Source organism: Telmatherina bonti (genome assembly GCF_933228915.1).
Source record: "Telmatherina bonti genome assembly, chromosome: 13".
NCBI classification, from domain to species: Eukaryota; Metazoa; Chordata; class Actinopteri; order Atheriniformes; family Telmatherinidae; genus Telmatherina; species Telmatherina bonti.
In genome coordinates, this window is record NC_136611.1 from 12,598,076 (window position 1) to 12,665,287 (window position 67,212).

Consider the following 67,212-nt stretch of genomic DNA (forward strand, 5'->3'; position numbering starts at 1 on the left):
GTTTAAAAAGTCTGAGTTCTCTCTGCCATTTTAAAAGTTAAAAACTGACTTTCATGCGTTTTTTTTAAAGCAGAACTGAGTATGGTCAGTGTTAAGTTTTACAGCCGCCACACATCATCTTTAGGGTCTGATTCCCTTCTCTTCATTAATTTTTACACATTTATGTAGTCAAAGAGTTACTCACTGAAGGGGTCATCCTTGCTTTTGGTTCCATTAACTTTTCCATTCCTATCAATCCTCAAGAAAAACTTCTGGAAAGAGAACAGCTTTCTCCTCCGTATGTCCCCCTGAAGGTGATTGTAGCTGCGCACATGCCTTCCCTGTGGTCCTCCAGTCCGACCTGCGGGGACCCCAGTGGTCCTGGGTGTTGAAATCAGTTCAGACTCTGAAATGTTCAGAGGGACCCAGAGATTTTGCACATTTGTGGACCTCTGTCGGTCTCTGTGGACTTGATGGCAGGCAGTCTCGGGTAAGGACAGAGAGAAAAGCACCAGGATAACCAGTACAGGAAACGACAAGGAGGAAAGCAGCGTTGATGACCTTTGTCCAGAGCTGGCCCCAGAGCCAGAGCAAGCCCCCAAACAAGTCCCGGAGCAGAACGAGGCAAAGGCAGCCTTATTCCCTCCAGCAGTCCATCTGATCATGGTAGTGTGCTGTGAGGAGGACTGGAGGCAGCCTCAGAGCCTGGGACATGCTGCTGGGGGCGAGGATACACTGGGAGGGCAGGGAGGAGAGCCCTCCACAGTCCAGACTGGATGAGATGGTCCCCCTGCAGAGTCCAAATTATTCAGTACCTGCGTGAAATGTCAGAATTTGCTGTTTTATTATTTTCCCTTCTTTTAGCTGTTCACAAGTCTGTGTGTTCAAAGCTGACTTTCTCAGCCCGAGTTTTCTTCCACAAAGGCTAATTATCAGCTTTAACAAACCTGTTTGTCTTTTGTCTTAGCCGTTTCTTGCCCTTTTCTAGATCATTTGTGATGATCTAAAGTACTAGTCATGGCTGCTGCAAAAAGACTGGTAAATCCAGGTGATATTAGGGAAAGAAGAAAAGTCCAAATGTCCAAGAAAATAAAACAACTTTGTTTATATTTTTAGTAAAAAGGTTCCAAAAACTGTCAAAATCTTTAGCTCCAGTGAAATAAAAAAAGGTTCACCAGCTACCTGTCAGAAAGCTATACTCCACATGCGCACAAAAGCATTCTCAGATTTTACTCTGAGGAGAAAAGACGGGATTCAAGACTTAAATAGGAATGTTGGTCAGTCCAGGCGCATGTCAGACAATCCATCTGTCCTCTCCAGTTATGCTGCTCCTCTTGTTTTTTCCTCATCTCTCTTCCTCTTCTCTAAATGACTCCACCTTCATACAGCAACGTCTGGGGAGGTCTGAGTCAGTGCTGTCCGTGTCCCTTCTTTGATTTGAGAATTTTTCACCTGCAGAATGATCACAGAAAATGACTGAGCTGTGTGTAGCTGTGTGGTGCTGTTAATAGTTACTTGATCCCTCCCTCCTTTACTCAACTTCCCCTCTCACATATGGGAGCATGTACGACTCTGTGTGTGTGTGTGTGTGTGTGTGTGTGTGTGTGTGTGTGTGTGTGTGTGTGTGTGTGTGTGTGTGTGTGTGTGTGTGTGTGTGTCTATACACAAGGAAATCTAACTTCTGAGAGTGGTAAGAAGTGATGGCATGGTTTATCCTTGTAGATGCTGCAGGGCAGGAAGGAGCACTCTGATAGTTAATGAGCTGTCCCTTCAACTACCACTTGAGCTGGATCGATTTATTCTCTTATCTAAACAATGATTTAACCTGGTATGATTGCAATAATTGGTTTTAGTTTTATTTTGCACTATACATATTAGATTTTAGCTATCTAGTACATCTACTATGTGACTTTTTTGAGTGTGAAGGAGATAAGTATTACAAATAGAAATAGACTCATTAAGACACAATAATCCCAGCAAGTGGCTATCACCATGTATCTCTTCAGATAAAAACCATATTAAGTTACCTTTCACGGCTCAAGTCTGGACGCTGTCTTATCACTGCCATCTTGCTAAGGCCTCTCTTTTTCACTTGAGCCATTTTATCGTAGTGTGGTATCTCTCCTGCTAGGCTGTAATGCAATGAAGCTCTCCAGCTTCACTCACCAGACCCCTGCCTTCCTTTGGGACTCAGGTGTCTGAGTGGCCGTCAGCCAACAAGAGTCTGTTACAAATGTACTCCTCAAGCCAAGGTAAGCACATGTTTGGTCAATGTACATATTAGACACTGACAGAGCATCCGTATGTAACCTGAATGTGCAAAATTCTGGATTTTACTAACAAGATAAACTGCAATCTTGATGGTGCAGAAACATTCAATTTAGCGAGATGGACAAAACTTGCCACTGGTTGTTTTATCTGTTACTGCCATTCCCTAACGTCAACATCTGTCTCAGCCCCCGTTTTCCTTTCTTTAAGCTTTAGTTTTTGTTCCCTCTTCAATGTCTGTCAGCGATCTGCAGCCAGATTGTAGCCTGGTCGGTCTTAAGTCTGGTCTTGGTATGGCTTTATCTGAGGATGCAAACAAAACAGACTTATCAGCTCTTCCTTTAGAGTGTCCCTTCCTACTGTGATAACCTGAATGTGAAGAGGACACAAAGCTGGGAAGGAAAGGGGGCATCATCTTTCTTGATTAGTAATACAATAAAAAAATTTTAACTGTTTTGCAGAATTTATTTAGAAAAAAACCCAAAAACATTTATTCATATATATATATATATATATATATATATATATATATATATATATTTATATATATATATATATATATATATATATATATATATATATATATAAATATATATATATATATATATATATATATATATATATATATATGAATAAATGTTTTTGGGTTTTTTTCTAAATAAATTCTGCAAAACAGTTAAAATTTTTTTATTGTATATATATATATATATATATATATATATATATATATATATATATATATATATATATATATATATATATATATATGAATAAATGTTTTTGGTTTTTTTTCTTGTATATTCAACATTTTACATTTTTATGTGTATTTTCTTGGCATCAAAACTAAAGCAACCTGAGGCTCTTTGCTCTCCACAGGGAGAGTAACATCCCACTGATGCTTAAACTGACAACTAAGAACAGCTTTATAATATTATATTATAGCTTTATATGTCTCAGATACTATAGGGATTAAGTGACAGAGCAGTCCAAAACTGGGCAGATTCACCTGTAGGCCTAAGTTCACGTTCCATTATGATAGAACAGTCCTGTGCAGGTGCCTCAGAGGGATGGAGGCCTGAGATGATGCTGACAGACACATAGGATTTGTAAGATTTCTTCACAGGCCAGGGAGCAAATTCTTTATAAACATAACCAAGTCTGTCTTTCTTCTCCAAACGCAATATAAATGAGATTTGTGGGGACCCTCTCTGTGCTCTACAGCTTTAGCATTTAGTGCATCTTTATAGATCTATCCCGTTGAATTGCATGTTCAAAGTTCAAGACAAGGAACAAAACAACAGACAAAATGTACCTCTGATCCCTCCCTACAGGCTGTGGCTCTAGCCATGATCTTGCAAAAATCTCAAAAATAAAAAAACATAATTACAATAACGGCTATGAAGAGTCAAGTACAGGAAATTTATTTGCATCAGGGGAGATTTGACTTTACACAGTTCTAGTCCTGAAAGGAAATCTGCAATCAAAGTGATGCTAATGGAAAGACTTTCTCTTTAAATGTTAAATGTGTGATGATCTTATTTCAGCTAATGTTGTTGCAGTACTGTCAACTAGGATTCAATTTGGCAAAAGAAGAGCAGATTTGTAGTGTACTGACTGAAACTTTTTAAATGTATTACATTAATAATTCATTTGCTTGCATTCTTAACCTTTTTTTAAATATATGATTCCTGTCATATTTTGTGGACCTTTGTGCATCACATTGCCATCTCAGTTGTAAAATATCACTATTTAAGTTGCACATACACTCAGTCATTAAGTTTTAAAACATAATCCCTGAAAATAGAAAACTATTTTCAAGTGAACAGAGTGTGATAAATCCATCCATCTATTTTCCTTTTTAAAAAGCCAGTGTACATGATATTCCATCTAAAGACACTAAGTCCTTACCAACTGATTACCTTCCTTCAAAAAAATATAAAAGTTCACAAAACATATGCATAACATGTGCATATCAGGGAAAAAATGCAGAGCTTGAACACATGTTAAAAACAATATGAGACTGCCAGCTTCTTGCTGAAACCAGCGTGAAGGTGGAATTTAACCAGCCAACTCTGTCCACCTGCAAGTATTTTATCATGTTACTTTAGAAGCCATACCTACCAACCCCTAACGTTCCCCCCAAGCCTACTCAATCAAGTTGGACAGGGAGAAGTTGGATGATCCAACCTCAAGTAACAGACAGACATACCTGGTCTATACATAAATAAACTATGAAAAAATTCACAATTAGTTTAAAGTTGGGTTGTTATAGTTCTGTTTAAAGTATACAGCAGACATATAATTCTAAGTTGACTTATTAAATGTGTCCGAACTTCAAAATCTGTTTCCATTTAACATACAAATCACGACATAAAATCATGACATAAAAATCATTGTTTTTAGTTAAGTGCCTTAAAAAAATGCAGTTTTTACGTTTACACACTTTCACAACATAAAAAATATTTACAAATACTGTCCTGCCTTTCTGTGAGCAGATAGTCTACATGCTGCACGCAGATCCTTCACTATTTACTTTGATGAGAACATACAGTGAAGCAAATCAACAACGTTTTGGTGTCTTTGACATTATTTTCTCTGTCTCTGAAAGCTATGATGAAATTGTTGTTCGTGTAACTCCTGCTGCCTGCTGCAACACTTCCTGTATATCATGATTTCATTTTCTGACAAAGACCTGATTAATCCCAAATGTTTGAAGTTAGCATACAATCACATGGTTTTCACAAACCAGCACAAGACTTCACCGATTCCATATGCACGCAGCCACCTTAGTTTTAAACAAAGTTTAAATTTGATAAAATGAAATGTCAATTTTTTTTCTGAAATCATGCATTTATATCCATGTAAGGGGAATTTTGTCAGCAGTGGGATATATCTGAAACTCCTTGTGTGTAACACTAAGTGAAATCGTTCCTTCTTTCTTTAAGTAGAACAGGCTTGTTTCTGCAGAATGGTGCAATCTGTTTCTCTATCTGCTCAATATACTGTATCACATTAGCAAGTTGAACTGTGGAAATTCACATTATTCATGTCATGTGTCTCTGATTTTTACTTGGCCTCATTGTGAGTATATTGGCCCCTCCCTTTTGGTACACTATCATTAAGCAGATGTTTTACAAAGGAAAGCACCTCACTCTGAGTTACTTAAGCCCGAATCCATATGTGGTCTATGAGGGAATCAAACGCACAACTCACAAACAACCTAACTGACCTATGGGAACCATGTGTGTCTCTCTGTCTGTGTTCCCTGGGGCCCAATCTGTGTGAGCTGGGTCAGAGAAGGCAGAGGCTTTAATAAAGAAACAGGCCTGGTACAGGGATGCCAGTCTGCCTGCCTGGGGACATGCAACCTGATGGAGTCCAGATGAGAGCCACCAGACCGGACTTCTTGCTCCAAAAAAACAGCAAGTTGGTGCATGGATGACGTACCACTGGTTTGTTCCTCAACCCCACCACTGGGTTTCTGATGGGATTTAAGGGTTATACAGCTAGATTGAAGTTGTATTCTCTTTTGATAGTACTTTTAAAGTGAAACTATTATGTGCATTTCAGGCTAATTTATTTTTATTTCTGAGACCAGAAGGGCTGGGATTGATTGAGTTATTCCCACAAATCGCTTCATTTACTTCAGACCGACCCTCTCCGTAGGCTGTCAGATCAGCCTGTGGGCAAAATGAGTGAATTGAGACTCTTCCGCATTAAGCCCCGCCTCCCGACACTGCACTACATCGGGAGCGCGCACCGCACCTGCTTTCGCCGTCATTGTAACATCTCATAAACAGAAGGATTAGGCTAATATGAACTCAATAAAAAAAAAATACAATGTCAACACATAGCATACAGCCCTACATGTTGGAACCTGAATCAGACCCTGAAAACGAAGTGGAAAACAGCAACCCACAGCAACGAATGCAGCAGGATGTCTCTCTTTGGTAAACTCACCAGCCATCGTTGGAAATAACTTTATCCCACGTTTTCCACCCGCCTGATGTATTTGTACATGCCCTTGTTAACCAGTAGAAGGTAACCAATCACCGAACCTTATCCCCCGGGACGTCACAAGGATTTCCAAGTAGATAAAAACTCTCTAAAACGACACGTTTTTCGTCACCATGGAAACCGAACAGAGTGAGTGCTGGAACTCGAACTCAAACTCAAACATGCGTTTAGGTGATAAAAAAACAGTACCGTTCACATGTCTGATGAGGATTCAACACTGTAACACTGTAGAAAGCTCAGAAAACTCGAAATACCACAACAGCACCCCTTCAAGCTTTTTTTGATGTGTTACTTCATGTGGAAAAAAAACAAAAAACACAAACTTGCAAATGTATGCTCAGCTCACATGGAAGGCCTCGTTTTTCTCTCAGTCATCAAATGTAAATATTTAATGTGCTCTTGGCTGTTGCTTTGGGGGGTGTCTGGTAACCTAAAAAGATGAGGTTGCTGTTTCCTACTTTACAGTGATCAATAGATGTTAGTCATGTTATCTTCCTCATCCTGAACAGGCACTTACATCATCCTCTTCTGCTGAGTGTCAGTTTCAGGAGGGCAAAGGAATTTACTTACAGGTCAAACATTGGATCTGCTGTCATACTCTGTGCAATATGAGGTGACCATGCAGTTCATTATATAAGCTCTTTACAATACCGACAAGTAAAAGCAATAATGCTGTGCTGTGTATGTCCTCAAAGCTGTTATTTCACCATGGCGTTTTTTTTTTTTTAAAAAAACAATGCAGACAATGCAATCCATTTCAAGGAACTTGTAAATGTTATGTCCACTTTATTTTTGCATAAAAGTGTTTAAAACTTTGTCAAATTTAATATCATAGATTATGCAACAGTGTTAAGTTGTCTCGTTTTATTCATTAGGGCTTTCCTAACAGTTATTCCATAATCTATGATTATTTAACTAATGAAATATATTCATTCATTCATTATCCTAACCGCTTAATCTGATGAAGGGTCACAGGGAAGCTGGAGCCTATCCCAGCGGTCTTTGGGCGAAAGGCAGGATACACCCTGGACAGCTCGCCAGTCCATCGCAGGACCACACAGAGACAAACAACCACTCTTGCACACACTCACTCGATGGGCAATTTAGAATAATCAATTAACCTGACATGCATGGCTTTGGATGGGAGGAAGTCGGACAACTAATGAAATTGTTTGACAAAAATAAATGATAAATAAAAACTAAACTGAGAATTCTTAGAACTATGAGATGAATAAGTTAAATGCTTTAGAAGAACGGTAGAATTATTAATAACTTATTATGAACAAGTCAAAGGGACATATGTAACGGCACACTTTGAAATCTTATGGTAGTTGAGCTCAGCACTGCACTGACAATACAATAATATCTAAAACTGCTTTTAGAGGCTTTTTGAACTGAGTGAGAAAAGTATGAACTCAATAGAAAAAGTAAGCTATGCTTACTTTTTCTATTGAGGTAAAACTGATAAATATCAAGAGGTAAAACTGATAAATATGTTATTAGAACTATTAACTTGTTGAGAAATTGTAAAAAAAAGAAAAAAGAAATGAGACTGAAGAGTGGCATTCTTCAGTATAAAATAAATATGAAAATGAAATGTGACCTCTATTTTTTATTAAACAGTTTAGTTTTAGGTTAGTGTTTATCAATATAATGTATTTTCTTTGGTGTTTGTTTTTGCTGAAAACTAGTTAGAAAAGTGTTGCATTTAAAATTCTGTGCATGTAAACAAAAAACGTAGGTGTATTTAAGCTGAAGTGTAGACCTTTTCATTAATACTTTGTTTTCATTACAAATTTGCTTATATAATTTAGTTTGTGTATTTAACAATAAAAGCTTTGGATGCAAGCCGTAAAGAGAGATCTGGAAAATCTACAACTAATGAACTAAACATTTGACAGAGGAATCCAAAAACCACAATTGTTTGGCTTTGGAACAGCAAACTTGTGTTGGCCAAGCTGTTAAGCGTAATTTTATGACCATTTTGTTTTTATTAGCTTACAACCAGTCATCACACACATCACTGGCTGTTTTGATAAATTGCAAAAAGCAGATAGAGAAGTATCACTTTCTACTTAATACACATACAAAATGTTTCATTGATCCCAGAGGAAAATTCATGTGAAGTAGTTTGTTGGTTTTTTTTTAATTTGATTTAAAAGAAAAAAAGTTTTTTATTAATTTTTTTAGGTTTTAAAAAAAGAAATTAATAAGAAATTAAAAATTAAAACTTTTATTTATTTATTTATTTTTTTTAATTAAATCTTATATGTGTATATGTAGATAGATAGATAGATAGATAGATAGATAGATAGATAGATAGATAGATAGATAGATAGATAGATAGATCGTGTGTGTGTGTGTGTGTGTGTGTGTCTTCAAACATCTCAAATTTACTACCAAATACGTATTTTCATTATGTTTCTCCGACTTTGAGCTTAACATATTGTGTAGTTCTACTATCAAAACAACACAATGACATAACAGAATAAGAAATGCAGGTAGGTAATACAATCGTATTGCGTTTGCTTTGTCATGATAACACACAGACACATCGTGCACTAACACATGCTGTTTTAGGGCATTGACCCAGTATTGTGTTACTCCTTCCATTACTGCTGACTAACTCTTGGTTTCTGGCTTGGATGACAGTCGAAGGTTGGTGTGGCGCAGAGCAGCAAGTTATCTGGCACAAAGGAGCCCAAGAAATCTGGGCAAGCTGAACACGATCCCTGAAACAGAGCTGCTGATTCGGGTGTTACACGTCCACCAGCATGAGACACTCTCGGGCGTCTCTGACCTTGCCAACACAACAGATCACGAAGCTCAAGGTGAACATTGGTTCCATGATGATGGATCTTAAAAACACTGGATGAATTCAAATCTATCAAAATAACATCAATCAAAATGACAAATTAAAATATTTTATGAAAAAAAAAACTTTATTTCGTATCCCATTTACAAAAGAAGTCTTGTTTAAACATTGTCATCATCACATTGATTAAAGAAGACATGCGGAGAACAAATCAGCCAAGATGATGTACCCTGTGAGTAACAATGAGTCTGTCCCATGTCTTAATTCGTGTCTCCTTGGTTTATACACCTGTGACCTAGATATTCATGTAGACAAAGCATTTTCAAAGATTATTATTTATGAAAATACACTTCAACAAGAGACACAAAGAAAGAGGAAGCTTGGTGGAGGAGCTATAAGTAGGAATGCATATACATGTACTTTTAAGTCTTTGCTACATCCATGATGTCAAATGCAAGGAAGTCCCATTAATCCCTCATTGTAAATTTAAATGAAAGAAAACATCTATGTAGTCAAAAACACCACCAAGCCGAATAAACACAACTGTCATACAATGCAGTTGTGTCGCACCTTATGTTTAATGATGGCTCAGAAGCAATGATAGCTCATTTGGTTATGTATTTGCTAATTGGATTCCTCTTTCATTGTGTCTCCTCTACCATAATAGAAGGAACTATAACATAAAAAAGAAGAGTCAAGGATGAACAGACTGGAAAATGGGATTATGGGGAGTAGAATAAATCATGCCTTTACAACATAACGGACAAAATGGTCATCTTTAAGGGGACTTTAGAGAGGGATGACCTGCAACACCTCTTCTTTTGTTGATAAATCTCAAACCAGAGAAAAAGCACCAAGGATTCGACCACAGAACAGTGCAAATTCTGCAGCTGATTTCACTATTACTAACAACAGCAGTTTAAAAAAAAAGGAGGGACATGTACCAAGAATAACATAAACACGCAGTGCCAGTTCTAAAAAAGAAAGAAAATATATTTTTAAAAAAAGACAAAAATCAAGTGAGGGGAAATCTGTATTTACATTCTGTTTTACCCGTTAAAAAAAAGAAGAAGAACATTTTTGTGACTGGTAAAATGACAAATAAACTGTGGATCATCAGCACCTTGATTATAACAGCACCTTTAGCTCAGAAGTTCATAACTGAGACAATAATAACCAGTTTACCTCTAGACACAGGCTCAGATAAACCAGTAGTTGTGAGTTATAGTGAAATTATCATTCCTGATTTTTTTCTATTCTAATTTGAACATTTTCAGCTTTTTTTTTTGTTTTGTTTTACATGAAAACATTTTGAAATATCCTTTTTTTAAATTAAAGTAATTAAAGTGTGAACATCTTTAATCTCAGGTTGTTTTTTAAAAAAACTATCCCTCTCTCTCTCTCTTTCTCTCTAGCACCAGTGTTCGTAGTATTCTGGCCTGTTTTTTTGCTCACTTGAAAAAAATAAACAAAACCAAACCAAACAAACCTTTAAATAGAAAAAATTAGCAAGACCTAAATAAGCAATGTTGAACGATCAATCTCAGTTGTGCTTATTGTTTATAAGCTTTTGGTTTTCTCAGTCTGTTTATGGCTTTAAACCAGAATTTCATGAGGATAATGTAAGTTATTTAGTCAGAATGTGTCCACTCTTGCTTATGACCCACAGGTGACACAACACTGTCTTTGGACCGACCTGAAAGAGCAGCGACCCAGCAGCTTCAGCTTGTCACAGAAGCGAGAGGACATGGTGTTTTTCTTGCAAACTGAAAAAGAGTATGAGGAAACTTTAAGTCACAATCAATGATAAACTAAAACAATACTATGTGGGCTGAAACCATCTGGCCCTGATGCCTTAGCTGTTAAATATTTGCAAATCGGATGAACGCTCGGATGAACGCTGCAATTTTCATTGTACTTTACTGGAATATGTTCCGAAGAGATACCAAACAATAATGGACTCATACACTGACAATGCAAAACTAATGTGAAGCCAAACAACTAGCTGAAAATAATACAAAATTGTAGGTATTGAAATTGCAAATTCAGAGTTAAGCAAGGTGACTTTAACCAGAACATTTTTAAATGCTTGTTGATGCCGAAGCCAAATCTACATTTGAAATACTCTCCCAAGCCAGACAAATCCAAAAATTCTTGGTTCAGACCTGAGTTTGACTTGCATTCCTGCATATTGCACTTCCTGAGTGTTTCAGGTTTGGAAACCGTCTCACAGAGGCTTGCTGACATTGCAGCTGAATCCTGCTCACTCACACAGGTGACTGCACGCTGTTGCAGACCCCCACCACAGCTCACGGAGCACTGCAAATAACCAGAAATTTAGCAAAACTGCAAAAAATAAACATTTAGAGGCTCCTTGAATTTACAGGACTGACCTCGTCCCAGCCACCAGTCTTCCAGCGAGTACATGGAGGTAAAGTGCACAGCTCCGTGCTGTTAGGCCTTAAAGTGGTGCTGCAGCGATTGGCCTCAGGACAGTACACCAGCCGCTCCCTGATGCCTTCACCACAGCCACCAGAGCACTAAGGAGAAAGTACACACATATTCTGATTTAGGGAAAAGAAACCACTAATACATTTTATTGTAAATATATTTAATGGAAGCAGCAACAGCTGTAATTGTGGTCTCAGGAGAAAAGTTTAATAATAAACTGTATTATGTAGTATTGTATGTTTTTATTGCGTTGCTTAGTGTGTCCTTTGTATTTATTTTCACATGAGAGCTGCTATCTTTATTTTGTGTTGCAGTGATAATAAAGTGGATTGACTGATGTGTGATGCTCCTACCAGTCCCCATGGTGATACGCTCCAGCTCACACACGGCTTGTGGGGACAAACCAAGGTACTGAGAGGTCTGCTGGACACAGCTTGACAGTGGAAAGGTCTGAGGGGACGCTTACTCTGAGAATCAACACACTGGACATCACGGTGCCTCCTTCGAGCTGCTGCACAATTATCTGGACACTGTAAAGATTGTAATAAATGCAATAGATAATACTGTTGATAAGTGGGAGGTGTAGCTAAGGTGAGTAGATGTCTTTGTTTGGTAAAGTAAAAGGCAATACAGGATATTATTGGTTGTATTTAACAAGTGATCAGTTGCATTCAGTGTCTTGTGGAAATCTAAAGTTACTGACCTTGCTCCAGCTGCCAGTTTGCCAGGAGGCACATGGCTGAAGGAGGCATGTCCGTGCAGGCACAGGTCTCTTCAAGCTGGCACAGTCGTCGTTATTCTGCGAACTGCACATGACTGTTCTCCATACAGCTCCTATCCCACATGTTGTTGAACACTGAAGAAATATAAGAATTTCCTGATTTAGATTGAGCTTCGGTTTCTGAACACCTCAGAAAGTCATGAAATTTACACAATAATACTGCACCATAATGTCAATGTTTTAAGACTTGCGATGATTAAATTGTGTTATTTTGTCTGAAATAAAGAAATATCAATCATAATAGAAAAAAACATTTGGATTCTTGCTGGCTTTAGTTGTCTTAAAAGAAAGTCTATAGCCTTTAAACCACACCCCCTTAAATACTGCAACCATAGGCTGCATATAAAAAATGGCCTGTTGATTTGTAGACCAGTTTTATTCCCAACTCGTCAAATACCAATACGTGGTTGAGAGCTGTTGGTGTCAATTTTCACCACATTAAAAAATACTGTATATTATCCATTATCCTCCTATGGAGATAAGAGGTGCACAGGCACTGATAATAAATTACTTAAACATAATTCTACAAATAAGACAGTAAAGAATGTGAAGAAATCAGAGAGGAAAACGGGGACAGACATTTGGCTCTGAAGCAAGTTCAAGTTTGGCAATAATATTTTCTACTTCCTTTTTATCTTCCTTTTATCTATGACTGTAGATTTGGCACCAGGTGTCTTGACTCTGTGCGGTGTACAATGAAATTTCAAAACTATTGAGGGATTCTAGGGAGAAATTTGCTGGCCAGTGTCAGAAAGCTTGGTCTCAGTCGCAGGTCATGGGTCTTGCAACAGGACAATGAGCCAAAACATATGGCTAAAAACACCCAAGAATGGCTAAAAAAGGAAAACCTTGCACGATTCTAAAGTGGCCTTCTATGAGTTCTGACCTAAATCCTATTAAGCATCGTTGCAAGGAGCTGAAACATGCCATCTGAAAAAGACCCCTTCAAACCTGAGACAACTGGAGTAGTTTCCTCATGAAGAGTGGGCCAAAATACCTACTGAGAGGTGCTGAGGTCTCGTTGACAGTGACAGGAAACGTTTGAGTGTAGTGATTGCCTAAAAAGGTTGTGAAACTAAATATTAATTTAAGGGTGCCATCATTTTTGTCCATGCCTTTTTTACGAGTTTTTTTAAAAATATATACATAATTCTGTTGAAACATGGTTGAAAATAGGGGTGGGAAAATTCAATTGAAAAATCCCAAAAATTGGGATTTTTTTTGCTTCACAATTTTAAAATAGATTCTTTTTTTTTTTTTCTTTTTTTTAAATAAATAAAAAGAATCCATTGTGAAATTTATGTCAGTGTTTCAGCAGAATGATGATCTGGCTACTGTGTGGTTTTTTTTCCAAAAACCAGCAATATGGAAGAATCGTGAGAATCGCAATTTAAATCGAATCAGCACCCAAAAAAATCAGAATCAAATCGAAACGGGACGAAAGCATATTGTCACAGCCCTAGTTGAAAAGCAACGTGAGACTTTCATTGGTTAAATTTCATAGAATTTTTTTCATTATTATTACTTTTGTCAGATTCAAGTTATTTCTGTCACCATTGTGAGTTTTTTGCCTTTATTGATCGAAGGGTGTCAACAATTTTGTCCTGTTGTGTATGAGTATGAACACACAGATGGAATCAGCTTCTACTGGCCATTTAGGTAAAAAGCAGTTTCTTTGGTGATTACTGACTTCATTCATTTGCTCAGGAGTTCTCTGGATTGCAAATCTTAAAACCTAATGGTATACTTTGGAAAATGATCAAAATAATATATAAATAATAATGATAATAGTAATAATAATAATAAAAGAACCACCTCACTTGTATAATACTTTAAAACAAAACAAAAAAAAATCTTTGCTCACCTCACTCCAGTTTCCTACAACCCAGAATGTGTCCTTGCTGAGATTCTCACTGGCCATCAGGTTGCTCTGGTCACTGGTGGAGATGTTTTTGGGACTTCTTGGTTGCTGGTTTCGGCTCTTGGGGCGACTGCCTTTGGACTTGGAAGAAGGCTTTTTACCATGAGAAGTGGAGCTGTTTATCCTGGGTGTCACAGGAGATTTCTTTGTCGTGATAACTTTTACTGTGTTTTGAGGTGATGCTGTTGTGGTAAAACGTTTTCCAGCAGATGTAGGAAGAATCTGGGTTTTGTTAGAGACTGGCTGCTCTCTGTACCTGGGAGTGGTCACAGGAACCCATTGAGTCGAACGGTTAAATTGGTTGATATGTGGAGTAGTGTGGGGGTTGGTTAAGTGGTGAGTTGTCTTTGCCCATGCCTTAGTGCTGGTTAGAGGGGTGGGGTAGGAGATTGTGGAGTTAAGTATGGTTGAGTCCCTCGTTTGCAGCATTTGTGTGGTTGTTAAAAGTACACTTTCACGTGAAGTAAAAACATCCAAGTCAATGATCCGCTCTTCACCTTTTGTCCTGTCCTCAACAACATAATCATATCCTGGAGTATACATGACCTCATTTGGAGTACTTCCTTCTTCATCCTCCCTGTCTTCTACGTTTTCCTTATCTAGAAGAATTCTTTTCTTGTCTTTTTTTGTAGATTTAGTGGTGGTGACTTTCCTTCTTTTATCTTCCTTTTTCTTTACCACAACACTGAACTCATAATCATCCACATCTATAATTTCGGGGATTGTGGTTTCTGGGGTAGTAGGGATAAAAGTAGTTGTAGTTCCCTTGGTGGTTGATGTAGGTGTAACTGTAGTGCTCATCGGAGCCCATGTGGGTGAACCAGTCCACTTAGTAGGATGTGTCTTTGGTGGATATAGACGACGGTATGCAGGTGGAACCCCAGGACGTCTGCGAAGATTTGAGTTGGGGCAGTTCTGCAAGGCACACAGTGATCTGGACCTGGGTTTGGTTGAGGGATCACAGATCTTTTGAGGCAACAGCGCACATGTTACACTGCGTGAGCGAACGCCTCCTCCGCACGTTACAGGGCACTGGACACAAAAAAATAAATAAAAGAAGAACATAAGCTATATCAATCCATAATATAAAAGGATGGAATCAAGATAGGGGAAATAGAAACTAAGAAAGTCAGATTTTTGTAATTCAGGTCAGAAAGACTCAAAAATAGCATTTTAAGAAAAAGGAATACCTCTTCCCAGTCGCCAACAGCCCACTCCTTTCCACATGGTACATCTCTGTTGCACGGCACTACAGGTTTCGGTTTAAGGAGATGCTTGCATTCCACAGGGTGGAGCACTCTTTCTTCTCCTGAAACGGTGCGGACACAGAGAACCGTTCGCTTTCTCAAACCATCTGATCCACAGGTGGCTGTACATTGTTGCCAACCACCAACCCACCACCTGAGAGAGAGAGAGAGAGGAAGACAGGAAAGCGAGGTGAAGAAGCATACCGCCAGCAATTAGGTGAATCTTTTTGAAACACTGAGCAAAGATAGGTATCATTTTACAGATTTTATACTGGAGTTAATACCTCACCTTCAGTTCCGTTACAACACCAAAACAACAGTGTAGCTTTGAATAACCTGCTTGCATCGAAGGATTTTGTTATAGAACACAACAGTCTCAGCAATAGTGTGAATGGTTGTTTGTCTCTCTGTGTTGGCCCTGTGATGGACTGGCGCCCTGTCCAGGGTGTACCCTGCTCCTCGCCCAGTAATTGCTGGAATAAGCTCCAGCTTATCGTAACCCTTAATTGGACCAAGTGGTTGGATGGATGGATGGATGGATGGATGGATGGATGGATGGATGGATGGATGGATGGATGGATGGATGGATTGATGGATGGATGGATGGATGGATGGATGGCTGGATGGATGGACGGATGGATCAACAATACTTGTGATATTAAAGATAGGCAATACCAACACCAATAATTCTGTGTCATAAGTAGGTCATGTGGATCTTCTGATTACCAGTTCATTGGTTTGCCTTTTCAGTCTTTATATGGTATAATTGTTCCTTTTGTACTTATAAATTTATTTTGCACACCTCACCTGACTTTTGTTTGAGAGTTGTTTTGCCAAAAAGAAAACAAGCAAAGCTGATCATGAATTTGGCATGTTGTGTAGTGAAATTTGATCTTGTGATCAGATGTGATCTGTCCTCCATATTTAAGATGCATATGTTTTTCTAGTAATTGCTTATTTAATTTTCAAGAACAAGTACAGTTGCTAAATATTAATATTGCCAGGAGATTATAGAGTAACAACTATGAAATGGTGAATTACAAGAGCTGTGATGGCTTGTTTTGACACAATACAGTACAAACAGTGATGCTAGCTCTAATTAATTCAAGCACAGATCAACAAAAAAGGTTTAGGAATGACAAAAACAACAGTGTTTAAAGTAAATTTGTTTTAGCTTCTAAAACATTTGGTCCATAACTGGAGCACTTTGTGAACAGATGTGCCACATTTTGTCAAAATTGTGCCAAAATTGCCATTTTGTCATAAAACCTCTATACATTTTTCTGCTTCACTTTATCAGGGTTGGCTTTTGCAGAGATACTGTGCACATTTTACTATGACTTGATACAGTAGGAGCTATATCAGTCCAAAATATATTGTTTGTTTTAGATGAACCTAAAACTTCTTTTCATCCTCAGTGGTTATGTGCCCTTGTAGCTGAAACCATATCATAATGCATAAGCTCAATTATGAATAACCAGACTCCAATCCAGAGAGATGATGCACACACAAAAATATAGTTTTTTCACCATCTTTGTTTACTTACATGTAAGCATATGCAGCATATCAAAAGCTTTGGGCCTCATCTATCTGCCATGCGGTCATGTCATTCATAATTTAGCCTGTGCTTTATAATATATAACGTCATCTTTATTTTTGTCACCAGTAGCATATTTACTGATGTTTACACATCTTAACAAATCCCACAAGAATTCCCTTAAACATAGCTCAAAATATTTAAATAAACCTTGTGGTTGTTTTACTTATTTCAGTATACTTATGTGATTTTGAAGCAGAGGATTCAGAGGGTCCTCAAAAAGTTCCAATTAAACATAGGGTGACAAAGCCAGTATAGAATAAGGACACATTAATAAGGACTCTGCGATAAAATGAAAAAATGTGGAGGTAATGAAATACTTAGTACTCTCCAAACAGATGTGTACAGTATCCGGTTAGAGTTACTGTACGTTGTCATTCCTTTAAAGGTCATAATAGTAACAGTGAAAGAAAAACTGTTAAATGTTCTTGTTTTTTTTTTAGATTACACACCTAGCGGGGCATTCCATGTTTTTGCACTTGCGGTGTCTCTCCTCTGGACGGTTCTCTTGGTTACACATAGATTCATCCACTACTCCCACATCAGCCTCAAAGCAGCGCACAGGCTGGTGCTGCTCGCCTAAAAGAAAGGATGAAATGATCAATCAAATCCAAATATCAAATTGTCCCCCTACAGTTGCATTTGTGAAGATAGAACAAAACTCAAACCTAAGCCGCATGTGGTGCTGCAGTGTGTCCAGGCACCATGTCTCCAGGTGTAAATCGGCTCAGTGATGTCATTTTCTGACTGTTTGGTCTTCTTGACAGTGTACTCGTACTTTATACCCGGATTCTTCTCTTGATACAGCAGCTAAAATGCATTATTTACTTTTTTATTTTTTATTTTTTTTAACAGTTTGATTTCATACATTCTTTGCAAATCTCTGTGGAGAGTTTAGCTGATTGGTTGGAACTTGTCCAATCAAGTCTCAAAACAATCAGTAAAATACTTACATTCAGATAAATTCAACTCATCTCTGAGAACTACAGTTTTTATTTCTAAACAGCTTTGAAAAATACTGCTCACACACAGTAACATAGATTTAGTGGTCTACCTGGAGTATGACGGGCTGTTTGGTTGGTCCAGGAGCAGTGAGGTTCTCCATGTTCCCACTGCGCTCATAGTAGAACGTTGTCCCCCCGGCCTCATACTCTCCATTCCACTGGATGATGAAGTTGCCGTTGAGGAAGTACTCGTCTGACCCCACGCTCCTCAGAGCCAGGAAGTTACCTGCCTCTTCCACTTCCTTTACCACAATATCTCGCGCCCCCTCAGGTATCACACCCACATCCACGTACCCTGGGAGAGACGGAGGGGAGTCAGAGTCACACCAAGGTAATGGATGGCCCACCATGATTGCTGCCGCGCTCACATCCAGACTACCAGACAGCTTCTCTCTGATGTTTAATAGAGGGTGGGCTCAGTCTGTGGGGGTGGCTGGCATGTTTGTGTGTGTGTGTGTGACTGTATGTGTGCTTTTTCGGCGTGGGGGGCACTGCCCTGTCTCTGGTTTTTATTGTGTGGGGATACGAGGGGGTTAGTTGTATGGGGGAGGACGAAAGCAGCAATGAGTGGGTCTTTAGAGTTTAATGATGTTTGTGGGAAGGTGTGCGTGTGTGCGTGTGTGTGTGTGTTTCTGTTTGTGAAAGGAGGGGGAGGTTTGCCCTTGGTCTAAGCCTTTTGAAGTCTTACACATCTGGGCTGGTTATCTGGAAAGGATGCAATGCAAGGCAAACACACACGCAGGAACGGAGAGAAGGGGAGAAAGGAGGGAAGAGGGGAGTTTTTATTGTTTTAGGGCCTTTTTCACTGTGAATCTGTCTTCACGGTATGTTGATTTAGCGGCTGAGTTATACTTTTCCAAGTGCAGTAATATCAGCCAAAGATGTGTATCTTTAATTGAACACGAGCATGTAGACACACATGTGTGCACACACTTGATACATACAGCAGGACAAACAGCTGCACCTTGTGGACAAACTGGCTGCCATGACAACGAAGAAACAATGGAGTAACGTGAACTGTCCTGAAATGACTTTCTGCCTGTAGACATGAATTTGAATTTAGTGGGGTTTTTTCACACTCCTGTGTTGGACACATCAAAGCCTTTCCTCCTTAAGAGTTCGTCTGTTTTGTGTTAGCATAATTTTATAATTGTATAAATTCTCGTGTTTGGATCATTTAATTTGGATAATAGTGTTATACTCACCAAAGCCCTCTTCTTCATCAAACAGCTTATAAACCGTCTCACAGCTTGTGCCGTCGCCCAAACAGACTCCACAACGGTCCTCCATTGCGTTTGAGTCAATGCCATAGTCACAACCTACCTCCTACGAACAAAACACATAAAAATACAGCAAAACACACATTACAGCACAATGCAAGTTTCCATGGAGAATCTTCTCCCTGCGCCTTTGCTTAGTGGGACTTCTCTATGTCATCCTACTCCACTATAACCCCCCCCAGTTTCTACTTGTCTCTTACCCAGCCACACTACCTTGCACACTCCGTTAACACAGATGTTTCTGGACATGTTGTTCATGAAGCACGGTGTCCCGTCGGTCACAGTGTCAAACATCTTCTCAGAAAAATACTCACCAACTGGTCGACAGTGCAGTTCACAGGGACTCACTGAGGTTGATTGGGAGATGGTGGAAGAGAAAAATGTTATTCTCAATTAAATGCAGAGTATGAATAAGTGAGACACACTTTATATCAAACTGAATTCCTCAAAATTGACACAATCATACTTTTCTTTGATGCAGTTAACAAACAAAATCATCAGATGATGCTATTAGAATTATATATACTTTTCATGAATAGTTGCTAATTATAATAATTGTTTTTTGAAAACAAAAACTGACTCAAACATGCAGCATAACCCAGTTTAGACAGTTGATTAGACAGTTTCCAGCAGTACTGAAAGCGTTTGAGGCTAAATGCTGCCCTCTGTTGATTACCACAGACAACTGCATCCTTTGATTATTTATTCTATGTGAAATTAAAGGGTAAAATACCAAGAATGTGTTTAAGTTTCATGCTTTATTGTATATTTGAGGACTTAAACACTTACTTGGGTTAGCAACAGGAATCCACTGGTAGAGTTCATTGTGGTAAGGCACTGTGTCAAACTCACTGCACAGCATCTCTCTAAAGGTTGGGTTGCCACTCTGGCAAGGTTTTGTATTACAGGTCCGATACTTTTTCCTTTCCCCAGTGCAATATTTGCCCCCAAACCTTGGTCTGTGGAGGAAAATCCCATATTTTGAGTATAACATGGGACTGGTATTATTTATTTCAATAATTATATCATGTATATGAAATACAAGGGCACTTCATTCAATAGTGCTATAATGTGGAATGAGGTATTTTCTAATGTCTGGACTTACTTCGGATTACTACATTCCCTTTCTGCTGTCTGAACTCCAGTACCACAGGTTCTTGAGCAATAAGACCAGGTGCTCCACGGTCCCCAGCCTCCATTCACTGTCTCTGGGAGTTTACCTACAATTACACACTCTCCAGAGATACACCACTGGAGAAGAAAGAACAGCAAAGAGAAGACTCAACATGACATATCCATACTGCATTGTTGGTGCCAGCCACCACCATTATATCCATCCCTTGATCAGGAAAGTGAAACCCTGACAAGACAAAGCAGCTGGCATTTGTTCACCTTCTCTGGCCCACAGCGAGTACCATCAATAGGTGAGTCGAGTTTGGAGCGACAGGACCCGTTGACCGAACACCAAAGAATCTGGCAAACGTTCTGAGAGGAACACATTAGCCAGAAACAATGAGAGAGGGCTGGCTTCTGCAGCAGCTTTGACATTCCCTTTTCAGACTACACACAATACTCACATCAACCTCAGGGCAAAATGTGGCATTTGGACCATACTGGAGCTGGCACTGGTGATGTGTGGTGTAGCGGACGCCGAGACGAGCCAGTGGGGTCTGTAGGTCTCTCTTAGAGGGTCGGTCATCGAGACAGAAACCCCAACCACGGCTAAGACAGATGAAATGAGGCGTGAAACTAAATGAGACTGTTGGAGGAAGATGAATCAGAAACAGGGTCAAATGATTTGCTGGCAGCAAAAAGTGAAAGAAATGAGAAAATCTGTCTGAACCAAACTGTGGTGGGGAAAGATTGGAGAAACCACATCTGAACATCTCGCAACATCCATGCCAACATGACCATGGACATACAGTTTAGTGCTCGGTCAAGTCTCAAAGTCAAAAACAACTCATTCACCAATCTTTATGCAACATCTGGATACACTGAGATATAGAAGCCTCATTCGATATTTAGCCATAGAAGAAAATAGAAAAAAAATAGGATGATAAGAGAAAAAGGTGGATAAAATTAATATTAAGAATAAAAGACTTCATTTAAAACAATTAAGATAAATTATGATTAGAAGTTAGAATAAAAAAGAGTGAATCACCATGAACAATGAATAGTAAATAAAAAAACAAACACTTTATCTTGTCTAAAAATGGATCTAGCTATTGAGTTATATAGAATTATATAATGAAAAGTATCATTACTACAACCAGGAGTCAATTTCATTGCAGAGTGATGAACAACATTCTGTTATTCTATGGCTGCAGCTGAAGCACAAGCACAACGTTGTCACCTCGATGGAAAACTAATACAAAAGAAGCATCAAAATGCATGTTTTTACAGTATCCAACATTTGACTTTAGATAAATATAACCTTAAGCTGGCCACTGATAACAACAGAGTCTTCCTGCCACTTTTTCTGATTCTTCCACTGTAGCATTTTCTTCCACACTATGGGCACGTGTTAAATCAACATAGGTGTAAAATAAGTTCAACGTTACTAAATCTGTCCATCTTTTGTACAGAACTTTACACCCACTGTCTTGGCTGTCTTGACCAATGTACTGTTGATGAAGTCATTTTTAATGTAGTTTTCTTTCTTTAAGGTGGGATTTTTGTGCTTGACTAAATGTTCTGGTCGACATTTACTGTAGAAACAAAAAGTGTGTGTCATGTATAAAAGAGTATCTACATTTAATACAAACTTGGCGATGTATATGTACATATGCAGTAAATTATCATTTTATTTTACTTTTTCTGGCTAAGAATGAAAAGTAAAATGATGATGCAACTGCCCTGTATTTTTGGGATTACAGTTACATTAAGACCGACTACACCATCTGAGAAATATACTTAGAAATCAAGACAACTATTCCCCAAGCAAACCTGTTCCTTTGCAAGTCAGAGTTCAGCAAACATGAGCTCTGACCCCTGACTTTGCAGCAGCTGGGTAAGCTGTTGTTGTCAGAGAGGAATTTTTTAATTTATCATTGACACACTTTTCAACAGAAAATGACAAGTCAAAGCAAACACTTGCAGATATTTGTTTGAGCTTTGATCCCCTCTCATGCTCCCTTTGGCTCCTTCTACATGTCTGTCATTTGCTGGATTTTCTGGCTCTAAATGAACAGAGCCTAAAAAGATTTTGGAATTTCTTCTCCTTGTTTAGCATTCTGGGAAAAAAGGTTGTCATAGTTTGCTACACATCTATGTTTTTATCACTCAGTTTTCTCTGACACACCCTAAAATGATTGTGATTTTGAAATCTTGTTCATCACTCTTGCAAATCCGTATAAAAACATCCAGATAAGATGCATCCGCATTTCATTGTTAAACTTTTTCCATTTTCCCAGCTTTTTTACAATATTGGAAATCAATGGGACCATTTGTCCTTCTCCAGAAAAAATGGCACTAAGACTTTCTGAATCTTGGCTGCACTTCGATTTAAAGAATAATGGTTTTTCAAATCTTACTCGAGGAAGCGTGTGATGTAATCTTTGGAGCAGGAAGACCAAGTGAGAGGCGAGCTGTCATACATCAGCTGTCTGGACATGATGAACGGATGCCTTCCTTCTAGCTCACAGTCATTCCCTTGGCCATCATGATGAATCCCAAAGCTGTATTCAAACACAGATGAACATGTAGATGTTTTTAATACTGCCTGTAAAAAAAGACAACTGTGTGTCTCATCTATACAAAGTTTGTGGTTTGTTTGTTTTCAGGGGCATTTATTGGGGCTAGAAACATTTATGTAGGCCTAGAGTTGTAATTAATCAGGGAAAATAATGCTTCCTTCTCAGTGTCACCCGTGGAAATGATAATACATAATCCAGGATTTGATAATAATAAAACAGAAACACACCTGTGACCCATTTCATGAGCGACAGTGAAGGCGACAGGTAGTCCTGAATCCTCATTGATGTTGCAGCTGCGGTGGGGTTGACACATTCCAGACAGATGAGACAGACCAAGAGTCTCACAGGGATGGTTCATTCCTGCACAGATGTCTTTCCTTTTTTTTTTGTTTTTTTGTTTTTGAGGGGTGGAAATGGAGACACAAACACACACACACACAAACAAATCATGCCATATTTTCACCATTAGATGAGCTTGCAAAGAGTTTTTTCATATAATTTATGATAAGACATGCAGATGTGTGTGTGTGTGTGTGTGTGTGTGTGTGTGTGTGTGTGTGTGTGTGTGTGTGTGTGTGTGTGTGTGACATGCCTAGTGATCAGCACAGCCAGATCATGGTGAGCCGGGTGTGTGTCACTCTGGGGGTTTAAGTTTTTCTGCCAAGCACAGAAACTGGCCAAAGTTGTGTCTGCATGGTGAACAATCTTCAACTCTTTCTGCAGCAAACAACAGAATCACAGATACATCTTATTTGTAAACAGATATTTATGAATTTAAATCATTCTTAAATAACTCTGCTTCTTTTTTTTATGTTATTTTAACATCTTCAGGTGTTTCAAAAGTTTTCTCATTGATATTATTCATTATGTAATGTTTAATATAAATACTTTTCTATTCACAACCTCAATACTGACAAAAAGCAAGCAGAAAAAAATATAGTAATGGAAGCAGTGTTGAGGACCCAAACGCAGATCAGGAGGCAGCATACAGAGCAGAGATGTTTCATATAAATTAACGTAAAGGAACAACAGGTAAACAGGAAAATTGAAACCAAGTAGTATATGTGTATAAAAAGACAACAATACACAGGTAGAAAGAATTAACTAATTTAAGCCAGGTGAACTAATAAACAGGAAGACAAAGCTAAACCAAATACACAAGAGAGAAAAAACTACAAAATAAAACAGAAATCCAGAACTAAAAACCACACAAAAACCCTACACCATGACAAATATATATGAACGTAACATAGACCCTATGAGTATGTGAATTAGTCTTGCTAAAATATGCCAACAACCTGCTGTTTTTCTTTTTAATCTTTGTTTTATTTCTTAAAAACTTGTTATTAAGACAGCTGGTCCCTTTTTCTCCTTCATGCTTTATGAGACTGATGCCCACAGTCCAATCGAAACTACTAACTTATCCGGATCAACTCTTTTTTATGAGAAACACAGACTGCATGAAACAGTTATATTCCCAGCTGTGTGAGTGATTCATCCACTAGTGGTTGCACTCATTCCTCTCCGTTCTTGCTTAGTTGAGCTGCAATTTGTTCAGCAGTTTGTCTCACTTACCTCTGACAGATTAACAGAGACATTCAGGATTTAACCACATGAAAATGTTCCTACACATGAATGAGCTTCACTCAATCAACATTTCATCTAAGCAATGGAAAAACAAATTTCACAAAAGCAAATTTAAGTCTCCTGAAAAGCTGCTGTAGATGAATGTTACCTCTTCTCCTTGTAGCAGAATGAGGCGCACTAAGATGACGTGGATGGCATTCCCAATGCTGGCATCATGAAAGATCCCAGCTACCTGATAACACAATCATTCATTTAGGTTTTTTTTTTAAGGAAAAATCTGTGCAAATACTTAGAACTGATGATAGCAAATAAAAAAGTGAATTGAGACTGCACCATGTTCATTATGGTAAAGATGTAGGACTCCACGTTATCACTGCCGTGGTATTCGATAAGTTTGGAGTCAGCCACCACCATGGTTTCCACCCACCGCTCTCTGCTGACTGAGCGCCGTGAACGGGATTGACCCCGAGCCTCCCCTCTCTGCTGCTCCCTTTCCCACTCCTCCCTCTCTTTCTCCACCTGGACAGCGTCACTTGGAGCGTCTGAAGCATGAATAATGAGAGAAATCACTCGCAGCATGCTTAACCTTGTTTGACTTCGGTGCAAACATTGAAGTAACATGACACACCTGCAGGGCTATGCCCATTCAGACACACAAACTCTGGGACGCACCTTGAACTCCACAAGGGCTGGGAGCCTGTTTGGACTCTAGGCTGCGTTTTGTTCTGTGAATTTCTGGAGTAGCTCTTGGATATATGATGTGTGGCTCTGGAGTTCCTTGAGGATCTTCGGGCGATTTTGGGACAGGTTCAATAAAATAGCGCCCCTCTGGCAAGGAGAAGTAACCTCTCTGAGCAAAGTTAAAAAAAAAAAAAATATAGAAAAATGAAGCTAATAAATATGCATTGACAGAGTAACCAGAGCAAGTATAGACTTTGATCATAAATTCATTTTAACGCAGACATCCCATTCTGAAAAGCAAGTCAGACTGTAAATAAAGCAGAAAATCCCAGCAAGCTTTGGAGATATAACATGAATAAGGCTGCACCAAAAAGTTTCACAAACTCCCACACAATAAAAGGTGAGAGGGGGAGACGACCTCTTAAAGACTTCTGCAACGACCACTTCACAGTCGTTTCCATCCTGGTGGAATCTATAATTAAGTCAAGAGATGTGAATATGAGGCTTTCACCTTCCCTAAGGCGCATTCTCTGTCTGCAGGAGCAGAAATACAATGACTTCTTAAGTATGCCATGCATGTTCTTACTGGTGTGGGCTATTCACAAGCCGATCGCTGAGGTCTGCAGGTGAACGCACATGTATGCATCCTTTCACACAGAAATACAGCAGAATGAAAACTCAGATTTTCCTTTCAAGCACAGCTTCAAGTAAAAGACTTTCCCACATTTCAGGTAAACACAGTCTTTATGAAACATGCAGGGTCAGAGATGAAAGATGCACGTGTTTAAGGTGTTTGTGTGTGTAGAGATGTGCGTATTTATGGAAAGCTTTTGCATCAAGCTGAGTTTAAACATGCCCAGACTGCTCCAAGATGAGCCCCTCCTTCTGTCCTAAAAACAACAACAAAAAAAATAGAAAGAGTGAGAGAGACATGTAACTCCTCCATGAGCGAGATCGGTGGAAAAGGAAAATCTGCTTCAGCAAAACTCAGGACAGAAAGATATTTTCTTCTTCATGAAAAAAGAAATAAATAATGTTGATGAATAAATGAAATTTTAGAACACGTTGTCGCATTTGACTTTTTTTGGATTTGTCCTGCTTGAGGAGCTGCATGCAGATGTGGAAAAATGAGGCCCGCCAGTGCTTACGCTTTGGCTGGTTTGTTGTTTCAGGGATCCACTCTGCTCTCGTACACTGTTCAGATTTAGGTCATCCTGACAAGTTTTACACATTTTTCTCAGAAGAAGAAGAAGAAGGAAAAAAAAACCATTCAGCTGAACCCTGGTTGGCCATCCAACTGCTGCATTCAGGGAGTTCAGAAAGTACAAATCAGAGCTCCTTCTCAGCTGACTAAATGACTCCACCTGCTGCAACAGCTCTTGTAAAGTAAGTAACCACGTACTGCAACAGACATAGCATTAGATACAGATTGTTTTCTCACCAGAAACCACCATCAGTACAATAATAACACTACAAATGCTAAACAAAAGGCCTATGGTCTGCTCTCTTTTCTTTCAACTTAAATATAAGACTTAGTCAAACAGTGGCCTTCAGCCAAAGCTCCCAGAGCTGTGGTGGACTCATCTCCAAAGCATGCAGGCTGATACGTCTCTGATCAGCGAGGAAAGTTTCCCAGAGGCCTCGCACAGTGAACATTCAGCTGATCTCAGTGCTACTCTATATTTCATCCAAACACTCAATATTTTATCATCTTATGTGTTTTTGTTACTGCAAGTCAAAACATTTGCAATGCACATAAAAAAGTTTCATTTTAAGGTAGATTTGTTGGCGTTATCAAACCTTCCCATCATCTCTTGTATCCATCTCCAAGTGTTGAAACTTCAAGTGAGGCAGGTGGTGGAGTACAGATCAACCAGGAAGGAATGCCAGAGAGAGAGAGAGAGAGGCCCTTTCAAAACTCAGACTTCTGCTCTGCATGATGTCTACGACGTGCATACCAGCTGCAGCCTTACTGAGCAGCACAGCCAGAAAGGCTTAGCTTGTACAGTGTAGTTACGGTGTTACTTACAATCCTTAAATTACCATGTACAGATCCTTTGTGATGTCTCTGCTCAGTGAGCAAAGACCAGCTAGGATTTTGTTTAGCGTTTTTACCAAAAATGGAGATTTACGCTGGCACTCCTGGTCTTTGTTCCAAAATCCTGAAGGCTCTGTGAACTGCAACAGCCTCAAACAAGAAATGAACTTTCACCACCTCTTCTCCTTCTTCCACCTTTTTCCCTGTTCCTTCCTCCTCTCTATTAATCCCCCTCTTCACTGACCTAGAGGAAGCATGTTGTTTGGGTGTGAGGTGCCAAAACCAAGGGAGGTTACCGTAACACAGGTCTGTGTTCTAAATACACAGGCCATGTGGAACTGCTTTATTTCTGTTTCCTGCTTCTGTGGGTTTTGGAGTGTTGGAGAACTGGGCCTGAAATAAAGTCGCCCATGGCCTCAGTAGTGATTAGTGGGACGAAAGGAGAGGCAGGGACCGATGGTGCTGATTTATGATGTAATTAATCACAACTATTTTTAAGCAAACAAACTGGCGTTTGTTTGTAGTCCAAATTTAATTGATTAGAAATGTTTTTTCTGCTCTCCAGTTCTATAAGTTCAAAAGATAATTATACATAAGAGCAAATTTCACCTCAGAGTTCAAAGACATTATTATAATTTTTCATCTGCACAGTGCTGAAAAACATTCATTTAAGAGAGGAAAATGCCTTTATAACAGCTCCGAACGTGTATGTTCTTGTTTTGTGTTGTGCCTTAGGGAACATCAAATGTCACTGAGAGAATTTTAGATGTGCGAGAATTCATGTTTTTCCTGAAACTACAACCAAAACAACAAGAAGAAGAAAAAGTTTAGAACAGCACATTCTCAGCATGGTTTTGTGTGTACACAGGAGAATGAAAGTAAGAAATAACCTTCACACACTGCATGTTAACACATGGTAAAAGTGGTTTGTTTGGGCAAGTGGGACATGATCCCTGCCACCAGAGTGGTGCTGCAGGATGTAAAATGACAGGATGTAGAGGTGTTAGTGTGGTGGCCCAGAGTGGTTTGTGGTTTTAGAGCAATTAAGAAGCATGATGTTGATCTTTGCTTGGATGGAGCCGCAATTAAGTCATTTTCACACCTGCACCATTAGTTGGAGATCATGCATGCTAGAACATAGAACTAGCCAGATTCCTGGTTAGAAATGCAAACTATGTCTGTTTTAGTTCATAAGCAAGTTACTGTTCAGTGTACTTGATGATGGTAAATCCTTTTAATCACATATTCCCCTTTAATTTAATTCCCCCTTTTAATTTGTTGGCAACAATAGCTAAAATAAACATATTAGTTCAACACAAAAAACAGTCATTACAGCTAGAGCAGCAATTTTTCGAGTCTTTATGTGCCCCTACACACAGCTTTAATCAATGTTTTGGGATTTGTATATTTGCATAACAAATAATCATGACCCCAACTATGTAAGTTTGTAACAGTTTACAGGATGACATTTTAAGATTACAAGATCTGGGTTCTCCGTCTGTATCAGGTCATTTCTGCTCATTGGGTGACATTCTACTCTTTCATGCATGTTGTGATGATAGCAGATATTCATTACATGACAAATAGAGCAAATCTTTCCAACCCCATCCACCAGTGTGCTGTACATACAGAGCAAGCATTTGAAAACTGGCTTTACTTATCTGTCCCCATTGCTAGATTCTGGTTGGCATTTTGTGCCTGGTTGCCTTGGAGATACTGCTGTCTCCTGTTGCATTGCTGTCGTAGACCAAGTTCAGGACTAATTCTGCTGATTTCATCTCAGGTTTATGTGCGAAAATAGTTTAAGTAAAATGTTTTTGGGTAGTTAGAGATAATGTCAAAAAGTCAAAACGGTTTTTGGCTCTCACTTACAGTAACAGTAAGACTCAATTCTTTTGAGCTTCCATTATATTTACTGAACAAACCACAAAGCATTTAATGAAATGATTTAACCTTTAGGGAACAAAAAAAACTTTTCTAAAATCTTATTAACTAAAAGCTCAACTGATAAATCAGCAAAACCTTTTATTTCAGCTTTTGGTTTTGTCTTTTTTTTTTCTCCTTTTCACCTAAAGATGAGAAATAAGACAAACTGTAAGCATTGGAGGAAACTCAGTTTGGAAACTCAGAGGATTATCATTTAGAAAAGGAAGACACAACCGTTTAACTACAGCACACATGTGGTTCCATCCTTCCCATCGTTGCAGACATTAATAACTCCTACTTTGTGCTATATAAACAAATAATTATCTGAATTTTTTATTTTAAGCATTCCTCCTCTCTCTCTCTCTCTCTCTCTCTCCTGAGGGTGAATGACCTCTGTGCAGCTGGAAGGATTTCACTCCCACATCTGTTTGAGTGAGTCTTGCTGTTCAGCCGTTTCTGTATGAAAGCTGCTATAAACCTTCTTTCAGAGAACAAAGCAGTGTAATACATCATCACAGCTCCCCATGTAGGTTGGGGATGAGAGGACAAACTGGGGCATTGCTCACGTTATACTCAAGATATAATAAATTTAGATAAGTGGAGTTTAATGTTATGCAATTCATTGTTCCTTTGAGGATTTCTTGAAAGGATGTAAAGTCGGTCAAATATGAATTATACTGAGATGGCTGTCATTTTAGTCTCCTTATTACTCACACGTGTAAGTGCATAATTCAGGAATTGTCAGGATGAGCCAGTGCAACCACAAATGTAACAGAGTGGCAGGAGGCAAGGCTCTGCAGGAGAAAAAATCCCACAGGAGGGGGAAGACTGAAACACTCTTTAAGCTCCACATCTACTTTTTTAAAGAACGAGAACATTTTCCTCTTCCTTATCTCTTTTTTTGGATTTTCCTTTTTTTTAATGGTATGAATTGTGTCATTATATGAACTTAAAGGGTTACTTTGGCAAGTTAAGCAATTAAAAAGCCAAATTCTCAACAATCAGCACATCATAAATTCATGTGGTTTGTGTCTTCACAATGAACATTTTCCATGTATTGGACTACTCCTTCGTATCTCTGCTTTCCAGCTGACTTTTCTCTTTTGTAGTTGAACTCCTCATCTGTCAGAAACACTACAGCATGAATAAAAATGGCAAAGCTTCACTGAACAAAAATCATGGCCCCAATTTATGTCTTTCTGTCTGTCAAATCTTATTTTTTCCTTGCTATAAAAATGTGCCAAAAGCTCTTTGTTAGCATAGAACAAAGAAATACTGAGGGTTCAGTCAGTTAGCGGACTCCGCAAGTAATGACAGCAGTGATGTGAATAAATGAATGAGTGAGGATGAAAGTGAAGAGGAAAACATCTCACAGACAAAGGAGAAAGTAAGGGTCTCGTGGTTGGCCGAGAGGTATAGTGGCAGTCAGTGGGTCTGCTGCACAGTTCTTTTGCAAATAGTGTCAGGAAGTCTTTGAAGAGCCAACTAACAGACCGGCACTGTCAGATGGAGGGGTGTCCTGGCTGCCTAAGCCACATACCAACTTCCTATGAGAACTTTGAAAGACCTTTGAAAGAGATGGAGCCTTCTGAGCACTAAAGTCATGTAACTTCAATCCGATGAGTAGCAATGACATTAAAAATTAAACATGCGTCTCTTTTAAATCAGATAAGGAAAGAAACATCTTACCAGTCCTTTGCAGGTGCTGATGGCAGCCGTTCCTCTTGTGTTGGCAGCTTCCACAGTTCCAATAAGGTGGCAGGAATTCCCCTCAGAGAGGCGATGCTCAGTCCTGTTGGCACTGCCATTCCTCCTCTCCAGAATGTAACCATCTGACACCAGGTGACTGTTTGCTGTAAGGTTGAACATTAAAGTTCGACCCTCGTAGTTGACCTTGTAGTAAACCTGTCCCTCAGGAGACAGGGGTCGCAGATCACGCCTGACTCTCCCACCTTTAAAGTGGTGGGACAGACGTTGGGACATAAACTCTCCATCAGCGCTGGTTTTCACTGGGTGAACAATGGCAACATCTGTCTCTGACTGGGACAAGTCACCTACAGAGCAGAATTTCATTTAGCAAGTATGGACTTTATGCAAACTTCTCACCCCATGCATTCAGCCAATACATAAACATGAACTGAGTTTCCTTGCAGCACACTGACCTTGCGTTACAGAGAAGGAGAGGAGTCTGCCAGAGAGCTCTTCATGGCCGGCTGCCAACATGAAACCAAAGTGCAGCAGAAAAAGAAGCGAGCACTCCTGCAAACATCGCATATTTCATACAATCAGATGTGAAAACCTGGAGAACTGGAGATCCAGTAGCCTTAGAGATGACCTCTTGGAGCCTGTGTCATGACATGAACGAGCTCAGAAAGGGGAACATGACTGGCAGCTTTAAAAAACGAGAGAAAGCTCCGTCTCTCAGCGGAGGACGGAGGAGGGGAGGAGTGTCCTCTGGACCAGCGTCGACTTTTCCTTGCAGGAGCGTGGGGGAGCAGAGACAGAAGCGTCGGATTTGAATGGACCAGTCAGCTTTTGTCCCGTGTTGAGACTTGTCTCCTGAAGCAGTGGCGCATCATTAATGCGAGTCAAAGCTGAAAATGTTGGATTTAACTTCATGGGAGAGAAGAATTAGCACCAATTCAATCATAAACTGCCTCTAAGTGGTAACTCGTCCCTATTGTTGAAGTTCTCATTTAAGTCTTGTTTTATAGTTTATTTAAACTGATATAAATTGTGAATTCCACCTTCTTTATGCTCACACTTTTAATGCTACAAGAAGTATAAAGATTTTCTGGGTTATAACTTAGCCTATAACATAGAAAAGTCTGTTTATTTCCATTGTAAAGGTGCCACGTTAGTATGTGTGAAACGACCAACAAAGTATGTCCATTAGGTATAAACTTGGCAAAGTTTATTTTGCTCTGAACTCTTCTTTGGTGTCATTTATTGGATTGGATTAAAGAAATCTGAATAAACATAGGCTAGATATTGGCAATTTAACTATACATTCATTTAACTAACAGGGGGCTCTGGTGCCAATAACCATGACCTTATGAATGCTGGAGGTGTCAATATTGATGCATTAGCTATATATTTTTTATGTTTATTTTTTATTTATTTATGTTTTTCATTTCGCATAAGACTGTGTCCCAGCAGTACACTTACCATTCAGCAGCCTCATCCAGAGTGCCTGCTTCAGGAGTTTGCTACTGCTTACCAGAAGGATTTTTTCTTAGTTGTACAAATTATAGCAAAGATGATAATTCACAAACCCTGCTTGAACTATTTTATACTTAACTTTGTACAGTTTAAAGATAAGTCAATCTTGAGCTACTCCAGTTATACACACTGAGCCCAAATGTCCAAGCCGTTGCACGTACACTTTATTTAAAGGACTACTAAATCTATATTAATATACATGTGCATTAAAACATAAGCAAAGCTAAAGTAAACAAAACTCTACTTTGGAATTTCTTCTGGGGTCCCTTCTTTTTCTTCTTCTTCTTCTTCTTCTTCCTTTCTGCTGCAAATACCTGAAATGCGTGTCTACAAGTCAAACCAAACAAATCCTGTGCAAACACACACATTCTTAAGCTTTATTTGAGATTTAACAGCAAATATTTGTTGATTCCAAATTGCAGCAATTAATTTTTAATAGTTATCCAGACTTGTTTTAGTTCTGCCTCATGTCCTTTGTCTTATGAGATCAGTTGGCAATTAAATTCCTGCAAAAAATCAAAACAAATTTAAGACTTTTTAAAAATCTTAAGGTCTGTCTTATAGTATAAAGACAACAATCCCTTTGAGAACATGTACTGTGGTGGGTCCCTTGAGTGTGATTCATGCATGTCTGGCCTGAGCCTTTACCTCCCCCTAGATAGAATCTGATTTGAAAGGTTTGTATATGGACATGTGGTTATGGACTTACAATAGATTTATCATATTCTGTGTTTCTTCAGTCTTGGTTTGGATTTGACATACTATTTTGTAGAAAAAGGTGAGGGGTTATACATAAAACTAATGCATTGGGGGTGGGTTGTAGGTTGGCTTCTCAAAGAAGATCTTTTTGTAAAATTTAGGGCCAAGACTAAAATAACTTTACAAACTAACAACACAAAGTTCTACACAGTGTAAGACAGTTTTATCCTGAAGCTGATATCATTGGAAACCAACCTCAGGCTCCGCTGGCAGAAAAGCAAACACTAACAACAGCAATGGGTCACACTGGGGAGTTCCTCCAACAGGAGCCAATAAAACCAACATGCCACATATGCAGCGAGTGTTTGAGCTCAACAGCGCAGCTTTACTGAAACGAACAAGAACAACCAGAGTGTTGTTGGAAACTATTTGATTATATATTTGAAAACCTACCTGATATATGATCACAGAACAGGGAAATATGTCAGGGGCAAGTTGTATCAGTGGTTTCTCATTGAACAAAGAGGGATGGATGTCAGAAATTTATTATATGATAAAACTAACAACATTTTTATGAAAACTCACCCCAACTGTAGCTCTCTGGATTGTGTTCAATTCCATAATGAACTACCCTCTTATCACTCCCAGAGACATTACCCAAACTGACCCCCTTAAGCCCCCAGTTACACTAATGTTCAACAGACTGTGAAATATCTGAACCTGGAAAATAATCAAGACCTTTTGTTAGTTTTAGGTGGGAGAGGGAGGCATTAGCATCGGGATTCTGTTGCCTCATTCCTCATTAAGACTCCTCTGTGTTGTGGTGAGTAATCTGTCTGAGGGGCTGTATTGTACTGGACTCCCTAAATGCTTTGCAATGCCTTAAGCTCAGCATTGCAATTACATTGATTCATTGAAAAAGCAAACTGAGTGAAATTCATCCACTCATAGGATGATTAACTAACACTGTATGTTACATAGGAGTTGTTTTTCACTCTTTATTTTTTTCCAACTTCAAAGTACCCATCGATAGGCAAACTTCAATGACTGAACTGTAAGATCATTTTAAAGTAGAAATAGGGCATTTAACATTTCTGAGATGTTTATTTGTGTTTTACTGTCCAGCAATAGAAGTAAACAGACAAAAAACACAAAAGTTCATGAAATCACCCGTCTGCCTGACAATATACTAATTTTGTTGGATTACATTTTAGCAAATTTTCACAGCCTTTTGCTTACAGTAGCATCTGAGAACATCGACTCAGTCTGTTTCTGTCATTGACCAGGTGGAAGATTATTCAATGTTTCAGCCAACAGATTTAAGTATTAAAAGTTGGACTCTTTTTTCTTTTTTTTCTTTCTTTCTCTCCATGGATTCCCTAACAGTATGGACTTTTAAGCTGTGTTGTGTAGACTGTTTCCAGCTTTGTTTCAGATCATTAGTCTGCAGAATGCTTTTGGGGTTTCTTTTGTTTGTTTTCTCCTTTTAGATTTACAGCCAATTCTCACTCACTCCAGTATTTTCCATCAATGCAGCGTGGCTTTCTGCTCCAAAAGCAAGTCAAATTCATCCAAAAATAACACGCTTCTCCAAAAGGTGAAGCCTTTCTGTCCATGTGAGTAATCTGATCCTGTCTATCTTTGTCTTTTATGTTGCTGACTGTCTTTAGCCGGTTTGGTGTATTTATATTATTATTTTAACCAAATATGTTTTCTTGTTTGTGAAATTGGGAACAAGTATCTCTAAGATTTTATGATTGTAGTTTTTTGTTGCTGTTGTTTGTTTGTTTCATGTCAGGGTCACTGAATGCCATCTGATCCACGTGTCTGCCCTCCTCTGCCTGGCCACAGGAGGGCGCTGCGGGGCCTCCTATCCGTGAACTTTGTTCAAGCAGTAAATGGGTGTGTTTGCTCTGTGTGTGGCTCAATCCTCAGAGAAAGACGGGACATGACTGAAGTTTGACACGTAAGTTCAGCCGGTGTAATATTGCAGCAGATAATATTAGAAAACGAGCAGAACGAATGCAGTCCGGTTTATTTCCCCCGGTCTGTTCACACAAGAGTCGCAGGTTTGTTTGTTTAGGTTGTTCGCCTATTTGTTTATATACGTAGGAATACATGTGATATTGATCAGTAGTGTTTTTTGTTTTCTGAGTGAAGAAGTACGTGACCTTTGGAGATTTTAAACCTGGTTAAATCAGCTGTATTCAGGTTATTTTATTTATTTATGTGCTGTCCATTCATTTGCAGCTGTCTTTTTCATGCCAGTGACACATGCTGATTAATGTCAGTGTCGTACATAGGGTGCTTTAGTACTGTCTGTGATTATACTGGAAAAATATACATATAAAAATATATTTTCCTTTTTCTCATAAACAGGATCACTGTAAATATAAACCTCAGGGAATTTGGTGAAGATGGATGACTTCTGGGCAGGAGTCCTCTGGGCAGTGAAGATTTGGCTGTACCTCATTGTCAGCCTCATCATGGTCCCTGCAATGTTTGGATTTTCTCTGGGCATCTCGGAGACCTACATGACAATCCTTGTCAAAACCTTAGAGGTACTGTCATCAAGACTAGATGGATTCTCAAACACTAAAGCCCACTCCTAGTTCCCCCACTTGGCTTTCTCAGGAGTAAGGCACATCTTTTCTTCTTGAGATCACAATGCTGTGCTATTTCTTGACCTCAAAAAAAAAAAAACAAGGGGGAGCTTAAATACATGAACATTAAAACACTAAACTTCCTTTGTATTTTATCCTCCACAGTGGGCCACTCTAATACAGAAGGCTAACACAGATGAAGAAACAATCAAAGCTTCCCCTTCTAATGGTGAGTAGATAGATAGATAGATAGATAGATAGATAGATAGATGGAAAGGCACTCTTGGAAATTCATATCCTTTGTGATGAAACATACAAGTTTCCCAAAAAACTGTATTACAAGTCCAGACAGGCATGCTGCAGTGATGTCATACCTATAAAGTGGTCTGGTCTTGAGCCTTCTTACACAACCAGTTTGAATGATTTTATTTCGGCCCATCTGAATGATTCATCTGCAAGGAGATGTCCCCATAAAGCACTGCGGCTTCGTTAAGAACATTCATGACAAGCAACAAGGTGAAGTTTTTCTTGGAAATTTGTTTACAGTGTCTCACAAAATGCCATTTCGCAACTTCCTTATCAGTCACTTAGCTGCAAAAGATGGTATAACCCCCTCCAACACACACACACACACACACACACCCCAGAGTACACGAAGATGTTAGTTTTGTCAGCAAAATTTAGACTCTCTTCAAAGTCCAAAGAGTGTCTGTGGTTCATTTTGAAATGAGGTAAATGATTATAAGAAGTCTAAATGCTTAATGAACAAAGATAAGAAGGATGCTCTTAAAGTTTGGACTGAATATTGAATAGTTTTATACCTGAGGTTTTGGACTTTGTCTGATGTATTGTTACATAAAGTGGAGTCTAAACTGTTCTGGAACCTGCTTGGTAGAAAGTTAGACAGTACACCGTGTAACTTCTTGCAGCCCTGTCATTGTGTATTATTGGGTTTCAAATGAAAAGCAGCACAACCTCATGTGACACGTGAATCGAGATAAAGTTTCATAGAAAGTTCAAGTTTCAAGACAAGAGACCCGTGAATAGCTTTGACATGTCTTTTTTTTTTTTATCTAACTCCAGTATCTCATCTGGGCTCTTATAGTCGGTATAAGTGTTTGTTGAGCCAAACTCCACTTCAGTGCTCAGGTGATACAGGGTTGTTTTTGTTTTTGGAGTTCAAGTACTGAACAGTATAATGTTTTGATTTGTTTTAATAAATTACTAATTAATTCCAGTAGAATATAATTTATTGCTTGCATGACTTTGCATTTGTTTATCTAGACTGAGACTGTTCTCTTTTGTTCATATCAATATAATCTAAGGCAATAGAAGAAGGTTGATGTCCCTTCTAAACTCCTGCTAAGATAATGGCTCTTCTCCATTGACTGAGTTTTCCTTTGTAATCATAATACACTGTGTGTGTGTGTGTGTGTGTGTGTGTGTGTGTGTGTGTGTGTGTGTGTGTGTGTGTGTGTGTGTGTGTGTGTGTGTGTGTGTGTGTGTGTGTGTGTGTGTGTGTGTGTGTCAGGTCTCATTCAGAGGGAAGATGGCTCTATGGAGAAAGAGTTAGAAGAACTGAGACGCAGTAGACCTAAACCCCCAGTGGGTGGTGACTTTACCCTCAGCGACTGTTTCTATTTCACCAGACGGGGAATTGAGAGCATTGTAGATGATGAGGTACATTATTTTGCTTTCCTTGAAGTTTAATTTCTTGTTGTGCATTTTAAGCTTTTAGAATTTAATAATACATGCCTGATTCCTGATAATATCCTTCTATTCTAAACCTAGGTGACGCAGCGGTTCTCCTCCGAGGAGCTGGTGTCATGGAACTTACTGACTCGCACCAACAATGATTTTGAGTACATAAGTCTCAAGCTGACTCTAGTCTATGGCCTCGGTATCTTTGTGAGATACTGCATACTTGCCCCACTCAGGTAAACAAATACTGAGGAGTCTGCTGACTGTGAAATGGAGCTTTTGATCTTGTGTGGCGATAAAAATGAAACACTAACTTCCAAGAAGAATTGATGTCAATTTTGAATGAAACTCACCGGGTGGGTCTTAAAGGGGTGCTATTATGGTATTTGGAGTTTTCTGAGCTTTCTACAGTGTTACAGTGTTGAATCCTCATCAGACACGTGAACGGCACTGTTTTTTATCACCTAAACGCATGTTTGAGTTTGAGTTTGAGTTCCAGCACTCTCTTCATTTGGTTTCCATGGCGACGAAAAACGCGTTGTTTTAGAGAGTTTTTTCTACTTGGAAAAAGACGTTACAATACGGCAAAAGCAGGTGTGGTGCGCGCTCTCGATGTAGTGCAGTGGCGGGAGGCGGGGCTTAATGCGGAAGAGTCTCAATCCACTCGTTTTGCCCGCAGGCTGATCTGACAGCCTACGGAGAGGGTCGGTCTGAACTAAATAAAGTGATTTGTGACAATAACTCAATCAATCCCAGCCCTTCTGGTCTCAGAAATAAAAATGATTTAGCCTGAAATACACATAATAGTTCTTGGAAGTGTTCTTGGATCGAGCACAAATGCTATATTTGAGCAGTTTGACTGAAAATGCGGACAAAAAGAAAAAGTCAGTATTATTTTGTTGGATCACTTATATCTTTGACTACAACATGCATTCGCTGTGGCATCGTTTCAGAAACCATCTGAAACATTTATTTCCATTGAGAGTTGCATTAAATTTCCCTGCACGGTCTTCTCCAGCACATCACAAAGATTATCAATACAATTAAGGTCTAGACTTTATGTTGGCCAACCCATGTGTAAAAAGGATGTCTTGTACTGCCTGAAACATCACCAAATCCTGGTATTGTCATCTTGGAATATGTCTGTGCCATCAGGAGAGAAAAGAATCATTGATGGAATTACTTGCTCATTCAGTATAGTCAAGTAGTCACTGTTCTCATTATTTAGGAACGTAATGTTGCTGAAGCTAGACCTGACCAAATGCAGCAAACCCAGATCATAGACTACCTCCACAGGGAAAAATGGGGAAAACAGAAACAGAAAATTCATCAGACCAGCATGACTTTTTTTCCATTGTTCCTGACTCCAATCTGAATGCTTCCTAGCAAATTAAAGCTTTTCTACATCTGTATCACTGATAAAGCTTTTTTTTTGTGTGTTTTTTTTATTTTTCTTCAGACTCCACAGCTGTAAAACATAGTCATCCATGTAGTAAATGTCCAGTGGGAAGCTTTCCCTTATTTGCATTGTTAAACCGAAGAAATGACCTTTTGTGGATGGGCTGTGTTTGTTTCATGTTAAGTTTTGTCCTTATAAATATGTGCATTAGAAAAAGCTGAGATGTTTAAACTTGCTGCTATTTGAACTAGTCTCTAATAGTTTGCAGCTTCTTCTGATTTTTGACTGACATTTAGTGAAAGCTTCCAAAAATGAAAGACTGACTGTTATTCTTCTTCCAGGATTACACTTGCCTGCATCGGCCTGACCTGGCTGGTAATAGGAACCTCTGCAGTTGGATTACTTCCAAACTGGAGGTAATGACCAACTATAACCAATCCCAAAACAGATAGTTGTTAATACTCTCTTAGAAGTGGCTCCCTGCTAAAATTATGTTTCATGTACACTCATAAATGTATGTTTTTCAGGATAAAGTCCTGGCTCAGTGAGTGGGTCCATGTGATGTGCTACAGAATATGTGCCCGAGGACTCTCTGCTACTATTCGCTATCACAACAGGTACCTTCTGGTTAAATGCTGAATCAGAAATAGCTTTACAGTAAATTCACTTTCTGATGCCATCCCTTTTTCTTTACAAAAACCAGAGAAAATAAACCCAAAAAAGGAGGAATCTGTGTTGCCAATCACACCAGTCCCATTGACATTGTGATCCTCTGCAATGATGGCTGTTATGCTATGGTACGCAAGGAAACCAGTTGCATGGTGGAACAATAATATATGAAATCTCAAGTATTATTTTTAAGCATGTCTCTTATACTGTCCAACATCTGTATTTTTTTAGGTAGGCCAGATTCATGGAGGGTTAATGGGGATTGTTCAGAGAGCCATGGTAAGGTCTTGTCCTCATGTCTGGTTTGAACGAGCAGAGATGAAAGATCGCCACCTAGTGACCAAAAGGTTAGTAGCGTTCCTCTCCGCAACTTGGACACGTGTGTGTTACTTGTTTTTTCTTGTCTTTCTGGATTGTGTTCTCTGTCTCGGTGGATGTTTCGGCACTAAGGCAGGTTGTCATTTTTCTGGCAGTGAAAACATTAAATGTTAACACATTTCCTATTATTAGGGCATGATCAGATATGTCCTGGCAGGTTGGTTCTGAACAAAGTGACTTGGAGCGGTTTGGAGTCCAGATGTTTCATGTATCATCTCAAATAGGAAAAGAAAAAAATAATGTAAATAAACAATTTTAACAATGTGTATATAATCAGTTATTTTTGTGTTGTCCAGGTTGAAGGATCATGTTAATGACAAGACCAAGCTTCCCATATTGATATTTCCAGAGGGTTAGTATGATCCTGACACTTCAGTTTGGTGTTTTTATCATCAAAGAAAAATAACTCATTGTTCTTATTTTAGCTTATTTCTGAAAACATAATACATATTATTGTTTTTATTACATATTGCATGCAAGTTTGTGTTTGTTTGGTATTAGCTCATGCAACCTAATTTCTTTAATCTTACATGCTATATGGTTTCCATAGGAACTTGTATCAACAACACATCGGTCATGATGTTTAAAAAGGGAAGTTTTGAAATTGGATCAACAATATATCCAGTAGCCATTAAGGTACTTAAATCCTCTTATTAATATTTTGTCTAGCCTTCTCAGCCCCAAATTTCTGATCCTCAGCGAATCTCCTTTTTGAACATTTCTGCATGTAGTATGACCCAAAGTTTGGAGACGCTTTCTGGAACAGCTCCAAGTACAGCATGGTGAGTTACCTGCTGAGGATGATGACCAGCTGGGCCCTTGTCTGCAACGTCTGGTACCTTCCAGCCATGCACCAAAAGGTATGTGCTGCCACTCATCTACACACACACACACACACACACACACACACACACACACACATACAGTCATATTTCATCTCACTTAACCATATGTAAGGCTGTCATGGTTAAATGTCAAACAATATTTTTAGGACAGAATCTGGTAACCTACTAATAATTTTATTATCATATAAAGATTTTTTTTTTTGTTTGTTTTTTTAATTTTCTATAGATTTGCTTTGTCAGCAGCAGACAGAGGCACATACATGTTTTTAAGAAGGTATAAAATCAGCCTTTAAAGTGGAACTATTCTGTGCATTTCAGGCTAATTTATTTTTATTTCTGAGCCCAGAAGGGCTGGGATTGATCAAGTTATTGTCACAAACCGCTTTATTTACTTCAGACCGACCCTCTCTGTAGGCTGTTAGATCAGCCTGTGGGCAAAACGAGTGGATTGAGACTCTTCCCCATTAAGCCCCGCCTCCTGCCTGATATAAGTTTCCACTGATTGGTCAGCTGCCATTGCACTACATCGGGAGCGCGCACCGCAACTGCTTTCGCCGTCATAGTAACATCTCATAAACAGAAGGATTAGGCTAATGTGAACCCAATAAAAAAAAACAAACGACAATGTCAACACATAGCATACAGCCCTACATGTTGGAACCTGAATCAGACCCTGAAAACGAAGTGGAAAACAGCAACGAATGCAGCAGGATGTCTCTCTTTGGTAAACTCACCAGCCATCGTTGGAAATAACTTTATCCGACGTTTTCCACCCGCCTGATGTATCTGTACATGCCCTTGTTAACCAGTAGAAGGTAACCAATCACCGAACCTTATCCCCCGGGACATCACAAGGGTTTTTGAAGTAGAAAAAACTCTCTAAAACGACGCATTTTTCGTTGCCATGGAAACCGAACGGCAAGAGTGCTGGAACTCAAACTCAAACATGCGTTTAGGTGATAAAAAACAGTGCCGTTCACATGTCTGATGAGGATTCAACACTGTAACACTGTAGAAAGCTCAGAAAACTCCAAATACCATAATAGCACCCCTTTAAGTTCTGTAAAACAGTCTAAAACAATGTTTAAATTTGACATTTGCAGGGTTTTTTTTCTTATTGTTCTCATTCTGGTGAATTAAGATAATTATGTAAACATGATATCTTTATTTCAGTCTCATTTAACAAAGTCTTAAAACAAAACTGGAGAGCTTGAATACTTTGCCCACAAGGAATGTGACTGACTGTGTAAGGTCAAAGTTGTAATAAACACTCCACAGAAGATTGAGTTTGGTTTTTATTCTAAAATATCAGGAGGAGGAGGATGCTGTCCAGTTTGCCAACAGAGTGAAGTCGGCCATCGCCCGTCAGGGAGGACTGGTAGATCTACAGTGGTAAGCTTTAACCTCATCACTTTTAAGTTCAGTCTTTCTCAAAGAACATGCCGTCATATGTTTAGATGTCATAAAAACAGGTGGTGTATGAGGTTGATCAATCAACACGTCTAAATAATCTGTCTGCTGCTGCAGGGATGGAGGCCTGAAGAGGGCGAAAGTGAAGGAAACATTTAAAGAGCAGCAGCAGAAGAAGTATAGCTCCATGGTGGTGGGAGATGACAGCAGCAACAGTGACTAAGTTCAGATTGAAGCATAATGAACAAACCCTCTGACTTGTTTTTGAAGAACTCGCAATAAAGTGGAAAAATTCCACTCTGCTGCAGTGATGTCCACACAAACTGGGCCTGACAGGAAATGGCGCACAGCAAATGGACTTTTCAACACAGAAAACGGGACTGATTTACAGATAGCACAAGTGCAATACAGAGTATTATTAAAGCAGAGAGACGGGGAAACTGATTTAAAGCTGCTTTCGTTATCTAATGCTGTGATTGAATCATAAAGCTGAAAACCTGCTGTAGATGAAATTTGTGGTTAAAGTTGTTAAAGACACTGAAATAATGAGTTTGTCTTTCCTTCTTTTTCTTTTATTAATTAAAATAATTCATACAAGTGTGTTTTAAAGGGCTTAAACATATTATATATGTTAGATAACATTAAATTCTTTTATTTATCTTCAAAATGCATGACTGAAAATACTGAGACTAATGTGATTTCAGCATTTGAAAATACCCCTGCACACATTTAGACATTGCAGCTGAACTGTAAACTCATTAACTGTAATGAGCACCAAGCTATGTCACATTTTTTCCAGTTGACAGCTCGTTCAAATTGAGTTTAATCCTGACTGACATATGGCTCATTATTGCTATTCACACAAGAAACCTGACTCCCTCGTGGTATTTGTTTACACAGCTAAAAAGTTGAGTCACTGGCAAAATCTAAAAGTAACAAAAAAAAAACAAAAAAAAAAAAACACTGAGCTTGGTACTTAAAAAAGTGTTGATAAAAATTTAATTTCATTAAACATCAACATGAGTTGTATCAGCTTCATATTATAGCACACAGCTTAGATGTTTTGGACCGCTCCTGTCTGGATGTTTGTCCTGGAGCGTTCTCACCACTGCCTCGGCTTTTCTGCAGGACCTCCTCTTCAGGCCCTGAAAGTAAAGTATGAAATATTAAAGTTTTAAGTCCCTCATCTGGAAGTATGTGAATTTTAATTTGTTCAAAAGTCTCAGTGTCATCACCATCACTCTCATGGTCAGCTGGATTCGTTTGGTTCTGCATTCCCTGCACAAAAATAAACACAATTTCATGTGGTAGCATGTCCTGACCTCTGAAGCCTTCAGATTGAAGTGATGGACACCTTACCTGCAGTGAGCTACTTCTGTTCTGCATTAGTTTAAGCTCCTGGTGACTGCAAATTGTTTTGAAAAGGATAGTTTGCACATCATTATAAAGAATTACTGCAAAATGAGCCTGTATGCATGATTTGAAGGGTAATTTCTTTTTGATGCTCTGCAACAATTTGACCACCCTTATTTACAAAAATTTCATGTTCGGTTTTGATACCTGGTACAACTAAAGGTACATTTTTTTGGAAAAAGAAATTAGCTAACATACATTTCTGACTATATGAGTTGCTACCATGTGTTCTGCTCAGCTCAAACAAAAAGTGTTTAAGTTAAAATCCTTCATTTTTAGGCAAAAAAAGCCAACAAAGCTTTTGTGTGTGTGTGTGTGTGTGTCTGTGTGTGTATGTGTATGTGTATGTGTATGTGTGTGTGTGTGTGTGTGTGTGTGTGTGTGTGTGTGTGTGTGTGTGTGTGTGTGTGTGTGTGTGTGTGTGTGTGTGTGTGTGTGTGTGTTGCAGAATGTGAACCAAGAAACTGCTTAAGAAGTAGTATTTCAGTACACAGCTGCAGGAAATCTCACCGTAGCAGATAGGAGTCATACTGACGGAAGACAGGTTGTCCATTTCTTTTCAGTCCGTCTGGTGTCCATCTTTTTTTTGTATCTATTCCGACATCCACCCTGCCTGCTGCTCCAGAAGCAATAGGCATCTCTGCCAGTCGAGCCAGATTTGTGAGAAATCAAGAAAAGTTGATGAAGAAGAGAAACTCCGTCATCTGGATGCAAAGCTTTTGCTGCAAAAAAAAAAACCAAAGTGCTTGTTTCACACACACACACACACACACACACACACACACACACACACACACACACACACACACACACACACACACACACAAGCTTGCTGTTGACAGGCTGTTTGCTGTGTGAGCAAGAAAATGTGTCTGTGGAGTTTACAGGGGTGTTTGTTGTCATTTCCATGGCAACAGAGCCCGGAAAAGAAGCGAGGCCTCTGAGCATGACTTCCCTTTGCAAAACGTTTATGAAGTGAAAAAGTCTTTGTCAGAATCAGAAAGCACAGCATTTTCATTCATTTAAACCATAAAAAGGGATTCATTATCGTCGCCTGAGGTTTTTCCAGACAAACAAACAATACTTTTGGGATTATCAATATTAATTTAAGAAATTTGATCCCATTATTCACACAATATAATCTTCAAATGAAGATATTTTTTTAAAGGCATAATCAATCAAATGAAACTGAACTAAATTAAATGAAAAAGTGTTTTTTAGCTCAATTAATTTCAATCATTAATTGACAGTCTGAGTCTTGTTGGTTCATATATTTCTGTCTTGCGGCTTACTTGAAGGACCTTGCGCTGAACACACTGTTTCCACACAGTGTGTGTAGAAGATACTCAGTTCTCTACAATCGGCTCCAGCAGCTGTAAGCTCGTCTCTAGCACAGCGCCGGTCTTCTTGATTATTTTTTGTTCAGTTTCTTTAAGTCTCAGGCTCTGATGCTGCTTCTCCAACAGATGGCTGCAACTTTCCATCACAGACATAGAAGAAGAAACATCTCAGTTTCTTCAAAAAGTACCATCTGCTCCATCTTCTCCTCCAGACACTTGTGTTTAGCCTGTTGTCCAGATTAAATCCTGGGTAAATGGATTCCTCCACCTCCACCACCTCTTCTCCCAGCATGTGTACAGTGATTTGCTCACTGTTGCTCTTCTCAAAGTAAACAGTCATCTGTTTTGTTTTGTTTGCATTTAATATGAGATGATTGTTCACACACCATCACACAAACTGACTGACCAGTACTCTCTACTCAGCTTGTTGTCCATCACTGATACCATCATATTTTTGTGGATGGCAGGACTCAGAGTTAAATCTTAAATCTAACAATTAGTGTGAAGTTAAAAAGAAACTGTGGATTAAATGTGAGTCATTCATTGTGTATGCTGCCTTGTCCTATTTAGGGTAACAGGAGGCTGAAATCTGTCCCAGCAGGTAACAGGCTGGAGGCTGAATACTCTCTGTCACCAGTCAGGGTTTGATTCAATTTGTACATTAAAAAAAAGGAGTAAGATAAAAATCAAGTTTAAAAAAGATTAAAATGTCTAAACAAACGTAGAAATTGAAACAGAAATTTATTTTAAATAAAAAAAATAAAAACAATTAATTTAAAATATTTTTTTTAAAAAAGCTTTTAATTTGGTTATAAAATTTTGTTGGAATCAATAAAAGTATTTTCCAATATTTAATTTTGAAAATTTTCAGGAAAGAAATGAATTTAAATACATTAACTTATGAGGAGAACATATTTTACATTTCAGATCTCAGTAACAGTAAGTTTGACCACATGAAGTAACCAAGAAAGTCAACCTTTTGATGAGTCCATCAATTTATTGCGTTACAAAGAATTTTCCGTTCTCAACTCCAACAGAAACGTAACTTTCTTACAACAGATTGAGTGAAGCAGATTTTTCCACTTTTTCCTCCAACACTCATCACTTAAAGCCACACGCAGCTGATACAAAGCGGCCGGTTTCTTTTAGGACTCTTCCTTCTCATCTCCATGTGTGATGATGTAGCAGAGTGACTTGTAGTCAATGTTTCCAGCTGGGTCAATGGGAGCAAGAGAAAAGGCTTGATCCACCTAAAGGTTTATGAAATTTAAATTTACTCGCTGAAATTTATGGAAAAGAGTTTTTTTTAGACAGTTTCACAAAAAAAGACAAACCTCATCAGCACTGAATTTATCCGCCTGGTTCATCAGTAGTCGTTTAAACCTGAATAACAAGACAACAAGGCATTGAAAGAGGAAAGCTGTTATTCTCTGTCATTTCCCTCAGGAATAAATAATTTTTTTTAAATTGTTAAGGTCAAATATGAAAAATATTAAAGTTAAAAGTCATAAAATGTATCTTACTCATCCTTATTAACAAAGCCTGTCGCATTGGGATCAAAAAGTTTGAAGGCAGCAAGTATGGTGTCTTCAGGATCGGTACCTGGAGAAAAACTAAATATCAGCATCATCTGAAAGTGCCTCACAGTAGTTTAGACATTTGTTAGAACTTCTATAAATCATGATCACCATTTAGTTTCTCCCCAAAAAGCGTCAAGAAGACTGTAAAATTGATGGGACCCTTCCCTTCGTTCAGCATCTCTTCCAATTCTTCATCCTTGACATTAAGTTTCCCTGTTGCGCAAAAACAAGCGGAGACACGGACACAGAGTAAACCGATTAATAGAAAGTTGCAATAATACATTACAAAGTAACAATACTTTTTGCTCAATATATGGAGATATAAGCTTTTATAGTATTGGAAATACTGTAGAAAAAAGTGAAAGTGAAGTAAAGCCCTACCCAACTGAGCATAGGTCTCCTTCAGGTCTTGCTTTTTGATAACACCATCTCTGTCTTGGTCAATGCAGCCAAACGCCTGTTGCACAAAACAGAAAAAAATGTTAACATGATTAATCTAAATAAGATTAACTTTTTAATATAGAATCACACTGCTTACTATCATCAAGGAGCACAGATGTATTATTCATTAAAATCATAGACATGAATACATAAATAAAAAATAAATACTGTTGTTTACTTGGTGTAGGTCACAGTAAGAATTATAAATGTAGGTTTTGGAAAATTTTAATTCTGGATTAAATCATAAAGGTCACCTGTAATATTACAGCTAATATTATGGTCATCAAGCGCTGATGTTGAAATACATATCATCTCACTTTACAACACAAAACTGTCATTTCAGTTTAAATCATATTTCCTGTAATTATAAGTAGTGACAGAACAACAGATTTCAATGTTTTATTATTATAGTGATATAAAAGTTTAACATTATCCTCATAACAATGACTGAGAGAAAATCATAGACATGAATACATAAATAAAAAAAGAAATATTGTTAACTTGGTGTAGGTCACAGTAAGAACTATAAATGTAGGTTTGGAAAATTTTATGGCTCATTTTTTATATCAGTGATTAGGATCATATGTTCAAAACATTACTGTCAAATTTTCTTCAAACAAATGCTACTTTATACTTTGTTTCCTATTTTCAAGGGATGTTCTCGGTATCAATGGACTGAAGTGATGACTTACTCCAGGAATAAAGCATACTTGTTCTTCAAGAAAATACTAAGATAACTGAAAAAAGACAAGAAAAGAGCCAACACTGTACCTCCTTGAACTCCTGTATCTGTGACTGCTCAAACATGGAGAAAACATTGGAGCAGGATTTCTGGGCTCCCCGTTGTCTCTTATTGGAAGCCTTCTTACTTGCCTGAGAAGATTAACCCAAACTGTTATGAAAACCCCTGAAAAGCCCACATAACCTCTGATCACACAACAACAAGAAAGGGGAAAAAAAAAAAAAGTTCTTAAATGTACTTAAGGTTTTTTTAAAATCGTCATTGGCTGAAGAGATTTTTTTTTTTTAAAAATGAGTGACTTACCATCTCTGAATGACTGAATGTGGACTCTCAGCAGAGGTGTGATGCTGGGGTGGGTTTTATGTGTGGCCCTCTTATCTCCAGAACCCCAGTAATAGCCTGTGATGGGCAGCACAGTCCTTACATGGCCTTGTCTGCTCTCTGTGTGCCACTGAGGATGTTTGATAAGAGGTGAGGCATGTAGGACTCCTCTCGGCTGGACAACTGAGATATGAACAGAGGGCTGATGAGAGACAGGAATGATGTTGGAAAACCACTAAAACAAGTGATGTTACTCATCACAGGTCAAAGCAAGCTTTAAAGCTCAAGATTTAATTTAATTTTGATAAGGTCGGATGCTGAAGTTTGATTGTGACTTCCAATAATTTCAATAACTTCCTGTCCTTGCAGCAAGTTACATGATAAGCAGGGACAGAAAGATGTGCTTGAACAAAACACTCTTTACATCACTGTATGAGGAAAATGCCGTTTTAAATAAAATATTTTTTAGTTTCTTTTATTTTTTTTTTCTATTTGCACTTTCTTCATATTGATGCATATTTATTTATTTCCCACATTACAAAAACTCTGGATTAAATCATAAAGGTCACCTGTAATATTACAGCTAATATTATGGTCATACCTCCAAAGTGCTGATGTTGAAATTCATATCATCTCACTTTACAACGCAAATCTGTCATTTCAGTTTAAATCATATTTGCTGTAATTATAAGTAGTGAAAGGTCAACACATTTAAATGTTTTATTATTATAGTGATATAAAAGTTTAACATTATTCTAATAACAATGACTGAGAGTAAAGCCACGACTGTTTAAGATTGTTGGAAGTATAATACATTTTTGAGGTCTGTGGCTGCGGTACCTGCAGCTGACCACTAGATATCACTGGTATAGTCTGTCTTTGAAGCTTCAGATCCTTTTTTTTTTTTTGGGAGGAAGTCTCAAAAGCTTCACAAGGTTCCATCTGCCCATCTCCTTTAAACTATAATGGTAGAACATCCAAGTCCCGATTAAAACCCTACATTTGGTTTGACAACTGAATGCTTTAAAAAGAATCAAGCTGAACAGTTTTTTAAGTTAGTTGTTGGATAAATTGTCTCATACAATGCTGCATTCTGGCTGCCGCAGTGTTGGATGTTTCAAACAAAACAACTGGCACCACATAGCTACATTAATGATCAGGTAGAAGTGAGAGATTTTGAAATCTTACCCCAGGCCAAGGTCATTGTGTTTAGCCTGACAATGATAAACCCCATTAATAACTGAATCTAGTCATTTTTCTGGCAAAATTTTAAATACTATGTAGATCTGATGAACAGTCTGTTCCTTGGATGACATTACATTTACTTGACTAAAACTCAGTAGGAAATTGAAAACAAAAATGCAAAGTACATTATTTTAATCAAGCTGTTTTATTTACAGTTCAGCTTATTCACATACAAAGCAGATCTCCTTATACATGTAAGAAAAAAAGGCACAGTACATGTTAACATGGTAAATGAGGTGTAAACGTGACATTTAAATATACAATACCAAAGAAATATTTCATTGCTCACAAAGAAGAATTACACAAAAATGCAATGAGTTTGATTAAGTCAGAATTTACAGCAGTATTTACAAAACGTGTGTGTTATACATGGACCAGTTTGATCTGGTTTTATTATACACAGTCATCAATAATATGTTTTTAAGGGCTTCAGTCTGCACTACCAGCTGGCAGCAACACACATGGAGCATGTACCTTACATGCATTTTCATGCTACCTAATGTTTTAGGGGACGATAGGTAACCTTTAGATTGGTCTGCTTTTAAGTCAATAATACAACTTATTTGATGCATTCTGCATTCCTTCAATCTTCCAGTGATCAGTACTCAGTTTGCTGGAAAAACTTCCATAAGCTTCAAAATGGTGTCAGCTGCATATCTTTGAAGAGTAATCTAATCAGGGTGCAGGCCCTTCTCCATTGCCTCTTCAGTGCATAGCTTTTCTTACTGTGTCAGCATGCATGCTGCCATCTTAGAGGCCACTGCTGAGATTAGGGCTGCTCCACGGCCACTTCCCTCCTCCGACTGGATAAAGGTGATCTCGCAGAAAGGAGAGAGTTCCCTGACAACTTTGTGGAACCTGTCACGGAAACTGGAATACAGAAATAAACAATCAGTACGGGTCCTATATGAATATGTCTCGCATCTTTCTCTGATTTTCTCTTCCTGGCAGCATGTCTGGTTATCTGTTTGGTTTATTTAAAACACTGAGCATTTCTCACCTTGGATGCAGCTTGTAGACAGATCCGTCTACCCCAACTGTGATCTTCATGGCTTCTTCTCTGCGTCGCTCCCTCATCCTGTTGATCACGCCAGCAAGTCCTGCGCCGCACATATAAGCAGAACGAGTGGAAACACTCTCGCAGACCAGACGCACAATGTCACAGTCCAGTTCAGAAGGCAGAACGCCCAATGAAGACAGGATGTTGTAGATCTGTTTTCTGTCCCCAGAGTCACTGAAATAAAGCAAAAGAGCAAAATTTCAACAAGTTTTTCAAGTTGGTATGTTTTGTTTTTCTAGTATGGATATTGAAACACTGCATGTAATAAGCATCACATGTGCTGCAATAGAAACAGCTGGAGCAATCTATAATGCCTCTCCATATCAACACTGTTATGCAAGCTCATGTCGTCGGCACATCTGTTGCTTTTTTCCAATTGCTTTTAAACAACTGCAGTGATTGTCTCCATGAACGGCTAAGGTTTTATCACACAGACTGTCTGACTTTTATGGACATTATCACCAATAAAACGTTCTTGTCAGCTGCCAGACAACCAGGATCTAATGAGATCCAGTGATCCTCACCTCTCCACCTGGGACACGAAGCGTGTCTCAAAGCTGCCACGCGTCTTCAGCTGCTCGGAGGCTTCCCCGTCGAACAGTAGGTCTTCATTTACCAACTTCATCAGAACAAGCCTCACCAGCTCCCCCATGTACTTCCCGCTGATCAGCTTCTCATATCTACATGAGGAAATCATGAAAGAAAACTAGGTCAATTTAAAGAGACAGCAGAGATTTGCTGAAAGGAAGTGTAATGCGTATTTAATGTTTTGGTGATGGAAGAAACAAGGGGGATATGAGTCAGAATGCACATGAGCAAACAAGTCTTTTTTCTATAAGGGGCTGGGGTGAAAGGGAGACAGGATGAGGAAGGCGAGAATCAAGGCTAAAGTGCCTGGCTGGGTCTGGGCTCAGCAGTTGTCCATGTGAATGGGCTACCACTGCAAAAGGTAAACAGCCATTAGGCTCGCGGGCACTATGGTAAGCAGCAGAGAGGGATCATTAATCTGACATCCCCACCTGCTGACTGAACACTGACGTGTGAGGGCTCTGTTCATTTACTAACATCCTGAGGAAAACAGCTGGTAGCTTGGCAACTGCACAGAGATCTCATGTGAGAGTCAGGTGAGTTCATGCCAAGAGGGGAGGATTAATTTGTGTGATGTCCTCGTGCCAGTTACAAATGGGTGGTCTTAAATTTAGTTGGGAGATTGCAGAGATGTGAATATGCATGTATTAATGTGAGAGAGATGAATATTTCAAGTGTTTCACTCACAGTTGCTGTCCGGGGTTAATCGAAGATTCGTCCACCACTTTGTCATACTCCAGTCTGAACTCTTCCAGCTCTCCGTTGTCTCCAAAAGCCCCCCACTCTGTGTTCACACACATCCGACCTTGCTCCCCTTCCACAAGCTCCACAGTCCTCATCTCCTCCATGTAACATGCATTACAGCCAGTTCCTGGGTCAAAAGAAAATCCCTGTGAGCTTTATGGGTCGTTATGATGTTGAAATCTAATCCTAATAAATGTTTACAGCGTCTTACCAACAATCATCCCAACTTCACAGCTGCGATCCTCGTAATAGCAGGAAATCATGGTGGCTACTGTGTCGTTCACCATGGCAACAACATCCATCTCGAAGTCCTACCAGGAAGAAATCAATTTAGAATGATGTTGCATCTCTCAAATGTTTTGTTGAGCGTGTCATTAAGAGGGAAATAAAATATGAAATTTAATCACTCACCCCTCGTCTCTTGATTGCATCTCTGAGCAAACCAACAACATTGTTTCCTTCTGCGCCAGAAGCCTTAAAGCCTTTGGTCCAGTTAAGCAGGATTCCCTATTAAAGACAAAAAAACAAGAAAGATAAAGAAAAGCAAACCTACATTGAGTTTTTATTACTTCAAAAAAACATTTGAGAATTATTGGATGTTTTAAGGGAGCCACATCATGACAGCATTAATCCCACCTTGTCAATGTCCTCATGTCGTACTGGGAAGGAGAAGGTGAAGCCCAAAGGAAGCTTCTTGTGCTTGATGTGGTGTTTGTCCAAAAAGTCTGACATACACTCTGCTATGTAGTCAAATAACTGCAGAAACGGAGAGATAAATTGTATCATGTCAGAATTATTTGGATGAACTTGAGTCATCCAGGCATAAGCGATCATCACATTCAGAAATCCCTTCAGAAAGCTTCAGATCTACAGCTGAGAAACTACAAATGATTTCTTACTCTTATCTTACCGGCACAGAAAAGTAACATTTTGCCACTTACCATTTCAGCAGTCCCTGTCATGGCATCCTCTGGAATGGAGTACATTTGATGCTTTGTCTCCACCTTGAAGCTCCTCTCCTCATCTTCACCCACTTTTACAAGCATGACACGGAAGTTTGTCCCTCCCAGGTCCAGAGCCAAGAAATCACCCACCTCTGTCACAACAGAAGCACAGTACAAAATTTACTATGTCTGTAAAGCAGCCTCACTTCACTCACTCACCAAAGACAGATTTATTTTGTTTTTCAAATATGATTATCTACCTGATCCTTCTGGGGTGGAGCAGACGTAAGTTGGAAGCATTTTGACACTGGCCTCTTCATGCGTCTCTAAGCGGAGTCCTCTGTCCATTTCACGTTGCATCCTCTCCATGACTTCTTTAAGTTCCTCTTTATTCAACCGAAACTCTGACAAGATCTGCTCCACCTGCCAAAAGAAACGATAATAGTGAGTCAGAATCTGTAAAACAAGCCAGGCAGCTCCCCAGAGAAAGTCGTGAAGACAGGTAAACTTTTTCAAAGTCTTCTGTCATAGCCGCAGACAAAAAAAACAAATCTTACCATGTAGATCTTTTCAACCACAGCATTGTAGTTGTAAGGCAACTTCACCAGCTGGTCGAGATGAGAGCTGATACATGGCATCTTGGAAGATTTAACTCAAATGTGTTTGTTACTAGGAATATGGTGAGAGTGTCTCTGTGCTGTGTGTGTCCAGAGTCAGTGAAGTGTGAGTACGACAAACTCCTCTCCTGTTTTTATGCCCAGGTGAAGTGGGCTGGACACACCAAATACCCTCCCCTTCTCAACTTTACCTCATCTGGTGATGATGGGATCAAACATTACACACACACACACACACCCACATATGCACACACACGAGATCAAAGAGATACAGTCTGTCTGCAAAATGTAATACAGAACTAAATCTAATCTAATCTGTAGTAGGTGACCTGATTAAAGGTGAAGGGATCCAGGTTTATTTAAATAAAAACTAAAAAAAAAACATTTTAAACTTTTTGCAGTTTGGCAACTGGCTTATTTGTGTCCACAAAAGCACAACTGCACACTTAAATGTAAACAATGATTCAATTCCCTAATCCAAAATTAATTTAAATTGAACTACAAAAACATGGGCACCCAAATCTTCTTCCAAATCAAAGATTGATGGTTAGATCCTGACTTCTTTTTAATGGCTGTCCACACATTACTCTTTCAAAATCTGTAGATGTGGTTTGTGACATCACTGCATTTTCAGATGAGGACAAAATGTACTTAACACACACACATATATATATATATATATATATATATATATATATATATATATATATATATATATATATATATATATATATATATATATATATATATATATATATATATATTGTTAAAATATATTGAAAGTAGATAATCAAATAAGTCTTGACATTAAGAACATATAGAAGTGACAAATATGAAGGATTAGATAAAGTAAAAGCCCAGTCCCTTAAAAAGACAAGCCAATAAAAAAGTAATTTAATTTTATATATATATATATATATATATATATATATATATATATATATATATATATATATATATATATATATGTATATATATATATATATATATATATATATATATATATATATATATGTATATATATATATATATATATATATATGTATATATATATACCAGTGATTTCAGAACATATTACTCGTTTATGAAAAAGTTACCGTAATGTATTTTACCAAGAACTCTTCAGCCAGTTGTCTTTTGCTTTGTCATGTCCTCCACCTGATGTAAGACACTGACATGATTACAACACATGCTAAATAAATCTCAGCATGAACTTGGTTATTTTGACCCCAATAGGTTGCTCAAGGGGACAGAATTACACATAAATTTATAAAATTAGAAACATGTCTAAAATTAGCAGCTGAAGTTGACTGACCTCTAAAACTAACGGTACCAAGTTAAAGGTGAAGGCCTACTTTGCTTATCAGCAGTTTACCTGACGAGTGGTCAGAACCTTTTTTTAGCTCTGACTGAGGTCAAAACTAAAAAAAGCAAAGTAAATCAACCCTTTCCCCTACTATCCTCACTGCAAGGCTTCTTAATGAACTTTAAAAGAGAAACGTAACTGATAAAACACACTTTAAAGCTAAGTAGGGCTGCTCTCAATTTAGCTATCTTTTTTATTATCTTTAATTACTTAATTATGGAAGCAAAATGTATCAATAGTTACAAACCTGAATAGCTATAGTTGAGATATTTTCAAAGAACAGCAAAAAAAAAAAAAAAAAGTTTTAATCCAAACCTTTCATGAACATGACTTCACAGTGGCCTCCAGTGAGAAACTTGGAGTTATTTTTCATTTTGTTATCTTTTATCTTTTTTTTTTTTACAAGGATCAACCATTTAATTAATACATTAAACAGTTCTCTATAATAGCTTTCTTGAATTTGCATAATACAGCAAATTCTAGCTCTGGTTGTTACGCTGTCACGTTCCTGCAGGTTTTAGATGTTTCTAACACACCTGATGCAAATAAACAAAGCAACAGCGTTTTGTCAAGTTCTGCTCAATTACCCACCTAGTCAGGTATGACGAAGAAGGAAAACATCAAAACCTGCAGCAAAATTGGATCTCAAAGACTGGAGTTTCAGATCCCTAGTTTTATGTGTGTAAAATATGGAGAGTTCACCCCCATAATAATGCTGATAAACCATACATGTATTAATGACATCTACGTGAGAATACTGTGATGCCATTCCAGATGAAGGTCCAAATCATTTGAATTGCTTTGAAATCTTTCAGTTGCCCCCAAAAATCAGAGGACAGTACTGGCATCACCAAAAATGATCAGTATGTCTTCAGTTTTAGCTTCCCTTCATTGGCACCTTGTAAAATTTAGAAAAGAATATGAAATATTTGATTTTCTTTTGAAATTGTTTATTCGCCTAAAAGATTAATAATGTCATTTCCATTTCTTTTATTGATGTACTTGTTCGCTATCAAACAACAGGGACTCTTTGTTCTAAGAGTTCTGACCTCTTGTAGTTCCTGGAATTTCTGGGATCATATTTGGAGGCAGAGCTTTTCAATTTCATGCCACTTGGTTTGAGGAACAGATGCTAGTTTGGTCTCGCTCTCTCTCTCTCTTTCTCCCAGTTTCTGAGACCTACCTGTTTTGGTCTTTGGATTCCTTGTTTTAAATGCTCTTTATTTAAAATCCTTGCTTTTATATCTATTTGGTATTATAATATTAGCAAGAATACACTTCTGAATAATGAATTTTCCATAAATTTGTGAATTAAGGGTGAAGGACAATGGATAACTATTTACAAGTATATTTGTGCGGGAATAATGCGTTTGGGCGAGAAAAAGATCGGCTCCAGTCTGACCTCTGTCTTTCAGGACATCACAAGATGAAGACATTTTAGTGTTTCCAAGCATGTTGCAACACATACATATTTGAAGTTGCTTGACTGAGTGTTGCAGCCATTTACTGAAAAGAGTTGAATGTGTGCCAAGTGTTTGTCAATAGCTGATTATCCAGTTAATTTAACCTGCTTGCCTGTTTGCACAGAGACCTGCCTGATGGGTCCCCAGCTGTTTCGAATAAAATGAACTTCAAAAACAGAGCAACTGTGTTATTCGATTAGAGGAAAAGGAAATGTAGAGATGTGCAGGTTTATTGTGTCCAAGCACAAACTGTGCACTGATTCAGTGTTAGTACAGAGGCAAAAATATGTCAGCTCAGTCTTGCAACATGTAAACTCTTGGAATGTTTCCAACCGAACTTTGAGGAGATGGATACTTTCTTTTTGTAAGTCTAACTATTGAATTATTAGTCTTTATTCTCATTATGGTGTTGTCCCCTCGTTTGAAGTGTCTTTAATGTAAAACCAATAATGCAAATAAGTTTTAAACTTGTGAAATATAACAAAAATCAGAAAGCTGTCATTCAACTGCATTTAGGTTACTGTGCTTAATTACCCAAACGCTTTCAGTGGATGACTGATTTGGACAGCGGACGGGACAATTTAACATCATGACCATTTCATCTTACATAGATTTAATAATGCTTTCAGAGATGTACATGCTACCCATGCTGTGTGCATTGATGCTTTTCCACATAAAAACTATACTTTAAAACCATATACTGGTAACAGACCAGAAGAAAAAAAATTTGCTTTATAAGACAGTTGTTTTGGTTTTTAATTGGTCCTGGTTTCCCCTAGCAAACTGTCTGCTGTTTATAATCCAGAACAACTGTTTATAATGCCAAAGGAAAATGCAGGATGATAATCATCACTGCAGATTCTCTGAATATGAATAGTAGTTGCAGTGGATAATGATATTCCCAAAGTCATTTCAATATTACATCAGTGTAAAAGGTGGATTAATTCTCTCTCTCCTTGCCTTTTTAATGCATGAACTAGGTTTTTTTGCTTACTATTGTTTTAATAGACAGACAGACAGACAGACAGATAGATAGATAGATAGATAGACACAGACAGATAGATAGATAGATAGATAGATAGATAGATAGATAGATAGATAGATAGATAGATAGATAGATAGATAGATAGATAGATAGATAGATAGATAGAATAACATAACAGGTCAAACAAATAAATACAGGGTTTACGGTCCTTACCTTATCCATCGTCACAGAACGAGGATTAAATCCTATGTATTCTGTGGACCATCGGTGCTCTGCAGTGAATGTTTGTTATCTTCTCCACAGAGTTTGGAATTTCCCCACTTTCTTTTCAGATGATTTTTCCAGTAGAATACGTTATTATTTAATAGGAAATTGGCCAACCATTATTAGGCCTAATTCCAAGCCTGTGGTCTACATATTGCTTCCCAACGATTCTCAAAATACATTTACATGTCTGCAGTTTTTTTTAGACAATAAACATTTACTTCAGTTCGTTCGGAAAACTCGACGTAATAATTTTTTTTCTTTCTTTTTTTTATTTCTCTTCACTTTTTTTCTGAGTTTGACCCCCAGCGAATCTTCATAGCTGCAGGCGTCTTATAAAAAAATAGTGCTAAATTCATTTTTAAATATATCACACATCAACAATAAGTCCAAAAAAGAAAAAAAACAATAAAATGATCGATTCATTCTCACTCTTGTAAGCAGCCTCAATTACTTAAACCTTTATAAATCTGTCATCATCCTTAGATTTAACTCTTCCAGGTAGTGTCCACATGGTGAATATGCCTTCCAAATCTTCATAAAAAGAGATGATCACATGCCTGAAGATTATCCCAGTAATATCCCTGTTTACCGCCAAATTTTTCTCGGCGTTTCTTAAAAATCTTGACATAAACTAAAAGTAGATCTAGGGAAGACAAAACATTTCTTCTTCTGGTGTAGCCTCGCTGATCCAACAGACGCACCTGAATGCTCTGTTATTTCCATTTGGTGTTGCCTGGGCAATTAGTAACACACTCTTGTTTCAGGGAAAAACGCTTACTTCCACCGGGTTAAGTGGCCAGGACCAAATTGTTAAATGAGGCAAAATTGACAGAGAAAACATCAATTGAGTGTGCCGTGTCTTTGGTCGTACAAAACCTATAGACTGAAATGGGTGGGGGGGCGAATGCATCAATAGCAACAACAACAACAACAACATTAATAATAAATAAAAAATTATTATTATTATGATTATTATTTATTATAACTTTTATTATTACTTTCTATTTATTAAGTAGACTGAGGTTCCTAGCGTAGTTAGTTTTTATTTCACAATAAGTAATGCATGATAAAAGTTACATAATTTGAATGCTTTACCGGTAAAGTGGGGTTTGGCTTATTTAAAATATTTTATGTGTTATAATGCCACAATTTATTATAGGTTTATAGTTTATAAACCTGGGAGATTGTCATACGTTACCCGTAGGTTTACATTGGGTTTGGTTATTAGCGTTCCTGGTTGGGCAGCTGCATAAAACATCTGCTAATTGTGTTGCATTGGAAACTAAATATAAATGCTATTAATATTAATAAACATTCTGCTATGGATTATCTTCTGGACTGTCTTTATCTATATCGACTCAATTCGAGTAGTCACAGCACCGGAACTTTAATAACATAGAGCATTTGTTTCCGCCGAATCTGTAATCTCGTAGGACACGTGGAACTATGACGTGTGACTGTACATGGTGGACCGGTTAAAACAACGTAAATTACATCGCGATTTTCTCGTTAAACGTTTAGTCTACCTGTATACGGGGTTTGTTTCTGTGGAAAGAAGTTATTTGTTGGATTTTTACAACCAGAAATAAAAAGTTTTGCTCTCGATTAAATTGGTAAGTCAGTTCGGGCCTCACGTATAGTTGATACTATCTGTAGCTAGCTAGTTACATTCTTGTCATTATGTATAACTCGCTGTTAGTTGTTATTAATGTTGACGTGAAGGGGGAAACATAAAATAAGACGAGACTAACTGCCATTTGACTATTAACAGGGCGGCTACTTTCACTTAAAGGCTAACTCAGATACACTTCAGCCAAGTTTCTTTAGCTGCGTTCATGTTAGCGGAGAGGCTAGCGAGCCGAGCCGGTTTAAGACTAATGCCCTCATGTGATTCTCCTGTTTTAGGCCATCGTAACTGCTGTGATTTAGCAAACCAGTGTTGGTCCGGGTAAATATGAAGCTCTATAGCCTAAGTATCCTCTACAAAGGAGCGACCAAAGCCAATCTCCTTAAAGCGGCCTACGACCTGTCCTCCTTCAGCTTCTTTCAGCGCTCAAGGTGCGTCTGACTTGTCAACAAAATATGTTGTTTGTTGAAGTAGTTGTTTGATAAGTTTGTAATTAATTAAATAATGTGACTTTTGGGGGGGAAACCCCATAAAGCTCCATGTGAAAAAATACTGTATTACTATTTTAAAGGGTTTTGCTGAAGTTGTTTTTGTATCTTTAGTGTTCAGGAGTTTATGACTTTCACCAGTGCCTTGATTGTTGAACGAACATCTCAAGGAACTCGTGCCTCCGTCAAAGAACAAGGTAAAACAGAGCTGTTTATTCTGGATTAAAGCTGGGTTTTGTTTTAGTTTTTATTTTTACTTTAAATAGGAATAACTGTTAGCTGAAATGACATTGTTGTATGTTTTGCATAGCTGCGATAATGTGCAGGTTGCCATGTGAAAACTTATGAACAGACAGTTAAAATTACTATTATTCTTTTATTAATCATTTTTAAACTTGATAAAATCATGTTATAGTAGTGTATATATTTGAACCAAATTTTCTTTTATTTTTGCCAGCTTTTATGTGTACAAGTATTTGCATTACAGGAAATAAGCCATAATTTGTTGCTAAAGCTCAAATGTCACCAGAATTAAATAGTTATAGTGGTTTATTAAAAAAATCAATTGTCCTTAACAAAGCAGACCAGCAGGCTTTGGGTGTAACTGTGACATTTACGCCGAGTGCTATTTTTTTTCTATATGATTGTTTTTACTATATCATAAATGTTTTTTCTTTCCTTCTAGAGTACCTGTGTCATGTGTACGTTAGAAATGACAACTTAGGTGCTGTGGTGATTGCAGATAATGAGTACCCACAGAGGGTCTGTTTCACGTTGCTTGACAAGGTCAGTTTCAGGCTACATATATATATATACATATATATATATATATATATATATATATATATATATATATATATATACTAAAAACACATATATTTATAAGCATTATAGCAGAACTTAATAAGTGTCAGTACCTATCTTTCTCTTGGATTTTTAGGTATTAGATGAGTTTTCCAGACAAGTGGACAGTATAGATTGGCCTTCTGGTAATCCTGACACGATAAACTACAAAGCCCTGGACATACACCTTTCAAAATACCAGGTTTGTTTGTTATATTCTTTATGCTTACTATTCTTTGGAGGGAGCATAAAGATGTTTAATTAAATAGAAAATCTGTTAGTCTGGTACAAAACATAAAACATCCTTTTTACTAAATAGCTTTAAACTGAATTCCTTTCTCTATATCGTACAGCTGGTTGCGTTATTTTAATTTATGTACTTTTTCTTTTTTCCCTCAGAATCCCAGGGAAGCTGATGCAATGACCAAAGTTCAGGCAGAGCTGGATGAGACAAAGATCATTTTGGTAAACCACTTTCCAATACAATATTAGGAATGAAGTGTAGGCACTTGACTTACTTCAGTAGAGGCATTAGACTTTTTTCATTGTAGTCTATTATTAAGATTGCATACTGAAAGCTTACATAACTACAAAACAAAAATTACATCAATGTAATCTTCATAGAGTGTAGTTGAGTATTCATATATCCACCTGTGGATTATTTTTAGTGCTCACAGAAGTCTCTCTGTGGAGTGCATCTTATTGTGCAAATGTGGAACACATCCAACAATAGCAATCAAAGCAAGTACTCTAATAAAATCTGTGGTGCTCACAGTTTTGTCTGTACAAGTCAAGAGGCCCATATAATTAGCCGTCCAGACCAGATGCAAATGGATAAAAGCTTAATCTTAGTGTTATGGTATTCCCCTCCAAAGCTCCCTGAGGTGGACATTAAGTCTGGCTGACAACTATTGTGGTCTTGACCCATTTAAGCAGCAGCAGTGTGAGCACAGAATGGTATGCTGTACATTGTGTTGTCAGTTGTTCCTGGTTATTGCTGGTATGAAATGTAATAATGAATCATTTCTACTAACCATTTCCTTAAAAAAAAATTAGAAAAATTAAATGAAGGAAAGCAGAAAGAAAATGAAGGAAAACAAAATTAATTTAGAGATTTTTCTGTGACAACAGAACATTTACAACAACACAGTAAAACAGACAAGAACCCTCATTGCACAAAACAAAAACAACCCCAAACTTCTTTTTGTAAAACAATATATTAATACACACAAACCAGATGGGTGTGATGATGTGTGTGCAAAAAGAGAACAATAAGGTGTGTGTTATTGATCTCTGATGTTTTTATATTTGAGTGTGTAAAGGTTTTATACATATTCAAAATTTGTTTTTATTATGTAAAGCGCTTTTAGCTACATGTTTTTTTTGTTTTTTTTTTAAGTGCTTTATGAAGCTTGATTTGATTTGATGACATTTAGATAATGAAGACGAGTCATACAGGAAGTGTGTAGAATATGATCCAGTGTCATGCCATTTGGTGTTTCAGAGTGTCTGTTAGTTTGCAGCCCAGGTGAATGCTTCTGGGTCTTTGTCTCACTTCTTTAGCTGCTTCTGATTTTACAGCTAAAATGTAGCTGCACTGCCTCACATTTGGAAATCAGCTGTCTGATGTAGAATGAGGTTTTTGATGGTATGTCATCATCATCCATGCAAGTCAGACAGAGCATTAATCCCACTTGGGGGTATAATTTCAAACCACATTGATGTCTTCACATAGATTGAATTTATTGTTACTTGAAATAAACATGCTGCGCATTTTCCTCTGCAGCACAACACCATGGAAAGTCTTTTGGAAAGAGGAGAGAAACTGGATGATCTTGTAGCAAAGTCGGAGCATCTGGGGAACCAATCCAAAGCCTTCTACAAGACTGTAAGTACCACTGAGTCACTTAATCAACACTAAACTGTGCATTTGTCGACCAGTTAAGAAACCATGAGTATGTTCTTTGTTAACCCTGCAGGCACGGAAACAGAACTCGTGCTGTGAAGTCATGTGATGTCGCTGCCTCGTCCTTCTGGACACTCTCTGCCTTTCTGCTTTTCCTACAACCCCCATCATGCACCAGCCACAGGGACGATGTGGAATCCATGATGGACGACTGGATTAGAGCTGAAAAGTGTGATTTCTCTAGATTGTGGCTGATGGGGGCTGAAGGAGTGATGGGGTTTGGTCAGGGGAAGAAGCAACATTAATAGTGACTATTCTTAACCTTTCAAGGGGCATCATGTGGTGTTCGCTGTCAGCTGAGGACATTATAGTGTGAAGTTCTGTACTGGTCAAGTGTTGTCAAAATGTCTTCAAACCATTTAATGTTATTCAGATTGAATGAAATCTTAACAGCTTAATCTCTTGAATTTATTGAAAGAGTATTAACCACATGTGTGCTTTTGCTTTTAGGGCAGTTCTGACAATCTCAGTCTTAAACAGTGTAACTCTTCTATACTGGTCTATGCCCAGTAGGTGGCCCTGTTCATTTACATCTTGGTCCAAATGAGCCTCCTTGTTGAAAAAAACTCTAAGCTAAAACAGCAAGTGGCTGCTTTGATTTGTGATATTTTTAAACATCTTCACTTTACTAGTTTATTTACAGAACATTTTTGCTTTTTTGTGTGTCTGATAATGGTTAAAAATGTCTTTAACATTCCCACTTTGGATGATTGTTATTGCGTAATGATGCTTAGAGCTGAAGAGAAGTGGAACATTACTGTTAAATGTATAAATATGTTTCCCATAGATGCAGCCTTATTGCAATGTTGCCGACACCAAAACCCCCATCGAGTTTATCATCATTTACTATGTGTACCTCAGCCATGCTGCACACATCCAATAAACATGACACTTAAACAGTGTTTTATGTTCAGCAGCCTGGAGTGTCTGGCTCATAATCACTGGTGTGATTCTGGAAAACATTAGGTGCTGTGTTGCACTTGCTGGCCTCCTCTGGTATAGTCATGTTCCTCCTCAAAATGGAGACAAATCTAAGTTGAGTGATTATACCACACTCTTAAATCCACTCCACAACTTGCTTGTTCTTTTTACTGTGAGCAGTTTGCTTAAATTTAGGTCTGATTTAGTTGGAAACCTTCAGGAATCACTGAGTTATAATAAAACAATGCCTTTTGTTGTGTATTTTAGATGTTTCTCTGCTTTCTGATGTGTGTATGGATTCGCTGATGTACGACATCCAGGTGCAGGCTGCATCGATGTTGAGTGCCTGTGTGTATGCTGAGCAGTGTGTTCTTTGCTTTTACGGTGTAAGCTGTAGTGCAATATTTGCAGACTGTCGGTGTGTTTCTTTAAAGTGATGAGAGAAAAAATATTAAATATTTCTCATAAAGGACAACAACTTGACCTTTTGTAAATGCTATTCTTGGAACTATCTACCATATTAAGTTTGTCCAGAATTCTTTTTGAGATATGATTACTAGTTTTTCTTGATAAAATAAAAGAAATCCAGCTGTGTGGAATGAAATCACCTGCAAGATCTTTGTCTTTGGAGTTAATGCTGTAGCTGTTTGCAGGTGTGGTTTATGTGACCTGTTTGCATTTAACATTCTTACCCAGGTGTGGTCTGGACATTAAAAAACAAATTTTGTGATAGTGGTATTTTCTGTATGTATTAACAATTTTGTTTTTGCAACTTAAACTTGTTCATACATTATTTGCAGTACATGTAATCTTGCTGATAAACAGAATAATGGTATCTTGTGTGCCATGTTTTCTTTCTTTCTGCATCTGAAAGAGTAAATTATTATATTTAGAAACCAGCAGAAAGTATCTCTGTGTTAACATCATTGTATTTAATACTTGTTAGATTAGAGTGGCGACTTTCTGCATGATGAATGTGCAGGTGCATGATGAAATCCTGTCTTCGTAAGGTCCATGCACCACAACTTGTCACCTAATGAGATTGTAGTCGGATTGATTTTCTTTAGATATTGTTCTGTTTCAAAAACAGTTTGCTAGGACAAGTATCTCCATTTTAACTTATAGACAAAATGACAAAAGCAAGAGTGATTAGCTTCCATAGTTTTTATTCTCCTTGCATAATTTTTTTTAACTGAAATGTAGGAATAATTGTTTTCTCAGCAAGTTTAGATTTAGTCACTATCGGCTGGGTGGATTAAATCTCACCTTTTTTAACACATGCTGAGAAGTGAACATGGGTCAAGGAGATGCTGGAGTTGATGGTGTGGGACCCTCTCTTGTTTTCTGGGTCATGGCTGTTGGTGTCTGTCCAAATTATTGAACTAAACATTTATCAAGGTGAACCAAATCCACAAAACAAATGAAAAATCCTACTAAATAGTGATGGTTGTGATAGTTTCTTAGTTTTACATTTGGGTAGGTGCTGCTTTTTGGTAAGGCAAGTTTATTTATATAGCACCTTTCATGTACACGACAATTGAAAGTGCTTTACACGGAACATTAAAAGCATTACAGGAAAAAAGCAAAAGAAAATACAAATAAAATCATAAATTATATTAAGATAATTACAAGCAGAATTAAGTAAAAGTTACTGTGCAGATGACATGACTTGGCATGAATCCACCAAGAAAAATGTCCTCCTTACAAAGATTCTGGCAGTTTTCAAGCCTTGCAATAAAGTAACGCTGTTATCACATCATTTAATCGTCAATGTGGACATTAACTCACTTTCCTTTTTATTTCAAAGGACAAGTAATTTGTTACAAATCAGTTTTGACCGTACCTCAAAGTAAAATATCACACAAAACCTGTTCGACCAGTGACTGCAATCTGCTGTTAGCATCATGTCAGTCTAAAAAACGAGTTTCGGAAAAGCACTTGAATGCAGCATGTGAGGCGAAAAAGAAAAGCGTAAATTAATGAAGTTTGAGCGCACAGGCTGAGAAATGTGGACGGAGATGAAAAACAAGAGCACTGACAGTCTGGGCCTGAAGGTGAGAAGCTAAAGGAGGTAAAATATGTTTTCCCCCTTTTGGTTTGCAGGTCAGCGATGGTGTTTTACCACGACCAGAGTCTCTGAGGAACTACGTAAACTTTGCGGTTGTAAGTGCTGGTTTATTAAAAGGCTCATGACATGACACGACTCGGGTATATCTGGGGGGGGGGAATTAACAAACATACGATATTATCTTTATTTTATTTGCTTCGGTTGCTCCTCTGATTTTTCACTATGCGGCTGGACTTCCTGCAGCAAGTTTCCACTACAACTCACTGCTGACATCCACTAAAATTTTTCATTTCTTTCTTTCCTTCTTTCTTTGTATATGTCAAATTTACGCATTTCATTGTGCTCAGTATGCAGTTTAGTCATAGTTTTTTGCTTGCTTGTTTGTTCAAGCAACACTATTTTTGCTGCAATTTCAGATGGTTGACCCAGATCTGAAAGGTCAGCTTTACATTGTTCAAGAGAGAAATGGTAAGCTTTATCTCATTTACCTTCTTCAGTTGTTATCAGAAGATCAATGCGAAGCCTGTCAGTTAACTAGTTTTAAAGTAACTATAGAGAACTGTGTGATTTTTGTCAGGTGGCATCATGTATAGGTTTGCTGAAGCTTGTTTGTGTTTGAGTTTTTCATACGTTGCCAAAAAAGCAAAAAGAATTTCAAGTTTAGGCATACAGTTTGCAAGTTTAGTCACAGCTATGTGCCCTAGATACTTGAAGGAACAGTCTTAAGATTGAAAAACTAGGAAAACCACTTCAAGTTACTCCCACTTATTACAACATGTTAGTTTCATATGACTAACAAACAGCCTTGTTCATAGCCGAGAGGCGCTCAAGACAAAATAACAAAGCACTAAATAAGCTATGAACTCCTGTCATGATGGAGCAGCACTCACAAACATGCAAACTGTTCAGTGTGTCATGGGAGAAATCAAAGACAAGCCACATCAGACTCACATGGGTCATCTAAATTCAATTTTAAATCCAATGTTGTGTCCTAATTTAATGAGTTTTATTAGAGACTGTGTCAGACACGTAGCCGTTTCTGCCAGTGATGTTCTCAAGCATTTCTGTTTTCTTGTTTATAAAGTTTCCACTGCAGCTGCAACTCGTCCTTCTGGCACCGAGGACTCTTTAACAAGTAGCAGTGGAATCATTCCTGGTAAGCATAACCTTTTTATTTTTTTTTCCCCTTAAAATGTCACCAATTTGTAGGCCAACCTTGTGGTTTGTGTTTACATTAACGCATTGCTGATACAAAAGCAGCAGGTTTGCTTCGTTTCCGTTTCAACCTTTTGTTTAGAGAACTTTTGTACTTTAGTAATCTCACGTCCCCCTGCAGTTGTTTACTCCGAGCACAGTCCAGATGGTTGTTTCACTGTGAGTGCATGCAAATGTGAAAGCAGTCAAGCTTCACCCGAGCATGTTACCTGAATGCCAGACCACCTTACCTCTCCACTGCACTCTGTTAATGATGAAAAGTGGGTTCATGCACAAAGCTGAAAAAGTTAAAAGAAAGTTTTTAGATCATTAGAACAGATCCAAACTATACATTTGGAAAGAAGTGAAATTTCAAAGGTCTCAGCTGTGACCAAGCAACTATTCCAGTAAATGTGTATCATATTGCTGTAAAGTAGATGAGCAGAAAAAAACAAGCATAAATACTATCTTTGAGCATATATAGTCATAAAATGTTTTGGGTTTTTTTTTCCTGTGAAGGAACCATTTAAAACAGCTCAAAAGATTGACTTCAGTTCAACAACAGTCACTGCAGAAGCTTCAACACAACAGCTCATACCAAACATGTGTTTGCTGTTTGTGTTTAATATGTCCAAATAACCATATTCTCTGCTTTTAGGTACAATTGCAGCCGTAGTGTTCATTACTTTTTTGCTTGCTCTCTACGCTGTCCTTTGGAAATGTATGATGTCGCCACCACAACAACGGTAAAGCACCAACACATGTTGTAAATCAAC

The 67,212-nt window shown here is 38.1% G+C and overlaps 6 protein-coding genes across 8 annotated transcripts in view; 2 read left to right on the plus strand and 4 right to left on the minus strand.

The window, feature by feature from the left end:
• fgf10b (fibroblast growth factor 10b) overlaps positions 1–644 on the minus strand; it is a gene marked incomplete at both ends in the record, with an annotated part of 5,655 nt that extends 5,011 nt beyond the window's left edge. Inside the window, one exon of the mRNA XM_079251866.1 lies at positions 185–644. Within this exon, the coding sequence (XP_079107992.1) occupies positions 185–644 (460 nt within the window). The remainder of the gene's footprint in view (positions 1–184) is intronic.
• Positions 645–9,224: 8,580 nt separating this feature from the next.
• Positions 9,225–31,561, minus strand: LOC306764632 (A disintegrin and metalloproteinase with thrombospondin motifs 12-like; the record flags this gene model as incomplete). Its single annotated transcript, XM_079251819.1, has 24 exons — positions 9,225–10,845; positions 11,245–11,398; positions 11,473–11,619; positions 11,884–12,060; positions 12,234–12,386; positions 14,176–15,264; positions 15,423–15,633; positions 17,529–17,655; positions 17,745–17,886; positions 18,131–18,375; positions 19,286–19,406; positions 19,574–19,707; positions 20,150–20,319; positions 20,466–20,611; positions 20,753–20,845; positions 20,938–21,082; positions 22,894–23,037; positions 23,283–23,432; positions 23,648–23,772; positions 24,791–24,874; positions 24,976–25,184; positions 25,315–25,492; positions 30,977–31,341; positions 31,450–31,561. 24 exons carry the CDS (start codon positions 31,559–31,561, stop codon positions 10,736–10,738), a joined length of 4,731 nt encoding a protein of 1,576 aa, XP_079107945.1. The 3' UTR covers positions 9,225–10,735.
• A 3,530-nt stretch (positions 31,562–35,091) lies between these two features.
• On the plus strand, positions 35,092–42,746 carry agpat9l (1-acylglycerol-3-phosphate O-acyltransferase 9, like). 2 transcript variants are annotated; one of them, XM_079252138.1, is made up of 14 exons: positions 35,092–35,174; positions 35,588–35,769; positions 35,977–36,040; positions 37,343–37,491; positions 37,603–37,748; positions 39,253–39,327; positions 39,439–39,528; positions 39,615–39,708; positions 39,812–39,927; positions 40,255–40,310; positions 40,509–40,594; positions 40,690–40,818; positions 42,116–42,195; positions 42,331–42,746. In XM_079252138.1, the coding sequence occupies exons 2-14, from the start codon at positions 35,626–35,628 to the stop codon at positions 42,434–42,436; spliced, it is 1,335 nt and encodes a 444-aa protein (XP_079108264.1). In that variant the 5' UTR covers positions 35,092–35,174; positions 35,588–35,625; the 3' UTR covers positions 42,437–42,746. The 2 variants fall into 2 exon arrangements, with proteins under 2 accessions (XP_079108264.1, XP_079108265.1); XM_079252139.1 differs by lacking the exon at positions 35,092–35,174 and adding an exon at positions 35,259–35,277.
• A 3,332-nt stretch (positions 42,747–46,078) lies between these two features.
• myl7 (myosin, light chain 7, regulatory) lies at positions 46,079–47,794 on the minus strand (the record flags this gene model as incomplete). The annotated part of the gene is made up of 6 exons (XM_079252023.1): positions 46,079–46,216; positions 46,301–46,349; positions 46,490–46,568; positions 46,655–46,759; positions 46,928–47,003; positions 47,759–47,794. The coding sequence occupies 6 exons, from the start codon at positions 47,792–47,794 to the stop codon at positions 46,112–46,114; spliced, it is 450 nt and encodes a 149-aa protein (XP_079108149.1). The 3' UTR covers positions 46,079–46,111.
• Positions 47,795–50,017: 2,223 nt separating this feature from the next.
• On the minus strand, positions 50,018–53,269 carry gck (glucokinase (hexokinase 4); the record flags this gene model as incomplete). The annotated part of the gene is made up of 10 exons (XM_079251579.1): positions 50,018–50,165; positions 50,296–50,529; positions 50,880–51,035; positions 51,631–51,814; positions 51,899–51,998; positions 52,099–52,194; positions 52,324–52,443; positions 52,629–52,783; positions 52,892–53,054; positions 53,189–53,269. The coding sequence occupies 10 exons, from the start codon at positions 53,267–53,269 to the stop codon at positions 50,018–50,020; spliced, it is 1,437 nt and encodes a 478-aa protein (XP_079107705.1).
• A 5,489-nt stretch (positions 53,270–58,758) lies between these two features.
• ykt6 (YKT6 v-SNARE homolog) lies at positions 58,759–63,897 on the plus strand. Of its 2 annotated transcripts, none has more exons than XM_079250828.1 (8): positions 58,759–58,814; positions 59,235–59,387; positions 59,559–59,641; positions 60,130–60,230; positions 60,385–60,489; positions 60,687–60,752; positions 62,074–62,175; positions 62,267–63,897. In XM_079250828.1, exons 2-8 carry the CDS (start codon positions 59,284–59,286, stop codon positions 62,300–62,302), a joined length of 597 nt encoding a protein of 198 aa, XP_079106954.1. In that variant the 5' UTR covers positions 58,759–58,814; positions 59,235–59,283; the 3' UTR covers positions 62,303–63,897. The 2 variants fall into 2 exon arrangements, with proteins under 2 accessions (XP_079106954.1, XP_079106953.1); XM_079250827.1 differs by having other exon boundaries at positions 58,771–58,942.
• Positions 63,898–67,212: the final 3,315 nt, after the last annotated feature.

Excerpts from the sequence above, each read along its gene's own strand:
- agpat9l (XM_079252138.1), top strand. The coding sequence starts at position 35,626 with ATGGATGACTTCTGGGCAGGAGTCCTCTGGGCAGTGAAGATTTGGCTG. Across the intron at positions 39,529-39,614 it reads ACTATTCGCTATCACAACAG|AGAAAATAAACCCAAAAAAG; the intron begins GTACCTTCTGGT and ends TACAAAAACCAG. Across the intron at positions 42,196-42,330 it reads GGACTGGTAGATCTACAGTG|GGATGGAGGCCTGAAGAGGG; the intron begins GTAAGCTTTAAC and ends CTGCTGCTGCAG.
- ykt6 (XM_079250828.1), top strand. The coding sequence starts at position 59,284 with ATGAAGCTCTATAGCCTAAGTATCCTCTACAAAGGAGCGACCAAAGCC. Across the intron at positions 60,231-60,384 it reads GTTTCACGTTGCTTGACAAG|GTATTAGATGAGTTTTCCAG; the intron begins GTCAGTTTCAGG and ends TTGGATTTTTAG. Across the intron at positions 60,753-62,073 it reads ATGAGACAAAGATCATTTTG|CACAACACCATGGAAAGTCT; the intron begins GTAAACCACTTT and ends TTTCCTCTGCAG.